This window comes from Nothoprocta perdicaria, unplaced genomic scaffold (assembly GCF_003342845.1).
Source record: "Nothoprocta perdicaria isolate Ctin4 unplaced genomic scaffold, notPer1 scaffold_160, whole genome shotgun sequence".
Lineage (NCBI taxonomy): Eukaryota > Metazoa > Chordata > Aves > Tinamiformes > Tinamidae > Nothoprocta > Nothoprocta perdicaria.
In genome coordinates, this window is record NW_020454761.1 from 1,546,215 (window position 1) to 1,599,518 (window position 53,304).

Sequence of the window (53,304 nt, forward strand, 5' to 3'; positions counted from 1 at the left end):
TCCTTCATGTGAGGAAAAATAACTCTATCCTTAAATATAATTTGTAAATTCAAAAAAACATTTAGTACACTGAGAATTTCAAAAGTCTATTTTTGGGGGGCATCCATTTTCTGTTGCCTTAAAAGATACCCAATTTTCAGAAACTGTGCTTTGAAAATCTCTTTAAAAATCTCATATATTAGAGACTCCATGGATAAGTGTTTGTCAGTTTTCCAAATCTTGACTTGGATCTCAAAGGAATCCTTGTTCCTGTTATATCAGAATAGATTAAGATGAGTCAGGAGTTTCAGTGACCAGATTTTGAAATGAAATTAAATCTCCAAATGCTTCAATTTCAATACAATGATTTATAGCCATGAGGGTGTGTCCCAGTGTGCTCGTAAATCTATCAAATACTCAGACCTATAAAAAGAAAATCCTTCAAATAAGTAAAAATCAAGCATATTTATAGTCCAAGTAAAGTTTTATTTTTCTTCAGAAAAGAATGTATGAAATGAATGTATGAAGAATGTAAGAACACTCAGAATGTATGTGCCATCCTCTGAATTAAGAGAAATAACTCAAAAATATGTCATAATGAAGGAAATAAAATAAAGAATAATGTTAAAAAAGAGTGGTACTCTTGTACTTTTATGACTATTAATAGGGTAAATCTTCTACTGTAATTCAACAGCCCAAGGAAGCGCAATCACATTGAAAGTTCTTACAAGTAGWATTAAACTCTATTATGTTTAGAAAAAGCCCTTTCTTCATTACTTCAGTATGGTCTTTGTTCAGGTTAACTATGGAAATTTGCTTTTGAAGAATATTAGTACAATTACTAGGTCAGGGCAATCCTTTGAGGAGTTTATTTATATAAGTAAAAGCAGAAGCTACTTAAAATAGTAAAACGGTCACCAAAAGCGTCTTGTGTATCCATTCTAGTTCTCAAGTCACCAGTTAATGGTGAGGTGGTTTCTCTCTGAATGCATGGCAAATTTTGAAGCCTGATACCAGCACTATATCTCTGTAATTCTCTAACTTAATCTGCAAGTACTATATGTTTGGTGATTCTAATTCCATGGTGATTCTAATTCTAATTCCATGTGATCTTGGAAATGGAAGTGGAATATGGTTCTACATAGATAGAAAAAGATTTAAAAGTCTTCACATGTCTTTTTCAGCTATTCGACCTAATAGTGTAAAGATTCATTTAAAGGTTGCTTACACTTTCCTGTTCTACCAGTATCTATTTCACCCTTCTCATAGAGACTTTCTAGTTTTCCATGTCTTAAAGTAAGGCACAATTAGAATAACTAGTGATGTTGTCATCATCACCTCTCTCCCTTGTACACTGTCAGGACACTATAACCCCGATGTAATCAGGATTCTGCTCCCATGYTGTCTTTTTCTTTAGTATGTCTTTAAGTTATCTCAAATGCAGCTAGGTACTTGGAAGGTTCAAGAGCTTTTAAGAGAAAAACATTTTTATTTGAACCCCATAGGACACGCATGTTTGAACAGAATTGGAGCTTATGTACTCCTGAGTACCCCTTTAAAGATCCTCAAAAGTTCTTCAGTAAAATGAGGTCAATCAACCCAAAAAGAAACAGTACATTTTATGATGTCACTGTTTACATCTTAAAGTCACTACATCATATGTTCCTTAACAGAGATGAAGATAGTAATCTTTTATTTCCTTAGAGATTGCCAACATAGAAAAATGAGCATTTTAATACAGACACACAGACATAAATCCTACCATGAATGCCCTCCTTTTAGTCTTGCACTCTTTATTCAARACTTTCCTCAGTAATGCAGTCATTTTTTCCCTCTGAAAAAGTTTGCTCTGTGTGATGACTAAATCGGAAATGAAGGATACAACCTGGCCATTCACATGTTTTTCATAATCTGGGAATAGGTTCCTGAGCGGCACAAGGCTGCACAGGATGTGTCTCATTTTGCATGCGGGTTCATAACCCCTGAGTAACAGAGGACATGCAACGCGTACAGTTCCAACAACTGCGTGAACTACTGTGATCCTTTTCTAGGGCATTGTGTAATCCAGCTGAGATGGTGAGAGTTGTCCAGAGAATGACCTAAGGGCTATCAATTTTATTTTTTTTCTTGCTCCCCACTGCCAGAGTGACCCTCGTTTCTGGGAAGGCTTTCTCAAGAAAAAAATACTCACTTCCATTGGGAGTGTAGCCTTGTATTCCCACAGTAAATGCTTTTGCATATGTTTCACCATTGCTTCACCATTATTTAGTCAAGATGAGTTTTGGGATCTCTGGTTCTATGATGACATCTATTTATCTCTCACTCTGTACTTCTAGGATGGCTAGTGGCTGGGAGGACTCATAAAAGATCTAGCTTTACATATTCAGTGTATTTTTGAGGTAAGTAATAGTGATCTTGATATGTGCTTCTATACTGTATACTGTGAAAGTGTGAGGAGCAGTTAGGACAGACTTCCTCTTCAGGGTCAGAAGCTAAATTCAGAGCATGTGAAAGTGTGTGGTAAGGTTGCATTGACATATGGTTATCTCCTTCAGCTGTTGGATGCAGCTGGACAAAACAGTTTGATCCAGGAGAGACTGCTAAGGGCAGTGGAAATGAATGCCAGCATTGAGTACGGGAACAGACTGACCCTTCCAAAGAAAAGAGCCCAAGGTGAAGGATGTCATCACATGAAGGATATTTTGTCTGTAGGACTGAGAACAGGTTGAATTGTTTCCTGAAGTGACCTGCACATCCCACAACCTTTCTGCAGAAATCAGCAATGTCATTACGCTGCCAGGGGTGGCCTACATAGTATATGGCCTCGTGGCGTGCAGAAATGAGGGAAGACAGGTAATGATGGGAGAGACTCTTCTCCCAAACAGATGTTTGAACAGAAGTTTGGTTGTGTTTTGCTTAAACCGTTACAGAAGAGATGCTTCCACGCTTGCAGATGCTTTTGAAATGCTTTTGAAATGCTTTTGAAAGCACAAATCCAAAATCTGATATATTGGTCTTTTTGATCTGTAGAAATGTCAAGAAATTCAGGAGTATCATTTTTTTAGGCTCATATGAGTACTGAAGGAAACTTCGATACTGAAAATATCCTGTAACTAGATTTCTRTCTCTTTAACTACCTTGTCAGTCTGTGCCTGGTTCAATATTTACCTGGATTAATATTTACTCATCTTATGTCAATATTTACCCACATTTCTGGTATAGGAACTCTACTGCTATGTTAAAGAAGAGTTTCCTACAGGTGCTTGGAAGAAATCATTACACATAGTGCAGAAAGATCAGGAGAGACTGTCAGTGATGTGTTAGAATGCATGGRTAATGATGTTGTCCTTGGGCGCTCATAAAGCCCAGTCATCAGATACAGCGACAGTGGTGGTGGAGAGGACCTCTAAGTGGCACCTAAACATGTGATCTCCTGCCATTTCTTCATGCTGGAGAGGATCACTTACCTGACTGATTAATGAGGGCTTTGAGGCAGAACTTTCTGCCCCTCGTCCTTACCACAAAAAACACTACGGGCTTGGCTTGTCAAAGTTGTGATCTGTAAGAATGGAGACCAAAACAACAGACATTAGAGGAGAGAAAGTTTTGTGCAAGAAAGAACCTGAATTTCTGGGCCACACTATCCTTGAAGAACAGGCCTTTTCCTCCTGCCTTAGTGTTTTTCTAGTAACTTTCCAGACTGCAATGATATGATTCTTTTCCAGGCTACCGAAATCTAGCCTTTTCTTCCACTCCCTAGAGATTGCATTGTCTCACTGCTACCCATTTTTTTRAGGAACCTTTTAAACCATGACAGGAGCGCTGAGCTCCTGCTGGCTCTACGTCTGCCTCAACCCCCAGCCAAAAGCTCTTCCCCCAAGGCACATCCTCATGAGGCAGCTGCTTTTTTCCTTCCTGCAAAAATTGCCACCGGACCTGGGCACAGCAGCCAATATGAGGCGAACAAGCAGGCTTCCTCTCTTCTCCCCTGCCCTTGCCCTTTGGAAAGTCCACAAAGTAAGATAGTAGCCAATGAAGCAGATGCTATCCATCAAAATATAATAAAAATACAGTTATGTAAATAACATTAACACAAAGTTGTCTGTAACTTTTTGAGAAACAGTATGAGAGATATGAGTATGAGTCAGTATGAGATTGAGAGCAGCATGAAGCCCTACAGGTTTGTTAAGTTGGACTACTGAAATCTTACAGAAAACAGCTATTCTAATTATGATGTTTTGGTATTGATTAGGCTATAGTTAAAGTAGATAAGATTGGGAAAGACATTAATCATAGTCACTGACATTAAAATAACAGAGAGTTTTTTTTCTGTAAAAGTGTTTATCTTCTAAGTTATATAGGAGTGGAGGTAAGAGATTACTTGTACCAGAAAGGATCTCACATTGCCATTTCAGCATATAAATGTCCCAAAGAATAGTATGCACACACACTTAGTAGAGTCCTGCACCACAATTCAGTCTCCCAAGTTCCCTATCCTCTCTTAGTCCTMCATGTATCACACTTTGTATTTCAGGAGAAGTTGGACATCTAATACCCATTTGTCTCTTGATTTCTTAATGGAAGTAAGATATTTTCTACTCTGACCTTCATGGAATGGCTACTTTTAAGAGACAGGGAGGAGAAGTCTCCCTCTACCTGTACTGGTTCCTCTTCAGGGAGGCCTGTGATTTCCCAATTCATTATCCACCTGTTCMCACCTCGGCATCCAGTTTTTGCAAGTATGTTGAGCGTCCATAATCCCAAAGACAAAAAAAAGGAGAGGTGTTCATTCCCTCCCTTGTCTCCAAATAAAGAGATGCTATGAMGTTTTAACACCTCTCTAGATGTTGGAATAAATGCATTAGGATTTTACAAGGAAAGGATATGGATAGATTTTGTGAAGCAAACTGACAACAAGTTTACCCTGACCTGTTCCTCATCAAAATCTTGCTTTGAAATGTTTTTTAAACAGCAGATGCAGCTGCTGACCAAGGTTCAAATAACTGACATTATTAAGATGCAGCCAAGATTTCAGCAAGCCTCATGGCGACACTTCTGGACAAAGATAAGGCATTGTTGTAAACATGAAAGCTTGGAGCACAACTAATCATATGTAGAAAAAGTCACAATAGAAAACACTGGCAGTCTTGAATCTAGTGGAGAGGAAGGGGAAAGAAGCTACCTCCAGAGAAATAAATGATCCTTACTTTTACAGTGTAATATAAACAGAATCAGTAATACAAAATCTCTGATTACGTCTTTGTGCTGCACTAATCAAAACTAGCAGTCAATTATTCCACCATTTTTGCTTCCACCAAAGGAAGGAAGCTATAATGGTTCTTCTTAAAATTAAATAAAGAAAATAGCTAAAATTTCAATAGTTTATTGTGTTTCTGAAAATTCAGTCTTCTTTTCAACAACCTTTCACATTTCACAGGCTTTAATTTCAGATTTGCACCTGGTCTTAGCCTAGGGGCAGAAATAAAAGGGTACAAGTCAAAACAGAGAGATACAAGCCTSCAGTATTTAGACAGGACATCTAACAGCACAGGGAAGCTACACATGTTCACACTGTRTTTGGGTTACTAAATAAATAGCAATTATTGTGCTTCGTCTCCTTTGAGCTTACTAGACTTTTAAAATTGTGCAGAAAGAGAGAAACTGCATTTTAGTTTCTATTGATATTTGCATCAGAAMAGCATATTCAAATAAAATATAAGCAATGAATCAGATAAATTATTTCATGTATTTTTTATAAAAGCCCCACTGTATGTAGAAAAAAATGAGTTAAAACTAATTTTCCCTCTGTGTTGCTGCCTGGTGAGAATGCAGTAAAAAAATAAAAGTTTATATAAACCAGTCCTAACCACAAATGTTAGAGTCATTCTACTAATGAAAACATGATTTTATATACATATATATATATAACATGTCATAGTTTGAAGAAATACATTAAAAGTTTATTATTATACAGGATAATAATAGTATATTATAGGTTATACTACTTGGCTTAGACAATGATTATAGCATAAGCATATAGGCAGGTTGATATCTGTACAAATAGTTTTGCCTAAAGTTACTCCTTTTTTTCTAATGTTATTCTCTATTTTGACAAGCTCTAAAATTAATTTTATATCATGTTCTTGAAGTACAAATATTACAAACAAGAGAAACAGACTTCTTTTTTTTTCTTGGTAATGAGTCAGAAAAGGAAAACATAGTTAAGACTAAGAAAACTTTACTAAATACATGCTTTAAGGACATAAATAAAATAAGATGAATTGCATCTGAACATGGCATATAGTGTACAAGAAGTTTGAGATCCTAAACAGATGAAAAAGAAATAAAGCAAGAGAAAAAAATAAAAAGAGGAAAAGAAAGCAAAAGAGCTGATAAAATTTCTGGCTACAATACAGGAGACATATCATTACCATATGATCTAATGTGGGTGTCAGCCTGGATTGTGTTCATTGAGAGAAACCTTATTTTTTAACTGTGCTATGGAATAGAAGCAGGAGGGTTTTCCACCAAGTGACAGTCACTGAGCTGAACTTACCCCCTCCTCCTTTCCACACCTGCAAAGCCTTTTGCCTGGGTTGAATATTTAGTTTAATTACATCTCAGCTTTGAGAGCTCCTGTTGCAAATCCCTGGATTAAAAGGTACGGTTTTCAGTAATTCTCCTCAACTATGCTGCAGACTAATAAAACTTCAGGCAAGTCTACGGCTCGAGCTAGYTGAATTCTAAGAGAAAGAAGAAAAATCCTACTAAAAGTTTAGCAATGTTAAATGTTGTATCCGGCATTTTTCTAGCTTGAGAACATGAGAATGCGATCTTAAGGGCTGTGCACGTTTCCTACTGTTTGTTTGACTGTTCTGTCTTTTGTTTTGATTTGTATAAGCACCGCTATAGTCCTTTCTTTTTCCTTACTGTAAACTTTTGCAGCAATATATATTCTCTGTTTGCAGTCCAGGGTTTAGAGTGGGTGATGTAGTGAGTGCTAAAAATGTGTGAGTTTGTACTTTTCTGATTGTAAAGTATGTTCTGTGAAATTTTTCTTTCAGACTTCTTCATATATATTCCAAATGAGTATAATTACAATTTCAGAGAGAAAAATGTGCAGTCGATAGTTAAGCAGACTGAATGTATGCCTTTGTAATGGTAGAATGTGCTGTGTTACAGTATACAAACAGGGGAATTGCGTTTAAAGGTGCCTGCAAATTAAATAGAGTTTCTGGAGTTGAAACTTTTGTCAATGGAGTTTTAATCTCTTTAAACTCCCAGATCCTGGGTTTCTACAGCTAGACTTTATTGCACAAAATGGGTAAAACATATAATGTAGGGGATTTCTGGAAAATGCATATATCRTTCAGCTTGCTTTTTGTGGCGTTTTAAGAGTTCTGGCTGTGGATGAACTAATATTTAATACTTAATATTAAGACAAACTGAAAAGATGACCACCAATATAGTGGTGACGTGTACTGATGAAGCATTATTTCCAGGGCTATTTTGAACTGAAACATGGCCAAGTGTATGCTATAGTTTCCTCTGTTTGTGGAAAAGTCTTCTTCATTGTAAACATATAATTAGAGTGAATTTAAACAGTTATGTCCTGCAGACATAAATACCRTGTCACAGACATTTAAGAATTCAGATAACTTTTTTCTTCACTATTTTTTTCTAAGTGAAATGCAAACATTTCTTACTAGAACAGTTCTGTATATATTTTTTATCTCACTGTTTACATTAATTTACAAATACAAACAAAAGGAAGAGGTGTGTGTGCATGAAGTCGGAATATGTTTATTAATAAAGACAAATATGCACACATATCTGTTCCTATTCCCTGTTAGAGAGGTAGTTTTTATCTGTTATATTCTGCATTTTGTCCTCAGATTAGTTCCTTGCAATCTTTTGTTGTCCTATAGTTCTCTCTTATAGACAACTGCTACTGAATTTGTTACAGTTTTGGCAAAGGAATGAACAAAGGAAGACTCTCTGCAGTGTTTAACCAGGATAAGTGAAGTCGTTAGTGTGAACAAAAAGTGTGCATACACTGCCAATGTGCCTTTGAATATTTTTTCAGGGCAATAATTTAGCTCCAGRAAAGGGTCCTGAATGCACATTCCTGGAGCTGAGGGTGCTGCAGCAGTGCTATTAGCAGGAATACAAGCAGGTTTAAAAAAATACATAATGGTATGCGAAAAAGAGCTGGAGCAGTACCATGACAGCTTTTGTGTGTAGCCTTCCCCATGTTTATTGATGCTAAAGGGGCACTCTGAAACCTGATTTGCTCTCTGTTAGCACTTTATTGATCTTTTCCACAAAGCAGCTCACCGAAGCGAACAGTGATGGTTTACTGAGTTTGTCCTCCTCTTTCAAAATATACATAAACTGCACTGTGGTTTTACAACCACACAAAGCCACGACGGATGAGCTTGGATGGGGACAATGACTCACACCGCTCTGTGGTGCCATCGTCGCCCTTCTGCGGCGGCGCTGCTGGGGAAGGATCAGGCCCTGCCGCCGGCGGGGCACGTTTGTCATGGAGGCAACTTGAGCAAATCYGACACCACGTGAGCTTGCTATGAAGTCACGAGGACATTTAAAGACATTAAATACCTGCCTTCCTATTAGGTGCAAGGCAGAAGTGCTAGCTACGTTTTTAAAATACTTGCATATTTTAGACAGTGAACTTACCATCAACTCAAAAATGAAGCTGAAATGCTTAGCAGGGTTGCGTTAAGGGCATCTACCTGAGCAAATTTATAAAGGATATTGAATCCAAGCATTATAGAGACTGCATTTAATTCCAGGCTTGTGATTAGCAATTTTTTTTTCTTATACTAACCAGTTCCTTTATTATAACTGGATATGATATTCCAGAAAGAAAGGCCCTACTATGCTCACTGATCATCAGTTTTCTAAGGCTTCTAGCAGCTTCCTTCTGTCAGTGGAGAGAGGGAGACTTTCATCCTCCTCTTCCTCTCAAAGARATTGTTTTCCTTCTCTATTAGTCAGTATGGAGCTGAGAAATGGTATGCCATAACCATAGTCACGGTAACTCCTGTTAGGTAATTTTCTGCTAGGAAAGAAAAATCCACCTTTAGTACCTCAATAATGCATTACAGAAGTGAATTTCAATGACCTAGTTTTGCACCTGAAGAAGCAAGTGAACATTTTTGCTTTATTTACAAAGAAAAACAACTGTATTTAACATTATGTTATCCACTTTAAGATGACATTTATAACCGAAGGACAAGACTGTCTTTCTGTCAGTTGATGACTTGAAGGCAGTGTTTCTTTGTGGGTTGTTGTGACACTGTTTTTTAGTCCCATGAAGTGCTGTAAAAAAAAAAAATGTTTCCTCATATAATGCAGATAGCAAAGGAAAATAATTTTCAGAAAAACAGCTGTTCTATATTGCCTTGATGCAAAACCTGAAAACAGCTGTTGTGTAGTTTCTCTTCAGCATGCAACAACATAGTGCAATGTACACTATTGTGAAGTGAATGTCTCAGTCCTGAAAACGCATATTTAAACACTTTCCCTTGAAAGCTTGCAGAATAAGGCCCAGTATGGAGTATGTTGACAATTCTACAAGCATTCATTCAAATACTTACCCAGAGCAAAAAGAGGATTTTCAGGGTACACTGTTAAAACATGGGATACYATAGCCAAAAATCTGTAAAGAAAGCCAAGAACATGCAATATAGTACAACACTGTATTCAGTTTTATTGTGCTATTTAACTGAGAAAGAAATATAGCTTATTTAAACGGCTGAAGATCTTTCTCTCCACCCCATCACTAGATCTTACTCTATTTCCCAACCGGTTTTACTAGACTATAATTTAAAACACACAGCAAGCTGGCACTTCTTAAAAAAAGTTTTTTCAAGACATAAAATAATGCGTTACAGTGAATTTGGGAAACTCAGGTTCATCCCTAGGGAAGATACTCATTGCTATGAAACAAATGCTAATGAAATAAAATAGACTGTTACGTTGGCAGAAAGAAAACAGACAAATGGAAAATGTGGCTTATTGTGTTGACTCTTTTGCATAACAAAGTTGACAGTGCTGCCTGTTCCTAATAAATATTACTCTAAATATACAAACAGATGTGTTTACAATTGCCTCTGAACTGCTCTGTTACCAAAAAAAAAAAAAAAAANAAAACTTATTGACAAGAAGTTACCAGGCTCCTATCACATAACTGCCCTATTTTCAAAATTCAGTTTTCACTTGCTGGAAGGAACAGTTATGCAATTGGTGGATATGCTGGACCTCCTTCAGCAGGAACTCTGCAGCTATGGAAAACTGCTACTTTTGGTTTAAATCTCCTRCTTTGATTTCTAGGTCCTGCTGAGAGTCAATGAACTAAGCCATGAAGCTGGCTCTCCTCTTCGTCCTACTGCTGCCAGTATGCTTGGCCAAGCCATTCCACCAAAAGGGCTTGTTTGACTTTATGCTAGAGGATGAAGGGTCTGCCGATCTGCCTCCAACAGAGGATCCTGTGATATCTGGATATGGACCAATATGCCCCTTCCGCTGCCAGTGTCACCTTCGTGTGGTGCAGTGCTCTGACCTAGGTAAGCCATAAAGTACCTTCATAGCATATATATGTTTACTTTCTAGATGAGAGTTTGCAGCCAGGATGGCTGAGCTGCTAAGCAATGCTGCATTGTGACTAGATTCTTGTCAAAGAAATATGTTAAGGTTACGGTTAGCTAAAATGAACATTATGTAGTAGGCCATAAAGCCCTGGCAAGCTGGACATTTGTTGTGACCACAAAAAGATTGATCTTCCATGCATATTTTCTATAGCTATATTTTACTCATTCTTTGAAAGACCACASGTTTCCCTTGTAGGGAAGATCACTTTCAAGGCTGTTCCTAACAATGTATGTTAAATAAATTCAGTGAGGTTAGATGTGGTGTTGGAAACATTTAAAAAAGCTCTAAATTGTATGGTCCAAATCCCAGCACCCTCAGTCATACTGACTAGTACCTCAACATAGAAATTGTCCTATTTCTATAGGATTACATGAGCATGGAGTAACCAACCCTGAATAAAATATTCTGCAACTAGTTATTTGAAGAAAATAGTCCAGAAACACTCCAATGTAATGAAAACATTTTTGGAACTCTGTATAAAATATCTTTCTTGGGCACTTTTCAAGCTTAAAACATGAATCTTTCTCCCAAACGCCCCTTCCTCAGTCAGGGATGATGGCTTGTCTTTACAGTCAGACTGAGGACGTGAAGCCATGCCCACATTACTGTGTTCTGACTGTCTCATGCAGGAATCTCAACTAATGAAGCTGACTTCACTGAGACTGCTCTTAGTTTTAGTCAGTATTATTCAATTTTTCTAAGTCTGAAATGTAGTGTAGAAACTCACCTAAAGATTTTTTTTTCCCCCACAAGGAAATTGGTCAATTTATTCAGGCAGACAAAGAACCGCTCTTACAATGTTTCAGGATACATTTTTTTTTTTAAAAAAGTCTTATCTCAGTTGTTTCAACACAGTACTGAGCGTTTCTTTGTTCTGATGTTCTGCATTTCCTTTGGTTATTACTGTAAATGATGGCTCAGGTCCACCATATTAGGACTTGGGTCTCATTGCGGTAAGTATTGTATAATTACTGAAAGGAGAAGGAAATGTTAGTTGCATCCCTCAAAACGTCTGTGAACTTATTAAAGTGAGCCATATAATTACACAACAGATATGTTTGGCGAAGACCCAGTGAACAATGTGAGCCAAGTTGCACAAATGAGCACAGACTTACCTACCTTTCATAAAGCTTTCACAGTACTAGCCCAGTTCAAAGACAATTTGTTTTTTACCATTTAGTTACCAGATAGTAGCAATTACAGACTGGCCAGGATGTTGCCACACATGCTGTGAAGACCTTAGGCTTTTATTTTTGTAACACTGGTTAACCTTCATGGAATTTAAATTATCTGGGGAATCTGTCCCCAGATTGCTTCGGTTCTGCAGAATGTAACGAGCTTTCACTAAGTAAAATGAGATATTCACATAAGGGCCCTTTGTTGCTCTACTTGCTCTTGTATTCATCGGGTTCTCCTTAACACATACACAGTTTCCAAAGGATTGCACCACAATCRGCTACATGCAGTTGTTCCTGGGTTAATAAATTACCATGCTGTCAAGRAGACTCAGAAATAAAATGATTAAAGTTCCAGGTCTGTGTTTCCCAGATAATTCCAAGAGGGRTGATAAGAAAGAAATACATTTTCAGCTTAGTTTAAGCCCACACAGTGCAGATATGGGAATGAGAAGACTGTACTTTTGAAGTGGCTGACCTGATAACATCCAGCCTCCGGGCACCAAGGAAGAGAGATCTTTGTGGGGTTAAAATATATAGCCCTGAAAAATCAGTATTATTYCCCTGGCAGAGATCAAGGAAGTAATAATTGTTGATATTTCTCCCATCTTAGCATGAATTTAATCCATCCTTGCCATACATKCCTATTGCAGCCTCTTATGGCCTGTGACCTAAATACAAGGCTCAACAGGACTCAGGACAGATGGCCACTCCCCAGATAGTGAAGGCAGGATAGCTGCATGTGCYAGGTCAGATATCTACTTTTTCACAGGGGGAACCTGCCCTCAACACTCAGCTTCTCTGGTCTCTAATTCATTCTCTGTGTCTTGGACTCATTCAGTACCAAATTAACCCTAGAGTTGGATCCAAGAACTCCAAATTGTGTTTCAAACCACAGAGGTCCTGCCAGGACGAGACAGCACATTCTTGGCTGCCAGATGAAGGGGTGCTCAAGGGCAGAGATCAGAAATGCAGACAGAAGCCATGAAACCCCACAGTGAGAATTCTACCTCCATGCAGATCATTGCTTTTGGCCTCTGTTCCCTTCAGCTCTAGGCATTTTCTACCCAACCAAATTAGCTACCTCCTTCCTCCCAGATTTTAATCATCTGCTCCCGTGGGCACTTACTAAAGAAACACTAGCAAGCAATAACAGAACCCTGCTCCTAGGGATATACTAGGAATTTACTGCTTTAAATCCCTGCCATGGGGCAGTTTGAAATCTGGACACCGTATCTGTAGTGGCAGAAGGGTCCTTTGTGGTAGCACACTCCAGCAAACCATGAGTGGGTCAGACCCTGCTGGCTATGGGAGGCGTGGGGTAGCTACAACTTCCCTTCACCAGAGGACCCAGAGCTTCAGAAAGCCGCTAAATCAAGCTTGCCGTTGACAGGACTTATATATTGGGCTTCTCTTATCACCTGAACTTCTGGTACTTGTTTGAGGGAACCCCTAACACTGGTTACATATGGTGAGGTCTCCCTTTTATTGCATGCTTCATTTTGTGCCCAGAGAGGCAKTAACTGCTTCTTAACTATTGCTGCRTAAGGAATAAACCCACTGTAAGACTCAGAGTTATGTGAATAGGACAAGAGTAACAGGACTAGTAAAGTCCAGAGATCAGATTCGCTCTTTTTACTGCTACTCTTCTTTGTCCAGCTGCCACATCCTATGAGCACTGGTTGGAAATATTTTTTTAAAGTCCAAATTCAATAAAAACAGTGAAAAGTGCCTGGTGGTCCAGTTACACTCATGTCAGCTGAATTTCTTCATTCCTGTATTTTTAAGCTTCAGTCACATCTTCCTAAGTGCATGCCTTTGAATTAATTTATTTTGCCTCCAAGCCAAAAGCTGAATTAGCAGGAAGAAGAAAAGCTGTCTTCTCACACTCTGAAGAAGAATTCCCTCAGAGTTGTGGTTACTGACAGATCAAGAGCAGGGTCCAATCTGCCTACCTCACAGAAGATTCAATATAGTGAGGTGTCAATATAGTTGGTCAGAGGCAGGTTTTCATGTATCACTATACACAGAGAATACATCCGGTCAGCTGGCCAGCCAAATATGCCTCATAAAAGGAAGGATTAATGGTTCCAATTCAAGTCTCATCTCCCAAAGGGAGTTGCAAGATGAGGTTCCTCCCAGAGGTCCCTGGTAGGCTGGAGGACTGTTAAATAGCCATTCAGCAGATGCAGAATACTCCAAATGTGTGTTCAGAGGTGTTGGCCAGTGTTTTTTATCACCTCACTATTCTTCCATGTGTCTGTCAGCCTTCTAGAAAACAACCTGCAGTTATATTCTGCAGAGTACAAGAAAAAGCCTGTGCTTTTTAAAGCTTGTGCACAGGAAAAAGCCAGTGTACAGGACACAGCAGGGATCTCTCCAGCTCTCTTACCATCAGCATCATGGGGACTTTGTGGTCTCCAAAAGGTGCACAAGAGATGCATGTAAGTAATTAAGGTTCAAGCCATATTACAGCTCAAGCTGGAATTTTACTCATAGCTCAGAAATGCAGAGTTTCTCCAGCTRTAAAATAAAGAAGGGTGTATTTAAGCTCAGCATGGGTGCTGGAGTGTGTGTTTGAAAAGCACTTTGAGATCAGTGGGTGAAAAGCTCACAAATGTGTAAAGCATTATTCCAGGGATCCAGTAATATGAGGCATTTTATCTGAAAACACACAGCATCTAAAATATATTAACTGAAGGCCCATCAACACTTGAACCATGCTAATGTGACAACAGTTAATTTATCTCTTCATGAAACGTCATTTACATTCTTCCGGAAACAACTGAAAAAATATTTTCTGATCATGAATCAGTTTGGGGACCTCATATATAGATAAAGAAAATTATGTTCCTTTGGGGCATACCTAGTTTTGAACTTCCCTTGTCAGCAAGCTATCTTTTTAATAAGCAATATCTACTTCATTGGTGATCCATGTCAGTCATTTATGAGTTCAAGAAATATTTTTGTTGTGCACTTGCCTTTAAAATCTCTGTCACTCTATTGGAATGTTTTAATCTCTTTCAAAAATATAATGTTTTAAACTAAATGTATTTCTCAGAATCTGATGGGGTTCTAAACAGGTAATAAGAGAAAGCATGTCTATTTATATAACCAGACCTTACCAAAAAAAAAAAAAAAAAAAAAAGGCTAATTTACATTGTACTTTCTGAGCCTGGAGGATAAGTTATTGCATGTTTTATGCATTTTTTTTCCTTTTAACAATGAAGACTAGAGATTTATTCTTATTTTGTTTAATAAAAACTGAGTATGTCATGCAATCCACTGGCTCCAGGAATTGGGATATTTAATAAAATATCAATAAAACCGGAACCATAAAATCTGGAAAAGTATGTTGCCWTTTACAGTGAGATAACCCTTTGCATTCTAATATCATGGTCTTCATATGTCCGGAAAGTGCCTTTCTGGACAATATTCTCTAATTAAACTTTTGCTCTGGTCAAACACAAACCATTGGGCTTATTGCATGGTAACTGGCTGAACTGTAATGCTCTCTGATAACTTGGAGGTCAGACTGGAATATCTTTGGAGTTAATAAGTGTCTTTAAGAGAGCTGCCAATCCATGCTGAATGGCCTGTTTCCATCCAAGGATTTCTGTGTGCTCTACAAGAAATAAAATGGATCTCAGGTAATGCTGCCTGTCTAAAACTCATCTCAGATTCTTCCAGGGTCATGGGGAGGGAGGGTTAGGCAGCCACCTCCTTGGTCATTTAACCCTTTTGAAGGCAGCTGTCRGTGGTAGATAGGATCAACCTTGCTGTGGGGAATTCCACTGCCTAGAAAGGTCTCAATGACCACCTGAGTCTACACAACTATTTTTTAGATGAATGAAGCTATGAGAGATACAGTAATAGCATGAAAAAAGACAACTCAAATTGACAGCAATGTATTTATTATTGTATACATACTTGTATTTATATACAAWATTCTATTTATTATATATTTATTTGAAGTATATTTACCATGAATTGTTCAAAGTTGAGTATGTATTCTGTTTATATACAACTTTTGAATGTCCAAGAAATTAAACAAAGCATGAATTAAAGCCTTACACTTGATATAGCTCACAAAATAAGCCAAGAATTCATAAAATCATAAAAAAGCTCTAGATAAGATTTCAAGAAAAAAAATACTGGTTTGGAAGTAGACTGTTTTATGTTTACAATCTCTCATTAGCTTTCTCCAGTGTAAAAGCCAGGTCTTATTGCATTGCCATTAGTTTTACAGCTTGAATTGCTGATATTCCAGTTCCAATTCACATGATTCTGGGCGAACATCAGTAAAAAAATACTTTATTAGCTGCTTACACTATGGTAAGATTACCATCTCTGTGTTTTTCCCATTTTTTTTACATATTTATTTGATTGCTGTAAACTAAAAAAAAGTCATTTAAGAAAGTTTACCATCAGAATGGAAATACTGACTGCTAAGTGGCACTAGAAATGATTGTTTCCTGTTCACACTATTACAATAGTTCATTTCTAAATTTTCCCCAGGTATAAATAAATGAATAACAGATGGTTAATAAAAGGTGAATCAACTGTCTTAGGTAGTCATAGTACATAACAAGTGATTAAAATGTTTWAAATAAATAATCACTGCTAACATCTTCTACCGTCATTTTCATTTAGATATGACATATATGTGTATTATGCACTTAGCATCTTTTTGGGGTGTAATATTTAATAACCTCTATTTACATTTCCTCAACATGAAGTCTCTAGTTCTCATCTGCTAATGATTCTAAGTTAAGTCTTAGGAAGAGGGAAGAAGTCCAAGGACTCCTTCCTTGTGTTCACGGAGAGACCACTGCAAATTGGTTGAGACCTGCTAATTTAAATCTTTTTTAAAGCCATTGGTGATTGCAGCAAGGACCTGTCAATGCCAGCCTCCAATCATTCAAGAATATTCTGCTCATACAAACCCCAGTTACTGTGGTATTTAGAAAAGATCCTAGTTTTAAGCATGTCTTCAAAACACGTCTCCCTAACCCAGGTTAACACTTGTCATTTCTCGCCTGTCTTGCCTCTTCCTTTCAATTTTGGATTCACTGGTCTGTTTTTTGATTTATCCTGGATCAGTTATATGACTAAAAGCAGATAATCAGTTTATATTGAGGGGAGTAAACAAAAAAAATTTTCTCAGTTTTTTTTTGTCTTTATCTTTTGTTTTTAAAGTTCAAGAACATATTCCTTACAGTGCATTGTGCATTTTTTTAAAGTTATTTCTTCTGATTTATGTGCTATTCTTCGCAAATGTTACTATGGAGTGCTAGAATTCTAGGTCTTAATGTACCTAGGAGTTCATTCTTTCAGAACTTTATTGAGCTTAACTCCAAAAAAGCAAAGTACATGGAGTGGACCTTAGTCATTGGCCTCTCAGTGAGAAAAGAGATGGAAACACTGCATTTGAATACAAAGGGTCATTAATATAAAGTACCATGCCCGCACCTTCTTTTTGTTGAGTTGTAGTCTTTAATCCATGGAATTAGTTGCTTCTAATAACTCTGTACAAATTAAGACAACTCTTATCAAGGTTGCATTTGCCTCAGAGGCAACTCTACTGAGATCTTCTTATGGGTATTTAGGAATATAAAGGGAGAAAAAACAGCAGTTAGGGCTCAGTGTGCATTCTATGTGCATGCTCTTAGGTAAAAGCACACCCAGAAGAGCAGCCCATACCAATCTTGTTTTGATTTCTTGGGATCTGAGTATATACTAAGGCCTCTTAGACACATCACAGAATCTTTATGGTTCGAAAAGACCAAGAGTTGCCAGAGAGGATGTTTTCAGTTTTCATTTTCAATCTGAAAACTAATGGAATAAATATGAAATAAAACACGTTTAAAAGTAATCAGATTCAGAAACCTACCCACCTTACTACATGACAAATTTAGGAATTCAATGTCAAAAAACCTCTCAATATATATATTACTTATGGAAATGCCACAGCATTTAAGATGTGCAAGTATGGCTGTGGTTATAACCTGCTTTGGTATCAGCCAGGATAGAAATGCACTAGGTCATTGCAGAAAGAGCTTCTGCTGCACCACCTAAAATGTGAAAGCCCAGCATGATTTCAATTTCAATACTGAAATGTCTGATCTTTTTCATTGTGGACATAGCCACRAACATTTAAGCTAATCACTATATCTGGATTTTTTTTTTTTTTCCTACTGCTGCAGTGTAAACATCAGAAACTAGACATCTTCTCAATTAATTTAAGTTTTAGTGTGACAAGGAAGAACAGTGTTGGTACTGGTGTCATTACTACTCTCTGAAAGCACAGTTTTTGCTGAATATCTCTGTCCATGAGGAGTAGGAACAAACATGTAGGCAAGATAACCAAACAGGATAGAAAAAAAAAAATGTTACAATTCAACTCAGATGCTTATTCTGTTCAGAAGTTAACTTCTACTTTCCACTTTCATGTCTACACCTTCAAAACAGGAGGATCATACCTACTTTTTATCACTGGATAGAAAAGGAAGGTAGATATTGCTTTTTGTAGAGCCCAGAAAAAAACAACAGTAGAAAGGTAGATAAGAGAATAACAGTGAAAGAGGAAAAAGACAAAGAAGCAATAACAGAAACAGAGATATGATAGCAACACTTCAGAGGAAAAAAAAATGATTTGARGATAATATTTATTTTCTCTTTGTTTATTTTTTTATTTATTTTTCTCACTTTATGGAAAACATCTGTGGACTTAAGGAGATGGCTGTTATGATGATATGTGACTGGCAGAAGGAATATCACTAGATGGCTAACTAAAAGTAAATAAGAAGGCCATAATATCTATGATATCCAAGGCTATATGTGTAGCGTAAGCTAGTAGAAAAAGGAAACTAACAGTACCACAGGGTCCCTCATTCAATTAGGAAGTTCTCTCCAAACATGTATTTAAATGTTATTAACTAAAACCATCCGCATTAACAGTGGCTCACTTCTCTGCTTGCTTGCATGAATGTACTCTGAGAGCAATCCTAAAACATCCTATAGGAAAAAAATGGTCATGTTATCTTCAGAAACACCCAAAATGACCAGGATCATACGTCCACTACCCAGATCATAACACTAGGGTGGTGCAATGACCATGGTATWAGGATCGGAAGAAATAGAGAAGACAAATTACTCTGTTCTGCTAGTGCTAATTCTTCTAAATCGCAAGTGAAAATTTAAATCAATAGCTTTAGATATATATCCATTACCTGCTGCTTAACAACTAGGCAGACTTCAGATATGATGGTCCAAAAGGATTGTTCAAATTTTATTTTGTTAGATAATGCTCACATTGCCCCAGATGTTGAAATACTCTCTTCTGACTACTGTAAATACCTGTAAGAAATAAATATTTCACTTTAATGCATGAGTAGTCATAGATATAACATCTGCATTGCATTAACAGTGATTAAAGCCATGATGCACACAGTGCTGGCAGATTGCACAAGTCACCCAGGACTGTTGCTCTTCTCTGATGGGATGCTTTATATGCTGGTAACCATGACACTAGGAATATGTTGGCAATTCTAGCAGTTCTATCAGAAATCTCACAATATTTGAATTTTTACTCAATGTTTTAATCTTTGAAGACTCATAATGCTTTCAGAATATTTTTCTCTCCCTTTAAAATGCCTCTGTGCTTCTTGGTAAGGTGTAAATCTTCTAGACCTTTGAAATTAGGACTCAAAAGGAAGACAGAAATAGACATTGTTTGATTTTGATTTTAAAGAACATATCAAAGAACTCTTTTGTATTAGCTTTTGAAGCTGTGAGGTTCAAATTTTCTGTACCAGCAAAATGACTAATGCTGAAAAAATAATTCAAAACATATGTAGTTTGCAATATCCGTTACACTTTGAAATATGTGCTCACTGCACAGAGTGGGTGGAAATGGAAGTAAGTACTTAAAGCAAAGCATTCATTTTCTAACTGCTGCTGCTATCATGATAGAAAATTGTGTGTTTGAGTATGATGTGAGGTTTTGTTTCTATTTTTTTTTTCTTTGCTTCTTACTCTGGTCAGAGAAGCAATGTTGTAAATGTTAAAGCAAACAAAGTGTAGAACACATCAGTAGGGCAAACGTTGTAAGAGGCCATTTCAGCAGGGGATGGAGTTCATTTTCTGTTTCTTTCTTGTGGGAAAGGTCAGAGATATATAAAAATAATAAATTGTGGGAAAAAAAAAAAAGCCTCCAAAATGGATTTTAATGGATTACAAGTCTGAAAAATGGTTGGGTCACCTCTAAGAAGATTTATGTTATGATTTTCATGAACTCCCATAGGTATTTCATCTTTTTATCTCTCTCAGAAAAAATAATCACCTGAAACAAATAATCCTCAAGTTTTTCAGGCTTATGGTTTTTTTTTTTTTTTTTTTTTTTTTTTTTAATATTCTGTGATAGCAATGATTTCATAGTCAATAAGGGCAAAGTAGAGGACAGACTTTTACTTTGAAAATGGGGGAGAGAGGGAGGCTGTGGATATTTTTCAGTGAAGAAATACAGTTGTTTCTCATTTTATGGATGGTAGGATGCAAATAATGAAATTAYTACTATTTGCAAATTCCACACGACGGAGAAAAATCTCCAGTAAATCCTGGAGTGCGTAGTCCAGGAAGGCTTTGGAGGACTCAGAAAAGTCAAACATCCAGAGCTTTGTTACAGCCCCAGCCATCCTTCCAAGGAAGCCGTAAGCCGCCCTTGTGTCCTGTTACTTTTCACAATTCTCTCTCACGACCCCATAATCTTGCTCTTCACCTTTCTGGTTCCAGACTTGCCCTTAGAGCACTGCTAAAGGCATTGCCACCGCAGAGAGCTGCATGAGGCTCCACACATGCCCCCACTGCCACCAGGACCTGACTCCACATGGAGTGGGGACAAGCACCGCAGCGTGCACAGGCAACGCCAGCAGCTTCTGGAGAGGCCGCCTCCATTGGGAAGTTGGGAATTGGGTGTAGCTAAGTCCAAATTCCTCAGCTGGCAGCAGCTGCTTGTGGAAACTGAAGGAGACTTGCAGTGAGTCYATTTTACAGCCCCTGCAATAATGATCATGAGCGTTGCCGTGTAATTGTGCAGGTTTCTGAGCTAGTGTTCATCCCTCTTTCTGCTTTCCTGGATCCTTCTCTCAAGTAACGGGAGGGAAGTTTTATTCCTCTGGACACCCCTCCCTGCAAAATGAATAAGTGAGGAAAAACAAGAAAACAAGCTGTGGGCCCTGCTACACTGTTATAGTTGTTTATAATTGGCAGTACTTGTGTATTTGTTATTTTGACTATAGGGCCCCAGTGTTGAAAGAACACAGTTCCCAGGGAAGTGTCCTCATCCCTGGGCTCCAGGCTCAGGCTCCCATTTGCTTAATCTCTCTTGGCCCCATAAACATTCCTTTTCTGCACAGCCTTATGGCTCCAGCAGGGAAGTGGCCCCAGGCCCAGCTACAGACTAACTCTAGGCTCTCGCTTCTGAGAAAGGGGAACCATGAGCTGAAGCCCCTTCACACCGAGGAGGGCTCAAAAGCTACACTTCCCACTTTAGGGGATTAAACTAGTCCATAACTGCTTGATCACAGCTTCTGTAGTGGAAAAGTTATTCCCTAGGCTGCAAAAGGAATGGTCCTGGCTAGTAGGCCAAAACCGCTAATCTCCTTTAGTCCTCACAGTATTCCCAAATTCTTGCTACATCTCCCACACCTGTTTGGCTGGGTGAATGGCAGCATGTAATATTTGGGCTGGTGCAGTGATCTGTTTTCTCATGCAGTGGAAAAGGGATGATTTATAACAGCCTTTGCTTCAAAGTGCCATTAATTTGGCTCTTTTCTGTCTGATCTCTGATCTCATGAAACCTACAACCCTACCAGATTCTGTCTTCTCAGAAGAAGACAGAATTTTCTGTGCAGAAACAAATTTTCTGTGCAGAAACAAATTATCAGCATATTCACATATACATGCATATTTGTGCAGATATATGCCTTCTTGGGGGAACAGCTGAAAGCTACATGCTGGTAATATAAAATTTAAAACAATTCCTACTTTTAGACATCTAGAAAAAATAACCCAAGATGCTCTGCAGGAATTAATGGGAACTTAGTTTACAGCAGGAATTCATGCTTTTTTTTTTCCTGAAAAGATGACTTAGCATATATRGCATTAGCCTTTATGGCTATAAAGGCTCAGACTTGCTGAGTCTCTAAATTTCCAGGATGTTTAGGTTCTTAATTTCATTTTGGAAGAATGGAGCCACACCATTTCTGATTATGTGAACAAGTAGATTAAAAATATACTTACCAACTTAAATAATAACTGATTTAATCTTATTCAATCAAAATAAATAAAACTATATGCATTTTTAATGTTACATGACGTGGAAAAGACAGAAAAAGTTAAATCTTAGTCAGTTGTAAGTTAGTCTTCAGAACCAGAGGCTTAAATATTTCCAGGGAACTGAATAGAAAACTGTATAACACTGGTAATTCACATGAAAAATCGAACTGCTGTGAGGGGGTGTCACGTGACTTTTCAGGAAGCAAGCTTTAATATATATACTCACTACTAACAGTGGGAATACTTGTGAAAATTGTTCTTAAAATTATGAAGCACTAACTCGATTGATATTTTCTCATACTTGTTTCACTTTAAGGTGTTATTGCATAAATTTCATTGGAAGGCATTTGCAGGTGGACATACAATATGCACACATGGCTTGAGAAGGATATGGTCATCACTTGATGTTCTATGAAATGAAGTAGCAAGGACAGCCTGAAATTCCCTTCTGAAAACCTTAGTATTCAAGCCAGAGGGGTCAAAAATTCTCATGGGTTGTGTTAATCCTAGTAATGAAGTCAACAGTCATTTCAGTTTCTAGTAGGATTATGATTTGCTAGAGTAGATTCAAATTCTATTATGCTGTTAAGATAGTACAAAATCCCTCATTCATTTACATTGACAGTGTAGTTCCCTACACTGACACGAAGGTTTGCCTTCTAGGCAGGGAAACTCAAGCACAGAGCCAGGTTTGTACCATGTCACTACTCTTTCACGTGATCTAGATACAAATGGCTCTTGAGATCAGGATCTGCATCCCAAGCACAGTTCTAGGAGGCAACTGAGATGTGAAAAGTGATGAAACACTTGGATCCAGCCGACACTTCAAATGCAATTTAGTCCTGAACTATTCACCTGCTGACTTTACAAAGCAGTGTCCAGAACTGCCCATTTGCAATCTTTTCCTCTAATGGCCCTAGCTGATTTAGCTTTCAGCTGATGGGTATTTAGTACTTATTAAACTGTTTAATGAAAACTGTACTCTCATTTCAGTACCAGAGGTGCATCTTTCATTTAAGATGTGCATGGTGGCTTGTTCTTCACATATTCAAAACACAGACAAGTCAGGGAAGAAAAATATCATTTCTATAGCCATTTTTTTTAACAGGCAGATGAAAATATACAATGTACTCTATTTGTGATAACGGTATGTTATATCATATCATTTCTCATAACATATAACATTTTATATATTTTAGAGCTCAGAGGGTGGTTATAGAGCTCAGAGGGCAGTTATAAATGGGACTGAGTCTTGCTGGAGGCCTGTGGCTGGTTAGGTTCCCCAGCTTGTTGTTCGTGTTCCCCCAAGTTGTTCAACTTGTTCATCARTGACTTGGATGAGGACACAGAGTGCACCTTAAGCAAGTTTGCGGATGGTACCAAGCTAGGTGGAGTGGTCAACCCTCCAGAGGGCTGCGCTGCCATCCAGAGGGACCTGGACAGGCTGGTGAGTTGAGCAGAGAGGAACCTCATGAGGTTCAACAAGAACAAGTGCAGGGTCCTGCACCTGGGGAGGAATAACCCCAGGCCCYAGTACAGATTAGGGGTTGACTTGCTGGAGAGCAGCTCCGCAGGGAGGGAACTGGGAGTCCTGGTTGACACCAAGTTAACCATGAGTCAGCAGTGTGCCTTCGTGGACGAGAAGGCCAATGGGATCCTGGCCTGAATCGGGAGGAGTGTTGCCACAACAGGTCAAGGGAGGGGATTCTGCCCCCCTCCTCAGCTCTGGTAAGGACACACCTGGAGTACTGGGTGCAGTTCTGGGCTCCCCAGTGCAAGTGGAACTTTTAGAGAGGGTCCAGCGGAGGGCAACCAAGATGATTAAAGGACTAAGAGCATCTCTTGTATGAGGAAAGGCTAAGTGAATTGGGCCTGCTTTCCCTGGAGAAAAGAAGGTTGAGARGGGATCTGATTAATATGTATAAATACCTGAAGGGTGATTGTAGTGAGGATGGGGCTAAAATCTTCTCAGTGGTGGCCATTGATAGGACCAGGGTCAATGGGTACAAGTTGAAGCACAGGAAGTTCCATCTGCATGTGAGGAAGAACTTCTCTCCTGTGAGGGTGCCAGAACCCTGGAACAGGCTGCCCAGGGAGGTTGTGGAGTCTCCTTCTCTGGAGGTCTTCCAAACCCGCCTGGATGCCACCCTGTGCTCATGCTCGAGGTGTCCCTTCTGGAGTAGGGGAGGATGGACTACATAATCTCTAGAGGTCCCTTCCAAGCATTCTTACAAAGTGTATTCCAAAGGTATCCTATAATATTACAACTGCATATCTTTAATGTATCCTTTTTTTCTTGTAAGCATTTAAATTACAGATACCCGCATGTGCTGCCAACCACAACATAATATTACTTTGAATACAAATAATCAAACTAATATTGTATTACATGTGAAAAATATTGTAAAAATTGCCCAAAAATCTCTAACAACACATTTTAAACACATAGGACTTTTGGGAAAAGAATTTTTCATTACTGACATCATTGCTGTCTGTTGAGAACAGACATTTTCTAACGACAACCAACATGGAAATTATATGGTATCACATTGTTTTTATATTCTGTGCCCTAATGTTCTAGTCCTGTACTTTTGAGAGTAATAGGAGTTTTCCCACTGCATTTAAATGAGGAGTAATATTTTAGAAATGTTAAGAACCTTAATCTGTGTATTCATACACAGATATCAGTAAGAAGAATAAGATTAGGTGTAAGCTTTGACTCCTGTCATTTTATATAAGTATATGATGTTACTAACTCATCAATCAGTCTTCTTCCTCTACATTTCATTTATTTTTGATAAATATCAGATATATATATTTTAATATTTTAAAATTTGTTTTACTAACATTAGAGAATTTACAGGCCAAAAAAAAAAAAAAAAAGAAATACTGCCTTTGATTCTTTAAAACCTGGCAATCAAATTTTGGTAATGGTAGGACAACGAAATATGTTCTATAGAGAGTAATAATATTACTTAGTAACTAAGATTAAAAGAACCACTTGTTTTCTGAGATTTTAGACCTTTTAGGCCTCTTTTAGGCCCCCCTAAGCTCTCATTAAATAGCTAAAAATGCCTAAGGAGTTGAGGCTGCTGTATCTTCCAGGTGCAATAAAAAGTGAGGGTTCCCAGAGACAGSCACACCAACACATCAACACAACTTGTCAGCTAGTAAGCTGGTTTTACACCCAACAGCGAGGGTGGGAACAAGTGGGATCTAACAGACGCTCGACATTTTGGGAGATTCAGACCATGTTCCTAAATACAGGTTGGATACTTTGTCTACATGCAGATAAATCGTGGCCAAATCCTTAGTGAATTCTCAGTGAGTCACTAATTGCAGTAAAAAAATTCCAGTGCCCAGCTCTGTGGCCTCTCCAGGATTTATGGCAGAATTTTGTAATAGTAACTATACATTAGAAGGAAAAATTGGCTCCACAAATCATTAACTTTGAAGTCCAATGGTTTTTGATTTGGGGAGAGAATGGAATAAGACAAATGTACTGAGCACCATTTAAAAATCACTACTGACTCGTGRCATCATGCAATGGTTTGCAAGTGGCTGCTCCGTGCATTCAGAAGAAGCATTTAGGGAGCAGGAGTCCTTGGGTACACACCAGCTGAATGACATCTCATTGCCTTGCTGGGTACAGKAGTTGCCCAGCTTTTGTATTCCAGCACAATCCCTAATTAATCAGAGTTTGACATGTAGTGCTTGAATTGTCTTGACCCATCAATGAGTATTAAGATTGAATTCAATATAGCTCCTTTAATGGTTTCCCATAATTTAGGCAAATAAGAACCAACCACATAACATTCCAGTTTACACTTAGATTTAGTGAAGAATCACTTTTTAGTGTTTGCAATGTTGACCTTTAATTAAAAATATGCAGGTTGAAAAAAAAAATCCATTTGAGAACAATATTATGCAGTATATTACCGTTTTGATAGATTCCTTGTACTGAGAAAACAAATTTCCACAACGATCTTTCTGAAAAGAGCTCAAGTGTATCTTTAGAAATATTTGTTAAAAGCTTTATTGGTAAAAAGATTATTATCTAGAGATAGCTCCACTTAAATTAGATCACATATAGAGACGTTATTAGTCCATATTCATTATTCCTTCCAGCCTTTCATGTAGTGATTCACATTTTGTTAGGAAAAAAAAAAGAAGAAGAAAAAGAAAAAGAAAAAGATGAGTTAGGAAAGAAATGGGTCRTTTTAATTTTGTGGTAAATCACAGTGACTAAAAAAGATTTGCTCTATTCCAAGTCACAGTATGAAAGGAAAGCTGGGTAAAGTGAGTGTTATTTAACACTAAATAATTTCATTTCCATGACTTCATCAGACTTACACATCAGCTATTCAGAAAATAGTCCCAAAGAGAGTCTTTAATTTAAACTGTCTGATGTTCTTTTGGCAGTTGCAGTGAAACCAAGAGATTTGTTCTCCAGAAAACTTGGACATTGTTTCAGTTGAAAGAAAAGCAGAGGTTTTGTTTTTTTTTAAGGTGGACTTTACAGCAAGTTACTGCAAGTTATTACAAAACAAATAGTGTATTTTCTGGAAGTGATTATAATTAAGTATCATCCTCTTTACAAAAAGCCTAGTATCTGTTAACGTGTAGGAAGTGCTTTTTGTTCACTGAAGTGAATAAATACCATACCTCTTTCTGAAAGCAATTTTTATCCACACAGTTTAGTGGGATTAAGTTAAGCAATTTTGCCAAACTGGATCCTTTGCTTTAAGCTATAACTCAAATATATTCCCAGAAAAGGGCGGAATGGAAATGTGAATAAATTAATTTTGTTTTGACCTAGCAAAATAAAACTCCTTTTGACTGTCTAGAGATGAAAATACTTTCAGATAAGTCTTCATAAACTTCTTAGTAAATGCTGCTAAATGGTTGTTTACTACAAAGTAAAATGCTACTAAGGGAAGTACTGACCCCTCCTCAGAGTCTCTTCCAAAACCAATTGTTCTTTTTTACTGCCCYTAGGTTTGGATAAAGTACCAAAGGACCTCCCCCCTGACACAACTCTGCTGGATTTACAGAATAACAAAATCACTGAAATTAAGGAAGGGGATTTCAAGAACTTGAAAAATCTTCATGTAAGTATAGAATTGAACTGACAATTGTTTAAAAACTGAGGAGAAATAGTGGCTTTGGCCTGGTACTTGTTGTTTTTAAGAAAAACTGATAAAATACCTTGAGATCATCCTCCACCAGCCCAGCCTGTTTATTTCCCATTCCTCTTCGGTAAACTCTCTTTTCCTTTTCTTGCATTGCAGAAATTTCTCATCTCTTTTCATCCACTTGGCCCAGTGGTTCCACCCTGTCTCCTGATCAGCATCATCTTTTTTTTTGCCTTTTTCCCTACTTAGGTTCTTATTTCCTTTGGCACAATGACTTGGTCATTTCTGTCTAAAAAGCAAATCCTCTTCAACCCTGCCACGTCACTCACTCACTACTGTAACCCTCCCCCTTATTGAGCACTGTATTTGTCATATTTGTTAGTTGTTGTTCTTTACTAATTTTGTCTTAAGCATCTTTTCAAACCAACTGTCTGTCCTTGGCACTACAATGAAACTATTTTTGCCAACAATTCCCTCCTAGAAAAACTCCATTCTCATTGTCCTTTACCTGCTAGTCTCTTCCAACACTACTGTCTGTTTTCCTCTTTGCTAAGTTTTTTTTTCCTTGGTTTCTATGACTGCTTTTTTTTTTTTCTTTTCCCTGGTTCTTCCCTTATTTTCTAAGTTTCCATCAAAGAACCACCTTCTTATGCTACCAAATAGTTATTTCTTTGTCAGACGTCCTTCTCCCTTATTTTTATATTTTAATCAACATCTTAAAATTCATACCTCATAGGTTTACTTCCTTTTTGCAGAAATGYTGTTCTTTTCAAATCAATAAAAGAAGGTATTACTTCTCTGTGAAAGTAATATCCCCAGCTACAAGGTATTTCAGCCTTTCACCAACTGATTTATTTTGTGTATTATCCCATCCAATCTTTTTTGATTTTAACTAATAGGAATTGCTTGCCTTCACTTTCTTGGTACTTCACAGCCTATTTCAATTCTATTGTTTCCATTCACTACCAAGAAGCTAACTCCCACTGTTGATTTGTACATGATGCCAATGCTATTACCCAAAGCAGCACATTTTCAGACAAATTGTGTGATAGCTTCCATGCTGTCACTTGGAAGAAATAGCCTGTAAATACTTCTCTCTTTAATTCATTCTTTAAATTCCTTCTTAAATCTCTGTCTTAATACAACATCAAGAAAACAATTTAAAAACATTCCTAGGATTCATAATGTCAGTATATCAATATATTCATAGTGCAGAGGTGCGTAAGTAAATCATGATGGGGTTCATGTTATTTTAACTGAAGTAGGTGTCTACACCTTAACTAGTCACATAGATGACATTTACAATCAGCAATTTGTACTTGAAGGAGATGACATGTCCTAGAGCTGTGTTTTTTTTTTTTTTTTAATTCCTCTTTACTGCTAAATCTAAATTCAATACCCTAATTGCTACCCATTTCCTTTTTGCTTTCTTCCACCTTTAAGATAAATCCCATGTTTTCAGAGAAGATCTCATTCTGGATACTAGAAAGAGTAAGGCTTTGTCAGTGATGTTAGCAGTCCTTCCTGACACCTCATGAARTAAATCAGAGCAGGGCACTGCAGATGGAAAGCCAGTTACTTCTGCCTGCCTGGCATGCTGTGTAGATCTCTGCTATACCTCATTCTTGCCTTAAGCAGCTGCAAACTGTGCCATCTCCTGGAGGTTAATTCCATGGATTTTTTTTTTATTATTTCTCCTTTTACAGAAGACATAATAGTATATTAAACAAGTAACTCTTCAAGGAAAAGATTATGTCTTCCTTTTAGTCCCCAAAGTACTCAGTACACATTTAATGACCAGCAGAAATCATACAGAAGAAAAACAGCTGTAATGTAAGTGCCAAAAAATGACCTTTTACCAATTACCTGGATTTACTTGAGAGAGAAAGAAGCTTGTTATCTCCTTCCCAAAATAATAATTTACTCACACAATGCACTTATGTTAACTATGCACCACCTTTACTCCCAGCAGATATCATTCTCCTCCTTGTGTAATATCTGGAAATGATTCGCATTACCCCTTGCAATTAGGTATTATTCATAATTATAGTGAAAAGTGAATATTTCTTCTAGATATCTCAAAACTTTTTTTGCTGATAGAGCTCTAATGCCCATTTTAAGCTCTCTCTCTCTGTACATATATATATATGAGTGTGTATATATAACAGATAAACATATATATATATGTAATAGATTCATCTTTTAATCATATTCCCTGATAAGTATAGTTTAGGATAGCTTTGCAGCATTATATTAAGAAGTGTTTAGACTTAGACTTTACTAAAAGACATAGATGTAGAAAAGTAATAGCTATTATTGTTTGAAAGTCCAAGATCTTTAACACAGTCCATCTCTTATGTGAAGTGACTGCTGAACACTGAAGAGAAATATCCCCTAAGTCCCAATTTCCATAGGTCAAAAAAATAGAGATTAAATTTAATAGAGATTAAATTCAGTTTATTCCTTCTGATCTAATCCTCACTCCTATAAGCATCTCTTGGTACTAGTTTTAGAGGAGACTGCCATAAAGAAGTTGGGTTGAAGTTCAACTTGTGTTGAAGTCTAGAGAAAGTAAGAAGAAAAGAAAGAGTCTACCTATGCCTGTATCAATGGCTTTTCTTTCTGTACAAATGTAACTGCTTAAGTTCTGTGTGGAAAATACATGGAAATAGAAGAGAAAGGATTAATATCTACAAAGTTATCCTATGTAAAACAGAAGATGAACAGAAGAACAGAAAAACATGAAAGTTTTGCTGTAAAAGCTCTGTAAGACTTAACAGAATTTAAAATGAAACATCAGTTACACCTTTTATCACAGGAGTAGGGAAAAAAATAGTCTTTTTTTTATTGTTGAGTGAGTTTTGCAGTTCCAGAAAATTGTCTGATGTTATGTAAAAGACATGGTCACAATTTAGATCTGTGTCAAAACAGTTAAGAAAAGATGTAACTGGAGAAGACAAAAATAAAAATCCTTTATAAAACTGTCAAAATTTTCCAGGCAAACTGAAACTTCTGGAGAGAGTTCGGTGCTTTGACCCTGTGGACATTATAAAGAATCCAAAATACTCCATGAGTAAGCGCTCATGCAGAGTGAAGTAGGAGTTTACAAAAACAGCACACGGAGTTGCTTGCTCTGTGGCAAGGCCAAAACAAACCAGCATAATGCCTGGCACTTGGAAAAAGAGGTAAAAGAAACTACTGTGTATTAGATCACTATATATCAGCACAAACAACAGAGTAGTAACGGTGCCCTTTTCCAACAGGAATTTTTCAATGGCACAGTGTTAGTTCTGCAAAAGAAGATAAATGCATTATTGGCCTCAAATCAAATGAATCGGTGCATAAGTTAAACTGGTAGAGGTATGCAAAGCCATGGTTGTGCATACATCAGTTATATTTATGCTGAAAGAAAGGACTTGCACAAAAGAGAAAAAAAATAAGCTTAGGACCTGTATTAGTATTCCAACTAAAAGAATGTATATATAAGTAAATGTATGAATAAGAAACTGAAAACACAAAGTGTACCAGTATCAGGGAGAAATAATGTATTTGGTTAAAAATCTATCATGCCCTCATGCCCTCACTTTTTTTTTTTTTTTTTTTTTTTTTTTCAAAAGGCTCCCTATAGAATGACAAGAGCCCACAATAACTGAGGAGAAGTCTTAAAAACATCTTCCAGGGAGACAGGAAAGCTCCTAACAGATCAGAAAATTATGAGTAAAAGTACACAGTCTTCTGATGACTCATTATAGCTTCAGTTCCCTTTTCCTAGGCAGAATCAACACAGAAGCTGAGTAAACATGCTGCTCTGCAAATCRCAAAATGAAGGCTCAGTGGCTACTGAGCTTTTACTGAGCCTTTGCTCTGTAAAAAGAGCAAAGACAGAAATCTTTGTCCTGTTTCTACCTCTGAGTGCTATTCTCATTATCATCAATAGCAGTTAGTCTTAACGGAGTACGACATACCTTTCATTTTTCTTCTGATTGTACATTTCTGAAGGATTTTCTGCACAAGGTTGGGGACAGAATACTAAACTAAGATGAAGAAAAAAGGAATTTATATAGAATGCAACAATAAAATAAAGAACACAGGTATATTTTCATAAAATAGACCATAAAAATATTTGTCTCAGTAGACAAGAACCAGATTGAAAGGTTCTTTGGAATACCAGAGCATTAGAATTATTTTTTATTTGCGTAAAAAAGTGTAGAAGACTGGGGATTCACACAAGACCCAGCTGTTCTTTGGTCATCTGTGCAACTCATATTACACAATACTTATCAGTGAGAGCTGAAACTCTGTATAAATGAGATCCACAGCAGGCTCTTTAGCTTAGAAAGATTATCCAAGAAGGCACTGAGAATGTAATCAAACTGTTTTACACAGTCTCCTTTCCTCTCTACTGACAGGCTGTTGTTCCAGTGTATTTCCATCTACATCCACAAAACTTGTCATATTTCTGTTTTCTTTTTTTAWGCCATCCCTTTTCATTCATCTTAGCAGTGTCCATTTCATTAAACCGCACCAAAGAATTTAAGGAGAAAACAAAAAAATAACCATATTACCACTGTGTTTTTCATGGCCTTTTCTACCACTTTCTTTTTCCTACTTTAACCCTGTAGATCACGAGCCCTTTAGGACACATAATATCTGGAATTCTGCTCAGAGACTTGGTTCTTGGTTGCTTCAGGTTTTCCAGTGCTTATGATCTTCAATCTCCTTCTATAATACAATTAGTTGATAAAGTCAAGGCTTTTTTTTTTTTTTTTTTTTTGACTTTTTTTTCCAGGTATGTATCCAATCCTAACAGTTTTGCAGAAAAGCTTGACTGTATGTCCAGAAGATGAGTATGCTTTAATGATTAAAACCATAAAAGAAACAAAAAGAATAAAATGTATTCTTATCATATCTGTTTGGAGGTCTAACGTTTGAGGTTACAATCTAAGACATTATTGTTCCTTGCAGCACTATGATAAAACAACAGGTAATAGTGTAATAAAAAACCTAGGAAATTAAAGAAATTTTACCAGGTGGTAGTGTAAACCACAAAGGCCACATGCATCCCTAGAGTTTTGATGTGAGGAAAGAATTTTATTTCAAACTGGCAATCCAGATATATTTAGGCACATAATAGTTGTTTGATCAATTTTATGGATTTACAATTCGCTTCTWATTATGTCAAGACTCTTCAAATTGTTCTCCTAAACTAAGAAGTACCAACATAAGAATAGCAATCCCACAGCACAATCTCCTGAGTTTCTTCCAGWCTTGAGAAGACAGCTTCAGAAGACTGGACTTTATTCCCCACACTGGACTAAATTTTCTGTAACACAAGGTGGTGTGAATAGATATTCAGATATCTCTGTTCCCTATTCCATGAGATCTCACCTTGCTCAGATTTACCTTTCACAGCCTATGGGAAGGTGCTCTTATGTTATCCTTTCATGTCAGGTGGAATTTGCAGTGCACTGAGGGTAAACAGCGGGAGTAGGACTGAGGATAAACAGGGGGAGTAGGCCTGAGAGTAAACAGGGGGTGTAGGCTTTAGAGTAAACAGGGGGAGTACCTCTGAGGGTAAACAGAAGGAATAACATTGAGAAAAATGAGGGGAAGAAGGACTGAGGGTAAAAAAGAAGAGTACAAGTGAGGGTAAAAGGGGGAGTAGGACTGAGGGGAAACAGGGCGAATACCACTGAGGGTAAACAGGAGAAGTAGACCTGAGGGTAAACATGGGAAGTTGGACTGAGGGTAAACTGGAGGAATGGGACTGAGTAAACAGGGGTAGTACAACTGAGRGTAAACAGAGGGAGCATCACTGAGGGTAAACAGGGGGAGTAGGACTGAGCTTAAACAGCAGGAGTAGGCCTTCGGGTAAACAGGGTAAAAAACTGAGAGTAAATAGGAGGAGTAGGCCTGAGGGTAAAGCACAGCAGTAGGCCAGACAGTACACAGCAGCAGTAGACTGAGCATAAACCATGGGAGTAGGCCTGAAGGTAAACGGGGAATACCACTGAGGGTAAAGAGCGGGAGTAGGGCGTAGGGTAAATAAGGGGAGTAGGCCTGAGGGTAAACAGGGCAAGTACCACTGAGGGGAAGCAGGGGTGGAGGGCTGAGGGTAAACAGAGAGTAATCACTAAGGGTAAACAGTGGGAGTAGGATTGAGGGTAAACAGTGGGAGTAGGACTGAGGGTAACGAGGTGGAGTAGGACTGAGGGTAAACAATGGGAGTAGGACTTAAGGGAAACAGAAGTAGGCCTGAGGGTAAACAGGGGGAGTAACATTGAGAGTAAAAGGAGGAGAAGGACTGAGGGTAAAAAGGGCAAGGTTCGCTAAGAGTAAACAGGGGGAGTAGGACTGAGGGTAAAGAAGTGTAGGCCTGAGGGTAAACAGAGTACCACTGAGGGTAAACAGGAGCAGTACAACTGAGGGTAAACAATGTGAGTACCACTGTGGGTAAACAGTGGAAGTAGGCCTGCGGGTAAACAGGGAGTAGACTTGAGGGTTAACAGAAGGCATACCACTGAGTGTAAGAGGAGGTTGAAAAGGCAGGTTACGAGTGAATTATCAGAATTTCATAGATAATTGAGAGTTTTAGAATTTACAAACATGCTTTACCTTTTTTCAAAACTTTTTCAAGACTTTTGAGATATAGTACTGATAATAGGTAGAATTAYTGTGAGTTATGGATCAGAAGTAAAATATGGTCCTTTTTTAGGATATCTCCTGCWGTATTTGAGAGCCATTGCTCTCCCTACTTTGTAGCAAGGTCTTTTTTGTCAGTACCATCCATATGTCTATTCTCAGGGTCTGTCTAAACTTGTTTTTTCTCACAATGGGAAACTCAAGGCCCCACTCTGGTGCCTTCACTTCCCTGTTTATTCCGCCTTGTCATCCTCCATCTGCTTTGTAGTATTTTTTTTCCTCAATTTATCGCTCTCATTCTGTCAGTTTATGGAATTCCATCAGTTTATCTCAGAAAGAAAACAAAGCATGTAGGCCCACTCCAAATACTGCTGTTTCATTTTTCCTGTTTTAATTATCTTTGAATTGTTTCATGTATTTGTAACATTTGTCTTAGGTCTCACAGAGTCACAGAATCACAGAATGGTGAAGGTTGGAAGAGACTTCTAGAGATATCTAGTCGAACACCCCAGCTCCAGCAGGGACACCTACAGCACATGGCACAGGGTGACATCCAGGCAGGTTTTGAAGACWTTTTTTTGTACATGTTGATAAGATCCCCTCTCAACCTTCCCTTCTCCAGAGAAAACAGGCCCAACTCAGTCTTTCCTCATAAGATAGATGCTGCAGTGCCTTAATCATCTTTGTTGCTCTCCGCTGGACCCTCTCTGGAAGGTCCACATCCCTCTTATACTGGAGAGCCCAGAACTGCACACAATATTCCAGATGCGGCCTCACCAGAGCTGAGTAGAGGGGCAGGATCTCCTCCYTCGACCTGCTGGCAACATCCTCCTGATGCAGCCAGGATCCCACTGGCTTTCTTGGTCATGAAGGCACACTGCTGCTCATGGTTAACTTGGTGTCAACCAGGACTGGATGCAACCTGTGCCATGTGCGCTAGGTGTGTCTGCTTGAGCAGGGGGACTGAACCAGATGATCTCTAGAGGTTCCTTCCGACCTCAACCATCTGTGATTCTGCGTGATTCACTCATGGCAAAAATGTAAGTGTTTCACATTGCACTATACTACCTACCTACATTACTTCGTACCTGATTGCCACAGACTACTTGTGCATTTTGTTGGAATATTTGGACAGAGCATGCCAACACGTCTTCCAAAATCCTTCTGAATTATGAATCCTCCTTTTTGTTTCCGAGAGTAAATATTTGAGGTAGAAACCAGGCCAGAGAAAGGTAAATGGCCAAATTCCCGCTGACTTCAACTGAGCCAGCATCTATTCCTGTTATACAGTGAGTTTTATTTTTCTTAGTACAATAATATCAGAGGTGTTGCAGAAAGGACCAAACCAGCTTTGGAGCAAATTTTGTACTGTTTTTTTTCACCTCTCTGAGCATCAATTTAAACTAGCAGTTATGACAGCATAGTCTGTAGGCATTACTGCAGTGTAACATATAATAATAATAAATAAAACAGGGTCAGAATTTAATAACAAACATAGGATCAATGTTTGCAGAGAAAACTTCGTGGCACATATGAAGTCACAGGGTGAAGGGAAAAAACTGTAGCCTCTTCTTTCTTACCTCTTTTCTTGCCTCTCATTAAATACCTCAGCACCCGTAACAAGTCATCCTGGAAGCTGTGTTGTAGTTGGTGTAACTGTGTGGAAGTTGGTAGGCTCAACATTTTTACTGAGAAAGGATGATATACTTCAGTGCTCTTTTTTCTTCTTTTTGTAAACTTATTTTAAAAGAGATTTTTTTTTCCACTCCCAAAATGAATAGAAACATGGAAGAAGATGGATTTTTGAAAAAGAAACACCAATTGCTGTGGCTCTATTCAAGTATTGTCCTAAGCTGTCACATTTTTTTCATCTGTGTAGTAGCTCTATACTAGCAGCACTCTTAGTGTCAGCTGTGGCCCAAGGTTCAAACACTTTCAGCACTTTGATTTTGTTTTCCCTCCCAAAATTTCTTTCTCTTCACAAAGTTTGTATATACAGTTACCTTTTAAAAAGGTGAATATAATGCCTTATCATACCATTTGTGCTTTATTCAGGCTATTTAGCCCATTTGGCACATTGTTGTCTAACATCCTTCCTCAATAGCACTGCTTGCAGATGTTTTCCCTAGGTGTTTCTCCTCCAGTTCCTGTTTTCAATGACCTCGAAATTTCCCCAAGTTTTTTATTTTATTCTATTTTATTTTCATTTTAACTTTTGTTACAAGCAAACCATAAGGGGCACATTCAGAGAAAAGTAAACAAAAGCACTCCAAGGTTAATAATTTATTTCTCCAGGTCCAGCACATAAGGGAGTTATTGTGAAGTGGAAAAGGAACATGTAGGTATGGTTTGCCAGGTGTAGTGCTACTATGTTTTCCTCGTCATTTGCTGTGGGAAAATGTAGATCTTTTCTTGCATTTTGTGTGTTTTATGTCCTTTTTTTTTTTTTTCCTTTACAACTACACAACAGAGTGAAATATAATACAGACTTCAAACAAGAAGATTAGGGACTTATACAACAGGGGGTTAAGTGAGAAATGGTGTTTGGGTCCAAAAAAGTTTGAAAACCACAGGCTTGTAACACATTCCCATCTAACACCACCATACATACATTGCCACCCTGAAATCGTTATTTTCAAACACCCTTCATAGATACAATCATTTGTAAGTGAGAGTAACATCTTATGAATGTTTGAATAAAGCAGCAATTTTATGTGTTTTATGTATTGATAGCACAAAAATAATGAGGAAACAGAGACAAAGCAAAGCAGAACAGATTAATCCTAGATAATTTCTGGTTCTGGACAGGACTAACAGTTCTGCTCTGAAGGAGCCTTAGCAATTCCGTTAACTAGTCACTGAATATGAACATTATATGTCCCAAAGGAATGTTGACTCAGATGTGTATGAAAAACAAATCCATGATGAAATCAACAAAAAAGTAATGTAACTATCAGTAATAAATACAGTTATCCTATTTATGAAAAACAAAAATCAATGAAAGACACTAATTTGCATGATTTAAGATGTATCCTTCATCATGAAGCCCCAGTATAGGTAGCTTTATTATACTAAAGCTGGAAGATGCATCTACTTCCAAATTCTGGCAGCAGCTACTGTTATAAAACCACAATCCGTGTGTCCTCGTGGCATGTCTTATAATACTAATTCAAGTAGAAGARAACTATAGATATAGCTTCCACTGGCCAACAAGGCCGTTATTTTGGGAGAGGCTTATTGCGGGTGAAATACTCTGCTGAACTGCGAGTGACCTTTTCTACCTCCTCTCACGAATGTGATGTTGCTAGCTAGCATGCAAAATTAAAAACAGATTATGTACAGCTTCATGTGTACTCTTGTGAAATGACCTACAGCCAAAATGCTGTTTGCTTTCCTTGGGATCATCTGCAAAAAGAGTCCTTTGGCGGGGAAGGAGAAAAATCAAATACATTTTTGAACTATCTTCTCATTTCTCTCTCAAATTTTATGAGAAAGGTAGGGTTATAGACACTGACAAACTTCTTGACAGTCTTTTAACGCTTAGCTGATTGCTGAAAGTTTTAAAGATTTTTTTTTTCTCCAGGAAAGACATGAAGGGTTAATTATAAAAATTCTAACACTATATTAAAATACACAAAGTTAACTGTAATATATRTAATATAAAAAATTGTGATGCAGCAGCAAGTGCTTTCTTGTGTTTTTTGTAAATTCAGTGACCAGAACTATTTATTACTATTTATTAATATGTCTAGAAATAAAAATAAATAATACTATTGATTTTTTTTTTAATTTATAACCCCTTCTATTTCATACATTGCACAAAGATGTAACACTATAAATTCTTAAAGAGAAGTAGACAGAAAGCAGTTGAAATGAAAAGATTCATTGTCATATTTGGTATACTTGACATCTCTTCCATTAGACACATTTCTCTTGATATTAATGGGAGTTTCTTCTCTCTTTTTATGTCATAGCTGGTTAAGCAATAAGAGTGTTAGCACGGCTGTAAAATTGCCAGATCAGAGTACTATTAGTGGCATATGCAGACCGTCTGATTCAGATATCTAAGTGAGCTGTTATGGAAGCCTCTCTTCCCTCAGGAAAAAAAAAGGAAAAAAAGAACACAAAAGTGGTAATGTTATTAATTCCATGCAAATCACTTGTTCTTCACAGCTTTCAAGTGAAAGAATTGTGCTTCATCTTGGATACAAATTATGATTCTCATAGGTATTCACAGAAGCTGCATGTACCTCAGCAACAAGATACCACCTGTAGTTGTTTTTCAGGTCTTCTTTTATTCATCTTTCACTGTTTCAACAGCCCTCAATATATTTATTTTAGTCTTGCTTTGCATTTTATGCAGCTCACTTGGTTGGCCATCACAAATATACTATTCATTAGATACACATTTTTTAAAAAAATGTTTCCTTTTCAGAATAAATTCCCTAGTGGTCATCTGAGATCTCCTTCTTTATTACTCCACAGGCATTGATCCTTGTTAACAACAAAATCAGCAAAATAAGCCCAGCAGCTTTTGCTCCTCTGAAGAAACTGGAAAGACTTTATCTGTCCAAGAACAACCTGAAAGAGCTTCCAGAAAACATGCCCAAGTCTCTTCAGGAAATACGTGCTCATGAGAATGAGATCTCTAAGCTGAGGAAAGCTGTCTTTAATGGACTGAATCAAGTGATTGTTCTAGGTAGGTGCATAAAAAATCATAACTAAATCAACCCACTACTTCACAGCGTTTTCCAGGAGTTGTTCTTAGTTCACATAGAGTGTGATTTTATGTGAAAAGTCAAGAATTGCTCCAATAAGTTATACCGCCRTATTAGCTTTGACCTGGCAGACATCTGAATTTTAACAGATATAGAGGTATACAGTGCAGCCCCACTCACAAACCTGTTTTGTTGGCAGAACTGGGCACCAATCCGCTCAAAAGTTCAGGCATTGAAAATGGAGCTTTCCAAGGGATGAAGAAACTGTCCTACATCCGTATTGCAGATACCAACATTACTAGCATCCCAAAAGGTAAGAACTTAAATAAATATTAGTTAGCTTTCTCCAGATAAAATGTAGTAATTTCTAGTTAACTAACTTAAAAATAAAGAAGCAGCTTAAAAGCCTTTTGCACCAGTCCCTTAAGTACTCATAATTTGACTGCCAATAGAAGACAGGGTTTTTTTAAAAATTGTCTTTTATTGGTTTGGCAAATTTTATTTTTCCATTATCAGAAGCTTCACAAGAGGTGCATTTTCAAAAGTAAGACGTTTTGATGTCATACTGTTTTTTTTTTTGTATCACAGTGGAAGTATAAACTGAAAGAATGTTTTTACCCTCCAGCCCTTCTTTGCTAACTTGAAAAACATTATGCACATATAAACCCATGTAGTGGGTTTGAGCCAAAAGACCATTCCTGCACAAAACAATAACATTTACTTTTTAAAAAAGTACTTCATTTTAAATTACTAGAAAATAAAAACATCTTCAATATAACCTATCCCAAAGGAAAGAAATACAAAATGTTTCTGACCTAGAGGAAATTATAGTCAATTTATTCATACTCCAGACAGGAGATTGTTTTGAAATAACTTYACTTTTTTGAAAGTTAATTTTAGTTGTTTTTTCTTCCCACACTTCYGGTTTTGGCTGTTTTTTCAGGGGACCTTAGACAATGAAAATATTTAGTCTTGATAAAGTTTTAGACTAGTGGATGCTCTACGTAAGATAAGGTTAAAAATGTTTWCCAACAGCTTTATAACCTCATTTGCTGCTTGTGTTATTTTTAAAATGCATTGGACCAAAATGTTTGTAGATTCATGCATGTGGATTACCTGAGTAAAATTTCTCTTACACTATTCCTCTTACACTTTTTCTCTTTATATATGTCCCATTTCTCTTTATATATGTCCCATTTTTATAATCATAAAGACCAAAATAAATACCTGTGAAGGATGTCATTTATCTATTTTTAAGGACTGAGTTGTATGCTAACCTTCAAACTAAGTTTAATTTCATTTAAGTCCAAACAAAAATGCTACATGAAAAATAAATGCTATTTGATTTCCCTGATTGTGAAAGTTCTTTGTTTAAATTCAATGCTTTTCAATGTACAAAGAATTGCTCACTCTTTATTGATGATATTTCAATGTTCATTAGTTCATGGAAATTATCTTGTCTATGCCTGGTAAAAATTCTTCAGTCTCAGTATAACACCAGTCAAGAGCACTTAAAAAAAATTTTWAAAAATCCAGTTTTACTGAAAGTAATTTGATGAAGTTATCTTTCAGGGCTTCCTCCATCTCTTACTGAACTTCACCTTGATGGCAACAAAATCAGCAAAATTGATGCTGACAGTCTGTCTGGACTCACCAACTTGGCTAAGTAAGAATGTGTTTCTTCTTGTCACATACATATAGTCAAAACAATAACTACTACACATACAATTATGAAATATTCTTCATATATATATATATGAAATACTTCAGTGAAGTAGTTCAGAACAGATTTATCCTTGATTAAAAAGCAGTCTGCTGCTGAATTTTCATGAATAAAGGAAAATTCTGCAAATACAGATTAGCATTTTAGTATAAAATATAACATTCTCCACAGAAATGATAAAGAAACCTAAACTGAAAGATCTTAATAACTTAGATAAGACTACCGTTTCCTGGACTGTTGGTAGGTCAGCTGTCCTGGGAATAACTGAATTTTCCTGCTGTTTCACATTCATCCTTGGAAAAAAACAGATATGAAAACATTGTTGCATGTATACTATTGACCAAGAGTAGTAGCTGCCCCAAAGCACAGGTGGCTTTTGAGAAACAGGTCAATTTATTGACTACCTCTGCTAAGATGTTTTGAACTGTAAACTGCGTTGTTTGAGAAGCCAGTATAGAATAGCAGAGTATTTGTTCACTTTTGAATTCCTGACTTCTAGTACACCAKCTATACTTGTCATATTTCTTTTTTCCTCATAAAATTACCCATGCCATACTCCTTCAAAGGTCTTCACATAGTGATGCAGTGGAAAAAAACAGTAATGAATATAAACTGAAAAAAGACTCTACTGATTTAATGAAGGAGCTCCCCAGGAGAGTAAATGTATTATACAACTGATGTTACTAAAGCCTAGAGTCTACTAAAGTTTATTAAAATTTACTTAAAGTAACTAGCTACATACAGCAGAAGTTGCATCAAGTCCTGTATAATGATGATCTGCTGCATGAAGCTTGTTAAAGTGTATATGATAAAGTGCATATATGTATAATATATATGCATATTTTTATATATGCATATTTATATAAAATATACAAGAGTGATTTTCCATCTTCCTCCTTTTTCAGTCCCATGAGGAAGAGAGGGAAGACGGAGACTATATTATTTCCTAGAACTTTTAATCTACTTTACACATAAATCCTTCCTTATTTCTTTTGTAAACATAGCCCCAGGTAACTGAGTTCTCTCGTAACAGATGTAGATGAGGTGTAATTAAACATAATTGTATGCATATACTTGCACTGCTTGTGAGAGTTAAGTTCATTTTTATTCAGATTCTTCCATTTTTCACTCTTTCTCTAAAAGACTTTTTCCTTGCATGAGCTGTTCCAAAATTGGATCTTGTCCATCCTTACCATGTGAAAGGTGGTCACTTTTGTTTTAACAGACCAATATTAAAGCCAAATATGCGTTTCTCATGCTCTTCTCTTTAGGTGTGACCCAATTGCTTATAGACATGAATATCTAGTGGATGTATTTTCTCATACATGTCCACCAAGAATTTACACAATCATCTGCCAAAAAGTTTATTTCTGATCTTTCTAAAAAAAACCACTGTGAGGACACAAGTCATTTGTAGGAATTTGGTGTGTCTCCAGACCAAATTGTGCATGTAGGATCAAATCCCCCAAGCTTTACTAAATCTTCATGGACTGTACTCAGAAGGATTTTGTTCTAATAGCTTTTAAATGAGAGTCATAAAAATTATTCCATGACCAATTTTTTTAGTAAGGATATGAGATAATGCAAAATGCATTTCTGAGTGAAGTAAAACCATACTGATGTCAGTGGGAGATCTCATTAAACTCTYATTTGTCCTTTGCTGGTTTAACCAGATTTAAGTGTTTAAATAAGTAGGATTTTGTCTTTGTGTTACATACTACTAGTTATCAATGATATTTCTTTGCTCATTTATTTTTTAAAGGATATACATAAAATATGCTTCTATTCTTGGGTGATATTATGGAAACATCCATGCCACAAACACCAAACAGGTGTTTTTAGCTCTGTAATGTTTTACTAGGTCTAAATCATGTCTTCTGAAAATGGCACAGAGAAGTACAAGTGGTAGATTATTGTGAATCACATTTTCTGTAAAAGTATTACTCCATAGCAAGTTATGATATCATCAAGATTCTGATTATCTTTGTCAAATTCTTTACTTGATTTAACAATAAATTAATGTCAGAGCATTTTTTTCCCTGGAAATTGAACATGATAAACAAGTGCTTGAACCCAGGAGAAATGTGTTCATTTTCCTTCCTGTGTGTTGCTGAGCTGATTTGTCATGTACGACTCAGTTCTAGCTCTCTGTCTCTAAAATAAGTATAAACATATTGATATCTTATAAGATTGTGGTGAAGATTTAAAATTAACAGTTCTGTGACCAGGGATCAAGTAGCTGGGCAAAGAAAGTTATTCCTACTGCCATGTAAGAAATTTTATTTAGCTCTTAAAGAAAGTCTATTACCTCCTGAGGTACACGCTATATCTTACAGTGACACTAGTCACTGAAATATAAAAGAAAAAAGTGCCATGAGCACAAATTGAATCATGTCATGTTTTTTACKATAGTTCACCTCAGATATCAAATTTACATAATCCCATCAATAGTTCTGCAAATCAGCCTTGTYTATAATATAACAGTAGTGTAGAGAAGCACTTACTCTGTGAAAGATAATTATCTGGTTTAGCATCATTTGTTTTGATTTGTTTGTTTTGTTTTGTCTTTCAGATTGGGTCTTAGTTTCAACAGTATTTCTTCAGTCGAAAATGGCTCTCTTAACAATGTACCTCATCTGAGAGAGCTTCATTTGAATAACAATGAACTTCCCAGAGTACCTGGTGGGCTGGGTGACCATAAATATATCCAGGTAAGGTTTGTCAAACTGCCTCATAGGGCAATATTTSAAATCTATATATGTATGTGACTGTGAAATAAGGTAGTGAAATCTATATATGTGACTGAATAGCTGGAAATATGGTCCTCTTGGAATTGATTACAATCTGTTCTCACTGGGTGTAAGATTTTACTGGAAAGAAAGATCCTGAAGAATGAAGACTCCCAAATATAAATCACCACTTGCACATAGCATGAGAAAATTCATTAAAAGTAGTGACTTTGGAGCAACATAATATCTWTTAGCTAATTTAAGTCACTATTCGTGATTGTTTTAACTCTGAGTCCTATACAGTCCCCTTCATGAGAATGAAAGCACTAGAGTTTGAGAGAAACCAAATAGATCCTTTGTATATAGMACATGCTTATGAATCACAGCACTATATTAATATTTTAATTTGATGACTCTTGTTTCAGTTATAGAATGATCATATAGTACAATCAATAATATTACTGAGTTCCTTTGCACAATTTCTACTTTCCTCTGTATTCTTTTTCTCTAGAAGTGTTTCAAATTGGGTATAATCTTCATAGTTCAAAACATAAGCAGAATAAAGCATACTTTTGAGAAAACAGGCATATTATTACTCTACATGGTATTGTACAATGCTTGCCAATTATCTGATGTCAAATTATTTATGTCTTTTACACTGTTTAGCACTATTGTTCACTTACTTACACACTTCTATGTCTTTCAGGTAGTCTATCTTCATAACAACAAAATTGCTTCAATTGGGATCAACGACTTTTGCCCTCTTGGCTACAACACCAAAAAGGCTACCTACTCCGGCGTGAGCCTTTTTAGCAATCCTGTGCAATACTGGGAAATCCAGCCTTCTGCTTTCCGGTGTATCCATGAACGATCTGCGGTACAGATTGGAAATTACAAATAGATCTCTAAAGACGGGGTTTGGTTGCATTTCAGTTGACGTACCGGTTGTAACAGGCCTGTTAAAAAAAAAAAAAAAAAAAAAAAAAGTTGCTAACAATTAAAGCCAAATACCAGAAACTTCATTGTAAAGTGGAGACGATCCATTGATGTAAAAGAAACAAGTCATTACAGATATACAAGATCAAGCATGCTACCAAAAAGAATTGCCAACCATGGTTAAATCTCATTTATTTCAGCCTTTTTTCCAGCATGCTTTCTGTGGTATTTATCAATTTGCTGAATGCTACAGGTTCCATTGTATATGAGATTCGGAGTAAATATTTGTCAAGCTATGATATATATGGAGGAAAAAAAAAAAAAAAAACAATTGTTGGTATTTTTATAGCCACACACACACACACACACAAAAGGTAGACAAAAAAGATGACTCTCAACCTATTTTTTATTCTTGGGGAGAATAAGCCCCTTTGAACTTACTTCAAGCCCTGGAGGTTTTAAAATATCCACTATAATATTAAGCTAATTCTGAATGTATCTACTTAGCAGAGGCAAATAAAAGTTGTTGCTAATGTCATTATTTTGGGAAAAATAAAATAAATTCATATTGTACACATGCTTTTTTTAAGTTTTCCATTCTTCTTGAGCAATGCTATTCAGAATTAGGCTAACATAATCCTATTGAACAAAATAAAGAATAGTTTGCAGTGCAAAACATTTAGCCTATGTCTGGATCTCATTAACTAYATTTCTCTAGTCCAAATCCCTCTCACCTTAGTCACAAGGGCAGTTTCACTAATCTCAGTGAGACTACATTGCAGAGTAAGGTATTAGGGTTTAGTTGTCCATCCCAATCCATGTATACATCTAAACCAAAAATAACAGCAATTCATCATTCACTTGCTCTACAATGTACATTGTTCTGTATTCCTTACTGTTTTTGGTATTTAAACTATGTTTCTAATTGCCAAGTAGAGATGTGCAGATTCCCCATCTGAAGAATTTCTGAGATTTAGATTATAAACCAGAGCATAGCTATAGTGAAATACAAGGTGAAGTAACTACCAGGCTTAGCTCAAAGTTGCTTGGACATCATTCATAGAGGTATCGTAGCATGATTTGAAAGCCCTCTGMAAATTGGGGGTTCTTCAACCCATACCAGTGGGTGGCAAATGCATCAAAGGTAGGCTGCATATTTCTACTGTCAAACTACAGAGTTAAATATATGCTCAGACCAAATGTCTCATTAAAATAGTCTTCTGCAGCCTCTTAATTCTCCAAAGTCAATCTCTCTAATTTGTAAAACTTGTATGTCATTTATATTAAAGAATACTGTAATACAGGCAAACTCCAGTGTTTGTCTTTATTTTCTGTTTTAATAGCATATAGTGTGTCAGAACTTTAATTATGATTAAGTCCAGAGAAAAAGGAATATATTTGGTATAGAAATGTTTAAAAAAGAACTAGTTATGTGAAAGTTCTCTTCCCTTGAAAAAAAGAGAAAAAAAAAAGTCTCCTTATTAACATTCATATATTTCCTTTAATAAAAGAAATATATTTTTGTAATAATTTTCATCTTTTTAGGCATTAAATARTTGGAAGTGAAAGTAAATCACTATATAACCACACAATAGGGACGGAGTGCTGTTGCATGCTTGTTTGATGTCTTTTTTTAATGTGTCATCAGTGACTTCCCCCAATTTACATCTGATTTTTCTTCTGATTTTCTCATATTGAGAGTGTTATTTTAAAATAAAACTAGTAGTACATGACATTMTTTTGTCACTGGAGGTAAAAAAAGCACAAAAAAAACTCAAATTTTTTTTTCCTTTAGTACTTAGTTGGATCTCAACCAGAAAGACTCCACATATTCTATATGCAGATAGTTCAAATGAAGAGATGCAAATAATATAAGAGATTTATCTAGAAAATAATAAAAATGAATTAGCATAAAAAAAAAAAACATATAAATACCTGTACCAGTCCTCCATCATGGATTTAGAATCTCTGCAAAATAAGGTTTTTCCTTCAAATCAGAATCAATGTTAAGTCAAAAAGTAAATATCCTGACCTTGTCTTTCTCTGGCTATGTAATACTCAYGGTATACCAAGTACTCCTGCCCTTTGTGTTAAAACATAACTGTATTCCTCATAAAATAATCCTTTTAAGAAGGGCAGCAAACATACTGGGGCATTCCTGCTTCCCAGGTTGTACAATAAAATTGAATAAGGAAATCCTATAACATGAGACCAGAACAAATTTAAAAAAAAAAAATGTAAAATCATTCTCAGTTTTCTATGATGTACTGCGAAGTCATGCCTACAGTGTCAGACTGATTGGACCCTCTCCTAAGTCAGTCCAACCACGCACAGACAGAGCATCTGCAAAGACTTCAAAGCAGTTGAAAGCTCAATAGTTCAAAAACTGCTTTTCATATAAATACAGAACAGATGGTGCTTCCACTTAAAGAAAAGTAAAAATAGAAAAAAAAAAAAAAGGAATGGAAACACACAAAAAATCTGTAAACAGTTGGGCAGAAAGGAATAAGGAAGAGGGCTAAAGTAGGAAACCTTTAGGCTCAACAGTGCATCCCAATCCCACCATAAAGTATGGAAAGTGTAAACAACTATAAAATAACCTGTCAGATTTGAATCAAACTCATAAAAGAGTAAAATCCTTGTCTCCCTGAGGCAGCCTARGGCATCTCTGTCCTTCCTGCAACCCTGGGTCACTGAGGAGTTACTACTGGCAAACAGTGTGACTGTCTCTTGGTATATCCATATGATGTGCAAATTCAAGCTAGTTGAAATAAGATATATCAGAAGAAAAAGACAAAGCAAAAAATTCTCAGCTGCTAGAATATCAGGATTTAAATGACTTAAAAATCTTCTTATATCTTTCACCAAATACAAAGTTACCATTAAAAATCCGCGCTAAAATAATAGCAGTTTTCTGCCTTTGCCTTCGAAGATAGATTTACTCATAATCTTTTTAATTTCATCCTTTATGTGACAAAGAAGCTAGAGTAAAAAAAAATTAGAGTCAAAACTGTTAAAATGTCCAATGTCAGAGGCAAGATCTGCCATATTTAGTTAACAATATCTGTGATTCATCACCCTCCTTAGAAATATGTTCAAGTTTGAACTTAAATTTCTCCCATTTAAAGAGCTTTTCATAATTAACGCCAACATTTCCTGATATTTGGTGGTTTGTTAATGTGTAATTTTTCCTTCATACATAAGCGTTATTACAGTGTCAACTAAAGAAGTTGCTTTAAAATGTTTTTAGCTAAGGAAAATAGCCGCTTTCTATTTTCTCACCGAATGGACTGTGCTTGGAAATGAAAATGACATCTTAAACTAGGCTTTAGAAAGGTTAAAAAGCATTGCTAGTTTAGTTTGTAAACTTATTTTGCGTTTGTGTTGTCCTTATTTTTTTTTCATTAATGACACTTCTCAGATTCAAGCTATTCCAAAGTAAGTACAGAGTCTTTGTTAACAACGCCAAATATTCTTGAAGAATGCTATTTTTCAAAACTTGCCTACAAAAACTCCGAATAAATTAGACCATTCGTATATTCTTGGCTTCTAAGGCCAGAAGGGAGGTGGCTGGTTTTACTTGAAGTGCACCAGGTCATGTACAGAGATCATCAGCTTGATTGGTTGCATAAACAATATCATTTCTGGCTTAATTCTCAGGAAAAGATCAYCTCTTAGTTCACTAGAGTTAAATCCAGATACTATGCAGACAATTTTACATTTTCCAGGTCTATAGATCCTCCTCAATTCCCTCCTTAGACTACTGCTTAAACGGCAAACGGCATCTGGCAAGAGCTCTTAGGCCTGCAATCTGCCTTTATTTGACCTACCAGTGAACCATGATGCTAAAATCTCTTTCCATTTATATTTGCTACTTTTAAAAAATATATAATCTTATTAAATTAATATTTGTATATTCACATTAACAGAAAGCTGAAGAACTACGTTTCTGTTTGACAATAGCATTAATTTCATGCATCTACACACCAAGCTGGAAAGGATTACAAAAGAGTCTGATCCCATCACTACACTGAAGTGCCATCTAGTGTCACTGAGATAGAGTAACAAAGTTATTATTCATTAATTGTGAAACCRGAAAGAAAAAAAGTTCATGAGATTTATGAAAATACGCTACATGAATTCACATAGTTAATGTTCTCTGTTTACTTTTTTTTTCTTTTTAATCGGAGTGATTTTTGAATCACAGTGAACTCAATCCTGTTTTTATACAGCCACAGAGAAATATTCATGCATTGCACATGAATGATTTCATTCTCTCTGAATGTACACGATGTATTGAAGTCACTTTTACTGCAGGAATTGACTGAGTTTGCTGCCATTTGGTTTAAGAAGTGGCCATATTTTCTGCAGTCATCACAAAGCTGTTCCACAGCAGGATATTTTCTCTACTTTTTCCACTTTTTCTTTTTAATGAGAATAAAGTGTTTTTGTGGGCTTTAATTTACTAAGAAGTAATTCTATAATGAGAAAAAGAAATTAAGGAGCTATGTTGTGGAAACAAAAAATACCTGATAAATTCTAGCATAAAACATAGAATCATAGAATCCTTAAAGTTGGAAGGGACCTCTGAGGTCTCCTAGTGCAACCTTGCTGCACACACAGGGTCACCTAGAGCACATGGCACAGGGTTGTGTCCAACCAAGTTTGGAAGATCTCCAGAGAAGGAGACTCCACAACATCTCTGGGCAGCCTGTTCCAGGGCTCTGTCATCCTCACTGGTAAGAAATTTTTCCTTAAGTTTCTGTGGAAATTTCAGTGCTTCAGTTYGTGGCCATTTCCTCTAGTCTTATCAGTGGCCAACACTAAAAAGAGGCCGGCCCCCTCCTCCTCGCTCMCTCTCTTGAGGTATTTATATACGCTTATCAGGTCCCCCTTCAGCCTCCTCTACTTCAGGCTGAACAAATCCAGCTCTCTCAGCCTTTCCTCATAGAGGCCTCACAGGGCCCCTGATCATCTTTGTAGACCTGTGTTGGACTCTCTCCAGCAGCTCCACATCCCTCTTGTACTGGGGAGCCCAGAACTGGACACAATATTCCAGATGTGGCCTCACCAGGGCTGAGTAGAGGGGGATGATCACCTCCCTCAACCTGGTGGAGATGCTCTTCTTCATGCACCCCAGGATCCCATTGGCTGCCTTGCCCACAAGGACACACTGCTGCCTCATGGTCAACTTGTTGTCCACCATGACGCCAAGGTCCCTCTCTACGGAGCTTCTCCTTAGAAGGTAAGCTCCCAGCATATATCAGTGTCTGGGGTTATTCCTCTCCAAGTGCAAGATCCTGCAGTTTCCCTTGTTGAACTTCAAGAGTTTTCTCACTGTCCAGTTGTCTAATCTGTCCAGGTCCCTCTGGATGGCAGCACAGCCCTTAGGGCTATCAGCTACTCTTCCTAGCTTTGTATCATCAKCAAASTTGCTGAGGGAGCACTCCATCCCTTCATCCAGTTTATTAAGTAATAAGTTGAACAGGACCGGACTGAGGACTGACCCCAGGGGGACACTGCTAACCACAGGCTTCCAACCAGACCCTGCTCCACTGATCACCACACTCTGAGCTCTGCCATGGAGCCAATTCCTAATCCACCTCACCGTCCCATCTATCCCATGCTTCCGAAGCTTACCCAGGAGGATATGTTGGTTGAACTTAGAAGCAGTGAGGATGTGGTATGAGTTTCTTGGAAACCTTCTTTTGTCAGGCTGTCCCTTCCTCACTGTGTACATTATGAACCTTGAAGGTTTAGGAGATAATCTCTACATTGGTGTCTTAAACCAGAATGTCTTAATGACTAGTTTTAATGCTCTATCAACACTTAGTTAAACTAGCATGAAATCCATGTGCTGAAGAAAGATTGAAATCGGGCAAAACTATGAAAAATGACATTACCACTTTTTCATGTGTACTTACAATCTCAGATTTTAAGATGCTATAAAAGAATAAAATTAAGAAATGAACTAATCCTGTAATTGGAGAATTTGCTGAGTAAATGAAGTAAACATATTCAGACCTTTGACTCTACACTCAGGGGTGCAGCAAGCAAAACAGACCTGTAAGTGGCAAAATTTTAGCTGTAGGCCTTGAACATGCAGTCAGCAAGGCACATGAATAATTCCAGTGACTTGAGTTAGATGATGAAAACTACAGAGGTGCATTCAAATTTGAAATAAAAACAAACACTGGATTCTGCCCATTGTTTAAATATGAAAAGCATCTTTTAAACAAGTAAACAGCYATCCAGAACAACCTGATCCAAAGCATTGTCTCAGTTACTGCCTGTGGCTCAAGTCCCGAAGAACAGAAGACTCATGCAGGCAAATAATCATTTCTGGTGACAAATGKTAGGATATTTTAAGTTATTCTAAGTTAACTATGAGTCAGCAKTGTGCCCTCATGGCCAAGAAGGCCAATGGGATCCTGGGGTGCATTAAAAATAGTGTTTCCAGCAGGTCAAGGGAGGTGATTCTGCCCCTCTACTCAGCTCTGCTGAGGCTGCACCTGGAGTACTGTGTGCAGTTCTGGGCTCCCCAGTATAAGAGGGATGTGGAGCTTCTCGAKAGGGTCCAGCGAAGAGCAAGATGATTAAGGGAATGGAACATCTGTCATATGAGGAGAGACTGAGTGAACTGGGCCCGTTTTCTCTGGAGAAGAGAAGGCTGAGAGGGGATATGATTAACATGTATAAGTTCAGGAAGGGAGAATGCAGGGAAGAAGGGGACAAGCTYTTTTCATTGGTGGCCAGCAATAGGACAAGGGGAAATGGGCATAAGCTGAAACACAGGAAGTTCCATCTCCACGTGAGGAGGAACTTCTTTACTGTTAGGGTGCCAGAGCAGTGGAACAGGCTGCCCAGGGAGGTTGTGGAGTCTCCTTCTCTGGAGGTCTTCAAAACCCACCTGGATGCCACCCTGTGCCACATGCTGTAGGTGTGCCTGCTTGAGCAGAAAGGYTGGACTAGATGATCTCTAGAGGTCCCTTCCAACCTTGAATATTCTGTGATTCTGTGATTTTGTTTGATTGCACAAATGCACTTTTGATTTGGTACTTTTCATCTTTCCTGCTACTTAGAAGGATGAATGGTAGCAGGCATATACTTCTCTGTATAAATGCTTAAAATCTAGTAAACTTTTTATTTTCATATGTAGCATGATATCAAAGAAAATTTTAGTGCCTTTTGCATATTTTTGAATTATTTGATTCMATAGCACAAAGTTGCATCAATTATTATCTCATATATATACCTTTTATTCATTTTCAACTAAAATGAATAGTTGTTGGACAACTGGGTGGTGAGAAACCTCATTAAATTCAACAAGGGCAAGTGCAAGGTCCTGCACCTGGGGAGGAATAATCCCAGACACTGACATATGCTGGAAACTGACCTTCTAAGGAGAAGCTCCGTAGAGAGTGACCTGGGCGTCATGATGGACAACAAGTTGACCATGAGGCAGCACTGCATCYTCGTGGCCAAGAAGGTCAATGAGATCCTGGGGTGCATTAAAAATAGTGTTTCCAGCAAGTCCAGAGAGGTGATCATCCCCCTCTAMGCAGCCCTGGTGAGGCCACATCTGGAGTACTGTGTCCASTTCTGGGCTGCCCAGTACAAGAGGGATGTGGAGCTGCTGGAGAGAGTCCAACACAGGTCTACAAAGATGATCAGGCGCCCTGTGAGGCTGCTGTGAGAAAAGACTGAGAGAGCTGGGCCTGTTCAGCCTGAAGAAGAGAAGGCTGAYGGGGTATCTGATCAGTGTGTATAAATACCTCAAGGGAGGCAGTGAGGAGGAGGGGGCCGGCCTCTTTCCAGTGGTGGACAGTGACAGAACTAGAGGAAATCGCCACAAACTGAAGCACTGACTAAAGTTCCGCAGGAAAACTTAGAGGAGTCTATGCTTCTATAATACATTCAAATATGTATTGAGGGAAATTAAGGATTTTGCAACTTTTTTTTTTTTTTTTTTTTTTTTTTTTTTAACAAAATGCAAGTTTGGACAACTTCAATTATTGCTTGTAAATTAATAATTGATATAAAATAGGCTAGTGCTTCTCCATACAATGACATTTTGGAATTGTTCAAAGAGTGGAAAATAGGAGACATGTTTGCTATTAAAGGCACGTTAGAAAGAAGCAATTAAGCTAGTCATATAGTATTCTTCTGATGAATGCTTTAATCTTTTGATGTGAAAATATTGAATCTTTACAAGAATCAGAATATTATAAGTCAAATTCCAGAGTGCAGAAAATGTAATATGARAAAAAAATAAAATGATTCATGAAATATCTTGATATGAAAGATAAAACCATTCTGTATATTGTTTTACTCTTTTAAGAATTCTAGACAAATGAGTTATTCACTTCTGAGAATAATCCTTCAGAGGTTTGTCCATGCATATCTTCCTAATGCATAAGGAAAAAAACGAGTATGTTGCAATGAAGTCTTGAAACAAAGCAGTGTCTTTGAAGTTTTAGCTAATGGAAAGAATTTTAAATATTCTAGACCTCAGGCAATTTAATATTTTATACTGCCATCACTAAAATTAAACAAAAAATATTAACCTCTTGGGCACATTTTTTTTTCCTCTTCTTTCCCTTACTGCTTATTTCGAGCACCAAGCTCTTTAAAGTCAGGCCAAACATTTTAAATATCTAGTAAGAGCAACAGCATGTACAGGTTACAGGGAGATACTCAGGACCCTGCAAATTCCTGTTGAATGGAGAGGTAGTCAACTGGATCATGTTAGGGAAGTTATGGAAGAAACAGGCCTATCTGCTCCTTGCTGCTGTCAAAAGAAATAATTACAGCTAAATGGTATCATTTCCTTTGAATTTCATTGTCAGAATTCTGATTCACGGGATTGTTGTTTTCCTCACATTTTAAGTAGTCAGGCTGTGCTCGCACAATGGAAAAATACAATTGCACGATGACTTTAGATTACTCTGTAGAGGTAAAACAAGAAAAACAGAGAGGTAAAACAGAGGTAAAACAAGAAAAAAAGAGAGTATGAACAGAAAACAGAGAGAGGAAGGCTTGCCCTGGGTAGAGGAAGAGTGGGTCAGAGAGCATCTAGGGAGCCTTGACACCCACAAATCCATGGGCCCTGATGGGATGCACCCCAGAGTGTTGCGGGAACTGGCAGATGTCCTAGCCGAGCCGCTCGCCATCATCTTTCGAAGGTCCTGGAGAACGGGGGAGGTGCCGGAGGACTGGAAGAAAGCCAACATCACTCCAGTCTTCAAAAAG

General features: G+C 37.3%; 1 protein-coding gene across 1 annotated transcript; it reads left to right on the forward strand.

The window, feature by feature from the left end:
- Positions 1–6,451: 6,451 nt before the first annotated feature.
- On the forward strand, positions 6,452–45,162 carry DCN (decorin). The gene is made up of 8 exons (XM_026035521.1): positions 6,452–6,640; positions 10,339–10,571; positions 27,168–27,280; positions 38,432–38,645; positions 38,864–38,977; positions 40,237–40,330; positions 42,960–43,098; positions 43,823–45,162. Exons 2-8 carry the CDS (start codon positions 10,367–10,369, stop codon positions 44,015–44,017), a joined length of 1,074 nt encoding a protein of 357 aa, XP_025891306.1. The 5' UTR covers positions 6,452–6,640; positions 10,339–10,366; the 3' UTR covers positions 44,018–45,162.
- The last annotated feature ends 8,142 nt before the right edge of the window (positions 45,163–53,304 follow it).

What these genes read in the sequence shown, in the direction of transcription:
- DCN (XM_026035521.1), top strand. Translation starts at nt 10,367, where the DNA reads ATGAAGCTGGCTCTCCTCTTCGTCCTACTGCTGCCAGTATGCTTGGCC. An exon ending in AGAACTTGAAAAATCTTCAT is followed by an intron (nt 27,281 to 38,431) that starts GTAAGTATAGAA and finishes ATTACTCCACAG; the next exon opens with GCATTGATCCTTGTTAACAA. An exon ending in CATTACTAGCATCCCAAAAG is followed by an intron (nt 38,978 to 40,236) that starts GTAAGAACTTAA and finishes GTTATCTTTCAG; the next exon opens with GGCTTCCTCCATCTCTTACT.